Below are 72089 nucleotides of genomic sequence, written 5' to 3'. Positions count from 1 at the left end.
CAAGAAGAAGTATATGTGGATCAACCTCCTGGCTTTGAAAACCCAGAAAAGCCTAATCATGTCTTTAAATTGAAAAAGGCTTTATATGGTTTAAAACAAGCCCCTAGGGCTTGGTATGAACATTTGAGTAAATTTCTTTTAGAAAAAGGTTTTTCAAGAGGAAAGGATGATACCACCCTTTTTATCAAAATAAAATTGAATGATATACTCTTAGTACAAATATATGTTGATGATATCATTTTTGGGTCAACTAATGATTCTCTTTGCAAAGAATTCTCTCAAGATATGCAAAATGAATTTGAAATGTCAATGATGGGTGAGTTAAACTTTTTTCTTGGAATGAAAATAAAGCAAACAAAGAATGGAATATTTATCAATCAATCAAAATATTTCAAAGACCTAATTCACAGGTTTGGGATGGAAAATGCTAAACACATGGCTACTCCTATGAGTACTGCTTGCTATCTGGATAAAGATGAAATCGGTCAGTCAATAAACATAAAGAAATATAGAGGTATGATCGGATCTCTTCTTTATTTATCTGCAAGTAGACCTGATATAATGTTTAGTGTTTGTATGTGTTTAAGATTTCAAGCTAATCCCAAAGAATCCCACCTTAGTGCAGTTAAGAGAATCATGAGATACTTATTAGGCACTATCAATCTAGGATTATGGTATCCTAAGAATTCCTCTTATAATCTGATAGGATACTCTGATTCTAATTTGTCCGGATGCAAAAATGATCGAAAGAGCACTAGTGGAACCTATCATTTTATTGACTCCGCTCTAGTATCATGATAGTAAAAAACAGAATAATGTTGCTTTATCCATTGCTGAGGCCGAATATATTTCTGCTGGAAGTTGTTGTGCACAAATACTTTGGATGAAACAAAAACTTTTTGACTATGGATTAATTCTTGATCATATTCACATTCGATGTGATAACACGAGTGCAATCAATCTATCTAAAAATCCTATTCTGCACTCAAGAACCAAGCATATTGAGATTAGGCATAATTTCTTGAGAGATCATGTTCAAAAAGGGGATTGTATACTAGAATTTGTTGACACAAAGAATCAATTAGTTGATATCTTAACGAAACCTCTCCCTAAAGAAACTTTCTTTGCTATTAGAATAGAATTAGGACTCCTAGATATAAATAACTTAGATAAATAACTATTTTGTTTGTCTATTTTTTATTTTCTCTTATGATTGTTAATTTTTTATTGTCCTTGATGATTGTGTTTGATAGTTATGATGATTATTGGTTGCTTTTGATGATTATTGTTGATTGAGGTTTGATGATTGTTTTTGCTTGAGTTTTGATTCTCTCTTCTCTACTTTTCACTGTACTAGTTAACATGGTTTGCATTTCAATAGATGACATTTTTTTCTTTTTTGTTTTTAATGGAAAATGGAAGCTGATTTTAATAAAAATATGTATACCATCAATACCAAAAGAATCTTTTGGTTTAAGTGGTACACATAGGGAGTTATACGGTTGGTTGAGTAGTAAAAGGAGGAGGGAGGGAGGGAAAAGGTCGCATTTTTGATTCCATTCGCTAACAAAAAACTAACATTGCATAACTAATATTTGTCAATAAAAAAAAGTGCTACACATCTATCACCATTTTGATTTTAGCTTCATCAATTATTATTGATTTTGATTAATTTTGATATCTCTTGCTGGTTTCGACAATTTGCTTTGCTGGGAAGTTAAGTTGGCATGTGCAAGTTTTTGGTTGAAGCAAGTTGATTTTGATTTATTGATTACGTGTGAGTGGATATGTTGTATGAATATTTTGATGATGCCAAAAGCTTGAAGCAATTCAAAGTTTACTACAAGATGCAAGTCAAGATCAAGAGAAACGATTCACAATAGTCCATTATTTGTTAAAAGAATCTCTTAAAAGATTTCAAAGGTTTGGCCTTAAGACTTAAATTTTCAAAATCTCTTATAAAGTTTTTAAGTGGTTTTACATCTTTGGAAAATATATATTTCTCTCTGGTAATCAATTACCAGAAGTTGTAATTGATTACCAGAAGAAAAAATGGTTTTGCAAAGCTTTCAGAAAGTTTGAATTTGAATTTTAAAGGCTGTAATCGATTACCACCTTTGTGTAATCGATTACCAGTAACAGAAGGTTTTGAAATTCAAACTGAAAAGACATGACTCTTTAATAATTAACTGTGTAACTGATTACCATAGATATGTAATCTATTACCAGTGAGGAAATTTCAAAAATAACTCTGAAAAGTCATATCCCTTCATAAGTTTTTGAAAAGCCACCAAAGGCCTATAAATATGGGATTTATGTTCGAAAATCTTCAGAGTTTTTACAGAACTTCATTGTCGTATTCTCTTAGAAGAAAACCTTTGGCCAAACACTTGTAAAACCATTTAGGATTCTTCTAAGTTCTTCAAGTTGTATTATTCTTCTCTTAAAGAGAGAAAAACACCTTTTGTATTTCAAAAGCAAATTGTTGTTGTAATCAAGAGGCAGTGGGTCTCTTGATTTGTAAGTTTTTCTGAACACAAGGGAAAGGTATTCCTGGGTGGTTCAGAAGTTGTAAAAGAATTTACAAGGATAGTGAAAATCTCAAGTGGATTGCTTAAGGATTGGACGTAGGCACAGGAAGTGGCCGAACCAATATAAACTGAGTTTGCAATTCTCTCTTCCCTAAACTCATTTACATTATCACAGTTTAATTTTATTTTGCACATTTAAAGAAGCATCAAATAAATTGTTCATTGCTTCTTTTTCTTCATATTAAGTCTGCATATTTCTTTTAAAGAGAGAATAAAAATTTGTTAGGGGGAATTTGTGAAACTTAATTCACCCCCCTCTTAAGTTATTGAGGTCACTTGTTTAACATTATGGACAAGATTTCTTGGCAAACTTAGTTAATAATATATTGATGTATGTGGTAGGATTCAGATGCTAAATTTACGATCAACTAGAATTACTCGGCTGTTTCAAGTATGTTTGGATTCAGTTTCATTGGACCAGTTGGCCACTTCTAGTATGTGAATCAGTTTGTTTACCAGCTTCCATACTACGTACTTATGAAATCATGTCTTCATATGGCAGAGTTTTTGCTAATCAGTTGCATGTAATTCACTTGTAAAGTAATTCTTCAATAGCAAATCGGGAGATAGATTTTAATTTGCAAAAGTAATGGCACAAGTATGATCTTCATCTTTTATGTGGGGAATGAGGGCTTTGTAAGTGAATGTGTTACAACATGAGATTGGATCCAATTTTTGAGATGTAACATATATCGGACTTTTGACTTCATGATTAATTTGCAATAAGTGCATTTGGTTTAGGAAATCCCTCTGTCTGTAAATGTTTATGGTTTCAGTTGGTGGTAGGTCCTGCTCATAATTTGGTAGGGGCATGTTAAGCTTGGATTTTAGTGGACCTAAAATGTTGCTTTCATGACTACCACCAAGAGTGAAGAACTTCTGAATCATGAAACTTAGAAATTTATTTTCTGGAATATATGAGGATACATCATGAAGTGAATTAGACAGGTTATAAACAAGGGGGTATATATAATGCAAGATACCATCTAAATGGGGACACTAAATTTTTAATTATATGGATATCATTCTCAAGCATTTGCTGACCATATCATGCCATATACTAAGTACCTACTGGATTTGTAATCATATGAATTCTGATTTGTAAATGTGCACTTGAACCCAATGGATTTCACCTAGTATTTGAGAGACAAGATCTTTCCATAGTGAAAGCATTGGTTAGCAATTAGGTCCCTTGTAACTATTTCCACTATTAACTCTGTTGAATCTTTAGTTTACATGATTTTTTGTTGAAAGGTTGTTGTAATTTTCAAAAGTGGGGATTGCATTGACATTGCTCTCAAGTTTCAAGTTGACTTGCTTTGGGATTTTAAGATTGAAATAGAAAAGTGTGGCATTTATTTCACTGTCATGCTTAAAGAACAATTCTACTGAAAATAAGTACATGCCAAGTTATATTTCATGCTACTAAAGGAGTTGTAATCACATGGAACCAACCAACTTTCATGTCTTTGTAGGTACGAAGGCTTGAACAAATTTATAAGGTAAAAACTTCTACTAGCCAAATTCTGTGTGATCCATGACCACTAAAGTTGCAATGGATGGCATGATTTTAGGTCCTCTCCATTTGTTTGTCTTGTTTACTTACATGGTATATCAGATAAAGTATTCAGTCAAGATGAGAGGTGATGTAGCTCCATGTGGAGCTTGTAGGACTTGGATCTTCTTCATCAATGGATTCCTTTGCTTCTTGAGGTCTGATTGCAGCGGAATGGAAAAGGAGAAAGATGAATGGAGACGTCACTTAAAGTAGAAGATGAGTCTAGAATAAGCTCACCACCATAGGAAGTCATGGATAAGAGCTTGAAGGTAGAAGAGGATGAATGAAGGGAGAGAAAGAGAAGAACATGAAATTTAGTGCCTCTAAAGAAGTCTGAATTTTGAAGTTTAATTCTCAAATGATCAAAGTTGAAAAAAAATACACACGTGGCCTCTACTTATAGCCTAAGTGTCACACAAAATTAGAGGGAAATTTGAATTTCTATTCAAATTTCACTTGAATTTGAAATTGAATTTGTGGAGCCAAAATTTCACTAATTATGATTAGTGAATTTTAGCTATGGTTCAGCCCACTAATCCAAGATTCTCTGTTGGACCAGCGGCCTCAATAACTTAAGAGGGATAGGCTTAGAATGCAGAAGAAGCAGTAATTAATTTAATAATGTTCTTTAAACAAGAAAGACAAAATTGGTTGCAACAAAATAAATGAGATAAGGGAAGAGAGAATGCAAACAGTTTTTATACTGGTTCGGCAAAGTCAGTGTCTGCGTCCAGTACTCAAGCAACCTACTTGAGATTTTCCTTTCCCTTTGTAAAAATCCATTTACAAAGTCTGAACCACACAGGGACAACCCATCCCTTTTGTTCAAGAATCATTACAACTTAAGAGACCCTCAGTCCTTTAATCAATCTCTTTGAATGAGAAGAAAGAAAAAAGAATTCTCTCTTGAAGAGAAGGATATTACAATTGAAGTCCATGGAGAAACTCTTGATGGATTTGCAAGTGTTTGCCCAAGAGTTTCTTTTGAGAGAGCATTTGGCAATGAAGTTCTCTTGGAATCTCTATCATTTCCTTTTGAGAGGATAAGACATTTTGAACAAGCAAAACTCTCTCTCGTTGAATTTTGTGTCCCAAGTCACCTATTTATAGGCCTTTGATGACCATTCAAAAATCTCTTGAACAGATATGACTCTCAGGAGTTATTTTTTGAAGAGTTGTAACTCTTGGGAGTTATTTTCTGAATTTCTGAATTCTTGACTTGGATCAAACTTGAGAAGTGCTTATCTTTGGCATCATCAAAATCATGTATACGCACATTCACATTCTCCCCCTTTTTGATGATGACAATCAAGTGATTTCTTTTCGATATCATAAAAAACAATGCATGATCCATATTCTCCCCCTTTTTGATGATGATGCTCATTATCAAGCAAATCCTTTTTGGCATCATCAAAACCTGCATGATTTACATTCTACCCCTTTTGTTGATGACAATCACTTGTAGGTTAGGAGCAACAATAACAAAAAATATCCATTTGTATATAGTTTTACTCCCTCTTTGTTTTGCAATGATTGCTTATATGAGACAGTTGAAGATTTCATATATTTCATATATAAAAAGTTGTCTCATAAAGATTTCATATATCTTTTATCTATCTCTCCCCCTTTGTCAACATAAAAAAACAAATCATGAATAGAGAGGAGAAAAATGTTACCACTTGTTGCAATGTATGAGAATCAAGTGATACCAAAAGGCATTAAAAAAAACTATTTTGCAGCCACAAAAAAACACATATCCAGTATAAAACAAGAAAAACCATTAAAAGTAATCAATAATCAACATAACCTTCAAACACAAACAAATACAATCAATCATCAAACATTTCAAATCAAATTAATTAAACAATCAACCAAGTTCCAACTTCAACTTCCAGTAACTTCCACTTCCAACTTCCAATTTCCATTTTCAACTTTCAACTTCCAATAACTTCCACTTCCAACTTCCAACTTCCAACTTCCAAATTTTAATTTCAAATTTATGTAGAAGCAAAGATATTTTGATGTTTTGATGATGCCAAAGGATCACGTGCTTCTCAAGTTTTATTCAAGACAAGAATCCAAGAAATTCAAGATATATGATCAAGATAGTCTCTAGAGTCTTAGGAAGGAAATTCCTAGTTGAAACAGTAAGAGGTTTGGCCAAAGAATTTAAGTTAAAATGTTTTTACAAGAGATTTACTCTCTGGTAATCGATTACTAGAGGATGTAATCAATTACTAGTGGCCAAAATACTTCCTGAAAAGCTTTTAAAATGTTTTTGAATACTTTAGAAAACATGTAATCGATTACACAAATCTTGTAATCGATTACCAGCAGTTGAAATTATTTATAATAGCTATTAGAAATTTGAATTCAAATTTTACACCCTGTAATCGATTACACTTGGATGGTAATTGATTACCAGCAGTTATTGAATGTTTTAATTCAAATTTTAAAGTCTATAATCGATTACACAAGTCTTGTAATTGATTACCAGAGGAGGTTTTAGAAAAAAAATTTCCAAGAGTCACATTTGTTCAAATGGTTTTTGAATGGCCATCAAAGGTCTATATATATGTGACTTGGAACATGAATTTGCTTAGAGTTTTTCTGAACAAAAAGTCTTATTCTCTCAAAAGCCAAATTGTCTTATCCTCTAAAACATTCCTTGGCCAAAACACTTGCAATTCAATAAGGAATTATTTGAGTTCTTCATTGTACAATCTATCTCTTTCAAGAGAGATTTCTTCTTCTCTTCTTCATACTTTTGAAAAGGGATTAAGAGACCGAGGGTCTCTTGTTGTAAAGAAATTTGAACACAAAGGAAGGGTTGTCCTTGTGTGTGTCAGAAGTTGTAAAGGATTTGCAAGATAGTGGAACTCCCAAGAGGGTTGCTTGGGGACTAGACGTAGGTAACGAACTTTGCCGAACCAGTATAAAAACTGTGTTTGCACTTTCTCTTCCCTTAAACTCTTTTATTTATTGTTGCTTTACATTTACATTCGGATTGTTTATTTTGAATCATAATTTAGAAATTCATCTTTAAGGAAACTTGGAACTTGCATTAAAATCAAAGTAGAATTTTAATTGAGGAAATAGTTTGTAATATCTTAATTCAACCCCCCCCCCCCCCATTCTTAAGATATCTGAGGCCACTTGTCTAACAAGTGGTATCAGAGCTTCATTCTTGTATAAAGTTTAGAAGCTTCAAGGATAATGGTCTCATCAAAATATTTATTTCCTGAATGGAATTCAATAAATAGGCCTCCTATTTTCAATGGAGTGGGTTACCATTACTGGAAAACCCGTATGCAAATTTTTATAGAGGCAATAGATTTAAATATTTGGGATGCAATAGAAGTAGGGCCCTATATTCCCACTATGGTGGCAGGAAGTAAAACCATAGAAAAGCCTAGGGAAGAATGGAGTGAAGAAGAAGAGAGATTAGTGCAATACAACTTAAAAGCCAAAAATATAATTACATCTGCCTTAGGAATGGATGAGTACTTTAGGGTATCAAATTGTAAAAGTGCAAAAGAAATGTGGGATACTCTACAAGTGACACATGAGGGCACAACAGATGTAAAAAGATCTAGGATAAATACATTAACTCATGAGTATGAATTATTTAGAATGAATTCAAATGAAAGTATACAAGACATGCAAAAGAGGTTTACACATATAATAAATCATCTTGCATCTTTAGGGAAAATTTTTCCAAATGAAGATCTCATAAATAAAGTATTGAGATGTTTGAGTAGAGAATGGCAACCTAAGGTAACAGCTATTACTGAGTCACAAGATTTAACTAACATGTCTCTTGCTACATTATTTGGAAAGTTACAGGAACACAAAATGGAACTGTTGAGATTAAATCAACATGAAGAAAATGATAAGAAGAAGAAGGGAATTGCTCTTAAAGCCCCATCTTCAATCCAAGAAGAAAGTGATAATGAAGATTCATTTGACTAGGATGAAGATGAAGATCTTAGTTTTTTTGTCCAAAGATTCAACAAATTCCTTAGGATGAGAGGAACTCAAAGAAGACAAAACTTCAAACCTAAAAGAAGAATTGAAGAACCATCCCAAACTCCAAGATGCTTTGAGTGCAATCAACCCAGACATCTGAGGCCTGATTGTCCAATCTTTAAGAAAAGAATGGAGAAGTCTGAAAAGAAGATTATTGGAGAAAAGAAGGCAAAGATGGCCTACATCACATAGGATGATAACAACTTAGAATCATCTGATAATTCTAAAAAAGAAGTGATTAATCTATGTCTAATGGACACAAACTATGAAAGCGACAAAGAGGTAACATCTTCTAACAAATCTATTTCTTTTATGAGTTACAAGATGCATTTGCTGAATTACATAGAGAAAGAAAATTCAAAATTAAATAAAGAAATAGATCTTCTCAAAACTGAAGTTTCAATCTCTAAATCTAGTGATAAAGTTCATGCTTCTACCATGACTAATGAAAAAGTAAATCCATGTAAATGTTGTAGCAAGTATGTAGAAGAAATAAAAGATTTGAAAAACTCACTTGCTAAATTTTCTATTGGCAAAAATAACCTAGATGTTATAATAGGAAATCAAAGATGTATTTTTGATAAAGCAGGAATTGGATACAAACCATAAAAACAACAAAAGTTTATTTTCTTCCTCACAAAAATATAATTCTCCTTTCATTACATGTTCTTATTGTGGAAGAAAAGGACATGGAACATCTACTTGCTATTTTTAGAAAAATTGTAACAACATTAAGATGATTTGGGTCCCAAAAGGATCTGTTGTTCACACTAACACTCAAGGACCCAATAAAGGTTGGGTACCTAAGTCACAATGTTGATCTTGTAGGAACCATTAAGGAAAAACTGGTACATAGATAACGGGTGCTCAAAACATATGATGGGAGATGCATCAAAGTTCACACATATCTCTCCCAAGAAAAACGGGCATGTAACTTATGGTGACAACAACAAAGGTAGAATTTATGGAAGCAATGACTTCCAAGATTATTTTGATGATGCCAAAGAATCAAGAGTTAAGTAAGTTCCGAAGAATCAGGAGTCAAAAAGCTTCAAGAATCAAGTTTCAAAAAATCAAGATTCAAGAACAATCAAGATCAAGATTTAAGAATCAAGAGAAGACTCAATCAAGATAAGTACTAAAAATGTTTTTCAGAAGATTGAGTCGCACAAGAATTTTTCACAAAATCTTTTACCAAAGAGTTTTACTCTCTGGTAATCGATTACCAGAAGGTGGTAATCGATTAACATTGTTTTCAAACTGATTTACAAAGCTATAATTGATTACCATGAGCATGTAATCGATTACCAATGTTTTAAAACGTTAGATTTCAAATTTCAAAAGTCACAATTAGTGATAAAACATTTTCAAATCATTTTAAACTTATGTAATCGATTACACAATACTTGTAATCGATTACCAGTGTTTCTAAACGTTTTGATTTTCAAATTTAAACATGAAGAGTCACATCTGTTGATGTGTAATCGATTACACCTTGATGGTAATCGATTACCAGTGACTGATTTCGAAAAATAAATTACCAAAAGTCACAATTCTTAAAGTGACTAGTTTTCTGAAGATTTTTTCAAAAGAGTCACAACTTTTAAAGTGACTAGTTTTCAAAAGGGTCACAACTTTTTAAAGTGATTAGTTTTAAAGAAATTGTCAAGAGTTACAAACTTTAACTTGAGTCATCAAATGACTATAAATATGTGACCATGGCATGAATTTAAAACAAGGTTTTTACAGAACTTTCTGATTCATTTCTCAACTTCTTTCTAAGAGTTTTTGTTCAATACTTTCTCTTCCAAGAAAAGTTCATTGTTCAAAAACTTGTGCTACTCTTCTTCTTCATTCATTTCTTTCTCTTACCAAAAGATTCAAAGGACTAACCGCCTGAGAATTCTTTTGTTTCTTCCCTTCTCTCTCTTGACAAAAGATTTCAAAGGACTAACCGTCTGAGATATCTTCTATTTCTTACAAAAGATTTCAAAGGACTAACCACCTGAGATATTTTTTCCCTTTCCCTTTATACAAAAGATTTCAAAGGACTAACCGCCTGAGATATCTTTTGTATCCCCCTCACAAATAATTCAAGGTACTAACCGTCTAAGAACTCTTTGTCCTAACACATTGGAGGATACATCCTTTGTGGCACAAGTAGAGGGTAAATCTACTTGGGTTGTTATACTGAGAACAAGAGAGGGTACATCTCTTGTGGATCAATTCAAGTGGAGGGTACATCCACTTGGTTGTTCAAAGAGAACAAGGGAGGGTACATCCCTTTTGGATCTTTGGCTTGTAAAGGATTTTACAAGGTTGAAAGAAATCTCAAGAACCATTGGTTGCTTGGGGATTGGACGTAGGCACGGGTTGTTGCCGAACCAGTATAAATCTTGTGTTTGTCTTCTTCTTCCCTACACTCTTTAATTTCTGCTGTGTACTTTTGGTTAAGTTATTATTTCTGTTCTTTACTTTCTTAACTTAGTAGTAAAAGCCTAGTTGAATCTAGTAACATTAAGAAGGATAATTTTTTAATTAGTCAATACACATTAATAATTAATTCAACCCCCCTTCTTAATTATTCTGAGGCCACTTGATCCAACAAGTGGTATCAGAGCAGGTTTCTTGAGAAAAGTTTCACAACTTCAAGATTCATGGCCTCCTCAAATTCTCTGTTTCCTGAGGGAAACTCCATAAATAGGCCACCTATCTTTAATGGTGAGGGTTACCACTATTGGAAAACCCAAATGCAAATTTTTATTGAAGCCATAGATTTAAACATTTGGGAAGCAATAGAAATAGGACCTTATGTACCCACCATAGTAGATGCAAGCACTAGCACAACAACAGAAAAACCTAGAGATAAATGGACTGAAGAAGATAGAAGAAGAATCCAATATAATCTTAAAGCCAAAAACATTATTACTTCTGCCCTAGGAATAGATGAATATTTTAGAGTGTCAAACTATTCAAATGCAAAGGAGATGTGGGATACTCTCCAACTTACACATGAAGGCACCACTAATGTGAAAAGATCTAGAGTCAATACTCTTACACATGAATATGAATTATTTAGGATGAACACTAATGAGAACATCCAAAGCATGCAGAAAAGATTCACATACATAGTCAATCACCTTGCCTCATTAGGAAAAACCTTTCCAAATGAAGATTTAATCAATAAAGTTTTGAGATGCTTAAGTAGGGAATGGCAGCCCAAGGTAACTGCCATTTCTGAAAGTAAAGATCTTTCCTCTATGTCTCTTGCCACTCTTTTTGGCAAATTGCAGGAACATGAAATGGAACTTCAACGTCTTAACCAAAATAAAGAGACCAAAAAAAGGAAAAGAAGCATAGCACTCAAAGCCTCCTCCTCAATGCAAGAAGAAGAAGAAGAAGAAGAATCTGATGATGAAGAGGACTTCTCACTCTTTGTAAAGAAGTTTCATAAATTCGTCAAAAATAGAAGAATGGAGAGAAGCCATAACTTCAACAATGGGAAGAGATCCCAAGAAGTTTCTCCTACACTTAAATGCTATAAGTGTAATCAACCCGGTCACATAAAGGCAAACTGCCCCTCAAATGAGTCATGGCCCGAGAAGAATGAGAAGAAAAGCTATAAAGAAAGAAGATCCAAGAAGGCATATATTGCTTGGGATGACAATGACTCATCTGATGGCTCAGAGAAGGAGATCAACCTTCTATCCAAGGACTATGAAAGTGATGAGAACATCTCTCAAGAAGTTTAAGTAAGAAAAACAAAAGTCCGACTTCCATCTTTAAAGATCTAAGCACTTGAATCATGAAAAAGGTAACATCAAAACCATTATCTTTTAAATTAAGTTGGTTGAAATTTTTCTTTCAGTTAACTTGTTTATATGATGACTAAAAAAATTTTATTTGTTTATCTTGGTTAATTGCTATTGTGAGTATGTGCTTATATGCTTGATTGAGTTATTTTTCCTTTCTCAAAGCATGAAGTTTATTCTTAATACAAATATTTGATGATGCCTATAATTCTTGCTTAATTTTTAATATGATATGCTTAAGGTTCATTCATAAATTTTTTCAAAAATCCATTATGTTATATATATTTATATAAGAGTTTTCAAATATGAAGTATTTTTACCCCTTTTCAAATCCTTTCACCCTAAGAATTCATTCATCACTTAGTTCTCCTAAAAAGCTATATGGTAATCGATTACCACAATGTGTAATCGATTACAGCGAGTCAGGCTAAGTGTAATCGATTACCAAAAGATGTAATTGATTACAACGTGTCCCTGCTGCTTATAAATACAAATTTTAGAATTCATGAAACTGCAACTTCGTCTCTCTCGCGAAACCCTCATTCCCAAATTTTCTTTCTGCCATAACTTACTCATTTCTTATCCAAATCATGTCCCACAAAGCCCAAAATTCATCTTTTTTCATCCTCTTTCATTTCAATCGATTGAAATTTCGAATAAGTCTCTCAAATGGTGGAACCATCAAAGAAGCACAAGGGTTCTTCGAGTAGAAACCAACGACACTCTGAGGCTCAGGATATTCCAATAACTTAAGAGGGATAGGCTTAGAATGCAGAAGAAGCAACAATCAATTTAATAATGTTCTTTAAACATGAAAGACAAAATTGATTGCAACAAAATAAATGAGATAAGGGAAGAGAGAATGCAAACACAGTTTTTATACTGGTTCGGCAAAGTCTGTGCCTATGTCCAACTCAAGCAACCCACTTGGGATTTTCCTTTCCCTTTGTAAAAATCCATTTACAAAGTCTGAACCACACAAGGACAACCCATCCCTTGTGTTTAGGAATCATTACAACTTAAGAGACCCTTAGTCCCTTAATCAATCTCTTTGAATGAGAAGAAAGAAAGAAGAATTCTCTCTTGAAGAGAAGGATATTACAATTGAAGTCCATGGAGAGAGCATATTGTTTGCCTAAGAGTTTCTTTTGAGAGAGCATTTGGCAATGAAGTTCTCTTGGAATCTCTATCATTTCCTTTTGAGAGGATAAGACATTTTAAACAAGCAAAACTCTCTCGTTGAATTTTGTGTCCTAAGTCACCTATTTATAGGCCTTTGATGACCATTCAAAAATCTCTTGAACAGATGTGACTCTCAGGAGTTATTTTCTATAGAGTTGTGACTCTTGGGAGTTATTTTCTGAATTTCTGAATTCTTGACTTGGATCAAACTTGAGAAGCGCTTATCTTTTACATCATCAAAATCATGTATACATACATTCACATTCTCCACTAAGTGTGCTTAGGTGTCATGAGGCATGTAAAACATGAAGGACATGCACAAAGTGTGACTATATGATGTGGCAATGAGGTGTAGCAAGCAAATGTTCACCTCCCCCTCTAAAATTTAATTGGATTGGGCTTCTCCCAATTCAATTAAATTTATTTCCAACCACACACATCAAATATTCACTTAATGCATGTGAAATTACAAAACTACCCCTAATACAAAAACTAGTCTAGGTGCCCTAAAATACAAGGGTTGAAAAATCCTACATTTCTAGGGTACCTTACCTATATTATGGAGCCCTAAATACAAGACCAAAAAATAATGAAACCTCAATCTAATATGTACAAAGATAAGCGGGCTCATACTTAGCCCATGGACCCGAAATCTACCCTAGGACCTTCTCTTGCATCTCTGGCCCAATCTTCTTGGAGTCTTCTATCCAATGCCCTTGCAGGGTAGGATTGCATCAAGAGGACACCTGATGCATCCAACCAGGTACCCTCTAGGCCATATATCCACATGTTTTGGACAACACGTCTCGGCCTTCAACATATACAAGTGATGAGTACCACTTGACCATGATTATCGCCAATAAGCCTATTTAAGGGTAATTACTTGATTATAAGAACCTAAGCAGGATTAAGACACATATTATTTAACTAGTAATTAGGACGTGCAGGCCCATAGAACCTAGGCCCAGTAAGGTCAGTATAAAAAGGGGAGAACCCCCTAGGTAAAGGCACTGGTTCATTTTTAAATATTCACTAAATATCATCAACAACTTTGAGTCAAACTCTTATTTGAGCGTTGAAATGTCTTTTGCAGGTATCCCCCCTCGCTCTTTTGAACTCACACACACCAGAGAATTTGGCAAGGAACCATCAGAGAAGACCCTTCGATACAATAGAAGACCTTTTGGCACAATAGAAGACCCTTTGACATAAAGGTAAGTATTTGATCCATTTGTGACAGGAACATTTTGGCGCCCACCATGGGGCGGTGTAAGATATATCTTGATCCTAAAAGATTATGGCAATAACAAGGATTAGAATGAGTGAAATAGCAATGGAGCAATCGACTAAACACCACAACAAAGACATTCGTGTAGAAGACCAGACTGACGTGCCTTCAGTGGTTCGGAGACTATAGGCTTAGGCCTCTAAAATGCAAAGGCACCATGCCGAAGAAGTCATTGCCCTTCAGTGCGAGAATGACCACCTGCGAGAAGCCTACTGGTCGTGGCAACCTGAGGCTAACCCGCCAAAAGGAGGAAAAGTTGAGTTAACCGCAGTTGGCTTACCTAGAGCTACCAATTTAAGCGTGTGTTCAGACACTATTCCCTCGTCCCTCAACACTTTAGGAAAACAATTATTGCAGTTTAAGAACCCTTGTCTCTAGCATCATGGAGGCGACTTTTCCTTCCAATTGGAAGAACTTGACCATCGAGAAGTATGGTGGTACCATAGACCCGAACGAACACCTAGACGTGCTTATCACGCAGGTGAGCTTGTACACCACGGATGATGAAATCCTTTGTCAGGTGTTCGTGATGTCACTAAAGGGATAGACCCTTCATTGGTTCATGTGGCTACCCTCCAACTCAATGGATTTGTTCGACACCCTAGCAACTCATTTTGGCACACAGTTCGCTACTAGTCGGCCTCACCACCTAACCTTTGTGGCCCTCGTCAACATCCAACAGGAAAAGAGGGAACCATTATGGACCTTCATGGAACATTTCAGAAAGGTTGTGATGAATATCTGAAACATTGAACCAGTAGTGGATATGCACCATTTAATAACAACATTATGGCCAAAACCTTTTGTCAATAGCCAATACAAGAAACCAACATTTGACCTCAGCGAACTACAAATGAAAGCGACTAAGTATATGTAGATGGAGGAGTAGGCCGAGTACAAGAACCAGGTGCATGACTCTAACAAAGCTTGCAACGATGGTAGGAGGGATTGACCACCGCGAGAATAGTGTTATGCTTATTACACTCTCCTTACCACCAGTAGATCCCATATCATGGATCAGGCCTTGGCCGTAAACTTTCTAGCCATGCCAAAGAGAGCCAACACCCCACCAAAAGTCGACTACTCAAAATGTGGCCGATATCACCGCAATCATGGTCACTCGACGAAGGAATACACTACCTTAAAAGCCAAAATGGAAGAGCTTATCAAGCTTGGCCACCTAAAGAAGTTAGTCCACAAGCCATAGTCATACAGGCCTAAAGGAAGGATTGGACCGGAGTTTAGCCGAGGAAGGAACTAAGAACATACTAGCTGGTAAAAAAGGCAGAGGAACTGAAGTTTCTTGAGGGAGAGAGAGGAAAGACCCCTAAACCAATTGAGGCAGATCATAAACACCATCGTTGGAGGTTTCATGGGGGAAAGGTTACAACCTTTGCACGAATAAGGCACCTATGACAAGTCCAATTTGTCAATATAGTCTCTCGACACTAAGTACTCAACATGTCGACCATAACCTTCATGACAGATGACTTCAAGGCAATCGACCCAGTGCAGGATGATCCCATGGTTATTAGTGTTGAGATAACTAACTACATAGTTAAGAAGACCCTTGTAGACCAAGGAAGCTCGACTAACATCTTATTTTGGAACACTTTCAAATAGATGTATATATCTGAATCTAAAATCCTCCTACATGATGACCCACAGTTTAGTTTTGTTGGGGAACAAGTAGGGATGAAAAGTTGTATATGGATTTACTCCAAGTTCGAGCATGAAGGCTCATTTCAGAAAAGACTAAAAATACGATATGTGATAATGCATGCTCACATGTCGTACAGTATACTCATCGTCCGCCCCTCACTCAATGCCATGGGCGCAATTGTTTCAACCCTTCACCTTGCGATGAAGTTCTCATCAAACATCGGGACCATCATAACTGTGCACACTGACTAAAGAATGACCACTGAATGCTACATGGCTAGCCTTAGGATTCATCCTTATGCAAGGGAGCAAGCCCCAAAAGTCCTCCATTTCATAGAGGCTAGGAAAAAAACTGAAGGGGTGAAGGAACTAGAACTCAATCTAAGAACTAATGACGACAACCGTGTGAAACCAGTAGAGGAGACGTCCATTTTCTAGCTTAGTCCTATGGAAGGACACGTCACTTAGTTGGGAAACCAACTACTTAATGGTGAAATTTTTTTTTCAAGCTATCCCTAATTATTGCATGAGAATTGTTCTTATATCTACAACTCTTAGTGACGAGATCCAAAGGATGATGGACTCATATTGGTGGGGGTTGAGTAGTAGGGAATCTAGAGGAATGAATTGGCTAGCTTGGGACAAATTATGTGTCTCAAAGGAGCTTGAGGGCTTAGGCTTTCAAAATATCTATGCTTTCAGCTTAACCATGTTAGGAAAACAAGAGTGGAGATTTATATCAAAACCCAATGCTTGTCAACAAGAGCATTCAAATCCAAATATTTCCTTAAAGGAGATTTTATGGGTGTTGACTTAGGTAATAACCCAACATATTCTTGGCAAAGCATATTGTTTTCAAAAAGCGACATTGAAGGAGGGTGTGAGGTGGAAGGTATAAAACAAGGAGAATGATAATGTTTGAGGTGAACCGTGGTTGAGCCACAAGGGTCATTCAATGATTCAAACACCACCTATAAATGAGTTAAAATCAATGTTAGAAAGTACCTTTATAACATTGGTTTTTCTCAAAACCAATGTCATGTAACTACTTTCTACATTGGTTTAAGCCAAAACCGATGTTGTAATATCGATACATGTACACATTTGATGAACTTTCTACATTTGTTTTTACCAAAACCAATGTAAAATCTGTTTTCCACATTGGTTTTAAAATTAATGTTGAAAGTGTTCCATTTTCAACATCACTCGATATAACTTCGATTCAAAATTGATTTTAAGACCCTTTTTTTAATCAATGTTAAAGACCTTTTTTTTGTAGAAGTGTCTTCTTCTTTGTAGTGAAGATTTTGAAGAAGTACTCTTTTGTTATGTTTTTTTATGTTGTAATTCCATGAGGGTAAATGTTCTCTAGCGTTGTACTGATGCGAACAGAAACAATGTCCATTGGTTTCAAGCTCATGAAGTTCGGGTTGGGTTTTAATTACATTTTTGCTAATGAAACTAGTTGGCAGAAAAAAAACAAACTTTTGGAAGTAATTATCGAAATGGTCCCCCACATTTGACACTTAATGTCAAAATGGTCCCAAAAAATATAATTAATGTTGGATCGAGTGGCCTCAGAATAATTAAGAAGGGGGTTGAATTAATTATTCCTAAACCTTTACTAATTAAAAATTACTCTTTTAAGGCCTTTACTAAATTATTAAGAGAATGAGGAGTAGAAGAGAAACTTAACAGAAAGTAAAAGCGGAAATTAAATGCACAGCGGAAAGTAAAAGAGTAGGGAAGAAGGAAACAAACACACAAGAGTTTTTATACTGGTTCGGCAACAACCTGTGCCTACATCCAGTCCCCAAGCGACCTGCGGTCCTTGAGATTTTTTCAACCTTGTAAAAATCCTTTTACAAGCAAAGATCCACAAGGGATGTACCCTCCCTTGTTCTCTTTGAACCTAGTGGATGTACCCTCCATTAGAACTGATCCACAAGAGATGTACCCTCTCTTGTTCTCAGTCAAACCCAAGTAGATGTACCCTCTACTTGTACCACAAAGGATGTACCCTCCAATGTGTTGAGACAAAGATCTCAGGCTGTTAAACCTTTGATACTTTGTGAATGGGGATACAAAAGAATTCTCAGGCGGTTAGTCCTTTGAACACTTTTGTATTAGGGAATGGGAGGAATCAAAAGAATTCTCAGACTGTGTCGTTTTGAATTCTTTGACAAGGGAGAAGGGAGACACAAAAGAATTCAGGCGGTTAGTCCTTTGTTCTTTTGAAAAAGTGAGAAGAGAGACACAAAAAGAATTCAGGCGGTTAGTCCTTGGCGAATTCTTTTTGGCAAAGGGAGAAGAGAATGAAAAGATGAATAGCACAAGTTTTCAAGGTTTAGAAAACCAGAAAACTTCAGAAAGCTTTTGGTACAAAGAAGAAGAAGAAGTTCAAAGAGATTCAAGGCTTACAAAGGATTGTATGAATATGTGTTCAAGATTATTGAAATGAAAAACAAAGCCTTGCTTTTATAGACTTTCCATGTCTAGTCAAGAAGACCATTCAAAAGAGTTATAACTTTTAGAAAAACTTAAAACCCATTTGAAAAAGTCAAAACCTTTTTTGAAGAGTTACATCATTTGATTTTTTCAGAAACAGTCACTGGTAATCGATTACCAAATTAGTGTAATCGATTACACAAAGCTTTTGAGTGAAAGGATGTGACTCTTCACATTTAAATTTGAATTTCAACGTTCAAGGGCACTGGTAATCGATTACCAAAACATTGTAATCGATTATAGCCTTTTGAAAATAATTGGAACGTTGTAAATTCAGTTTGAAAACTTTTTCAAACTCATTTTGCTACTGGTAATCAATTACACCAATATGGTAATCGATTACCAGAGAGTAAAAACTCTTTGGTAAAGGTTTTGTCAAAAACTCATGTGCTATTCATAGTTTTGAAAAAACTTTTTAATACTTATCTTGATTGAGTCTTTTCTTCATTCTTGAATCTTGAGTCTTGAATCTTGATCTTGATTCTAGACTTTCTTCTTGAGTCTTGAATTCTTCTTGATTCTTGAACTCTTGAATTGTTCTTGATTCACTTGAGTTGTTCTTTGATCTTTGAGCTTTTTGTTCATCACTTTTGTCATCATCTTTTGTTGTCATCATTGTTATCATCAAAATACCTTTTGAATCACATTCACCATGAAGCTTTGCTTCTACAATTAACTGGCCAAATAGTCCACAACATGATTAATAAATGTGTGCATTCAAGAGTCTCTTTGTCTTCAATGCCTTTCCTCTTCATACGATGACCAAAAAGGCACTACAACCGTCTGTCAACACATCGTTGTCATTTGCCATTCACAATGCAAAGTGCTAGAAGAAGGAACGACTAGGGCTTCTCGTACTTGCTAGGAATGGTATCAAATGGTTACAAAATTTCAATGAATGTGGAGATTAATAAGAGGTGAAAAGAAAAGATTTCAATGACAAATTGGTCCTGGCCTGACTTAGTGCATGTAACTCAGGTTTGTGACATGGATTTGCCCCACTAGCAACAACGTGCCACATCACTAGCATTACTTAACATCTGGACTAATTTGTCACAACACTTACACATTTGTAGAATAAATTGGTGTTTTCAAAAAATGTAGGAATTAAATTGATAATGAATGGATATTTTAAGGACTAAATCAATCATTTATTCAGTTTTTTCTTCCAAAATGGTATCAATGAATAAAAGTAACAAACATTAACGAGTTATGTTCCTCTCATTGTCATGACATTCTAGAATTAACTTTGATTAAAGATATTTTTATACAAAAATAACTAATATAAAGTACATTTTAAATTGAATCTTATGATAATGTAAGAAACATTTATAATTTGAATAGGAGAGGGTATAAATTATGTAAGAGTAAATTACATTTGCATCCTTTGAGTTTTTTTCAAATTACACCTGACACCTCTCCTTTTTTGAACCCTACAAAAATTTTCTTAATTGTTTAGCTCATATTACACCTAGACCTCATTCCTCCTAAACACTGTTTAATAATTTAACTGAAGGTAGGCACATGTTGGTTACATAATTTTTAATGAAAATTTATATCTATAATACCCTCATCTTTTTCCTTACACTCACACCCCTTGTGTTTTTTTTTTCAAATTACACCCGATGTCTCTCCTTTTTTGCACCCCACAAAAAAATCCCTTAATTGTTTAACTCAAATTACACTCAGACCACTCTCTCCTAAATACTATTTAATAATTTAACAGAAAGTAGACACATGCTGGTCACATGACTTTTAGTGAAAATTTATGTCTAGTTAGACATGAAAATATTGGTGTGTGTTGGTTACCATTTTCAACCTGAAAATATTTTAACACTCTTTCTTCTATTCCTTTTTTCTCTAATCAGATGTGAACTCAATTTTTTGTTGGACGTGAACCCACCTTGTTGGTACGCATGTGATAACACCCTTCTTTATTCTTCTTTTTTTTAGTTCAATTATTTTTGTGTGTTGAGTCATTTGCTTGCTGCATTTTTGTTGGACGTGTTCGCAAAAATGCTTATTGATTGAATATGATCATTTGCTTCAAATTTTAGTGTTTTGCTCTTGCATTTATGCTTTTAACTTTTTTAAAAATATTTATTTTTTATGGTTAGGTGTTTGATTTAATGTCTCTATCAAGAACTGAATCTTCTTCAAGTGTTAGCAACAATGAAGTAAGAGTCAAATATTAAAGGAAAAATTGTTATTACCTTAAGAAAGGTCCATTCACATGGTCAATTGTTAATTTTTTATTTAGTGTTTAACAAAGATGCTAGGATCATTTTGTTTGCTTACATATTTCAATTGACGTTAGTTAACAACGTTAACAGAAGGGGGGGGGGGGTAAAAGTAATATAAAAAAGGGAGGCATATGAGGTACAATTTGAGAAAAACACTGGGGTGTAAGTGTAACAAAGATGTTAGGGCAATTTTGTCTGCTCATATTTCAATTGACGTTAGTTAATGACTGTCATACCCTAATTTCGTCCAAGGATTATTACTTGATGACATGCAACCTTTGATTGGCCGCTTCGAGATACTTGGCACCCTTTGTTGCACAATATGTGAAGTCCCGAGACACACCGAAATTCAAAAGAAAGCATGGTTACGCGATCCGTGAAGTTCCGTAATGTGGCGGAAACCAAAAGGAGGTGTTGTTACGCAATCCGTGAGTTTCTGTAACTTCTTCGAAAGCTAAAAAAGAGTAAATACATGATCCGTAAGGATTCGTAACCTTACGGAAAGAAAATAAGTATCGTTACAAAATTTGTAAAGTTTCGTAATGTTACGGAAAAAGAATCGCCAAAAAAAGTAAAGGAGGGGTGCATTTAGTAAAAAAAAAAGAGGTGTAAATAGTAATCAGGCCCACTTGGGCCTTTCAGTTTCTTCCTCCAGAAGGCGGTTGCTTCTGGAGGAAGCAACCTTGCTCGCCTGGGCGAGCTGGGTGGAAAGCTCCTCCCCTATTTTGCTATAAATAGGGGGAGGAGTGAACGGGAAAGGGGTTCAGCCTTCTTGACACTTCGTATTCTCTTGAAATTACTGAGGAAAATTGTTTCCGTGAAGAAAATCCAAGCCGAGGTGCTTCCGTAACGTTTCCGTGGGTAATTACGCGAAGATTTTCAACCGTTCTTCAACATTCATCGTTCGTTCTTCGTTTTCTTCGGTCTTCAACTAGTAAGTACCCCAAAACCGAGCTTTTCAATTCATTCTATGTACCCGTGGTGGTCCCCATTTGTTTCATGTACTTTTATTCTCGTTTTCATTTACTTTTCGTACCCCCTTTTGACGTGCTTCAGTCATCTATTTAAGTCATTTCTCGCCTAATAAAAAAATAAAATAAATTTCCACCGATCATTTGATTTGTAATATCCGTTAATTTCTGTTAAAATGAATTCTGACCGTTCGGTCGTGCCGTAACCACGTTGGAAATAAAAAAAGAGGTAAAATAATAATATAATAATCAAAAAATACCTTTTAGTAAATGAAGCGAAAAAATTAATCGGACGTTTTCTCTTTGGGATTTCTCATTCTTAATCGAATTGACTAATAATTAAAGTGAAACTAAGGCTAAAATCAACTCGCCTAGTCAAGCTCGTCCACAAAAAGTCACTAAAAAAGGGTTTGAAAGTTTATCATCTCAGTTTTCCTTATCAAGTAAAATGGATCATTTTTAAGGTCCAACACCTTAAAATGATCACCTTTCAAGTAAAAAGAATCACTTGATTCACTCTTAAGAAAGAACTACGTAGGTCTGATTTCCTCTTCGATGGAGGGTACGTAGGAGCAAAAGCCCCGCTTTTGTCGACCTCAAAAAATAAAAAGAAATAAAGTTAAGGTAACACAATTTCCACAATTCTAAAAAATAGGCTGTTGTCTTTTGAGACAAACGTGAGAGGTGCTAATACCTTCCTCAAACGTAAATACAACTCCCGAACTTAGAATTTTCGTTTTGACCGATTTCCTTTGGTTTTTCCGACGTTTTCCACAAATAAACGTTGGTGGCGACTCCGCACATCTTTCCTCCTTTGGAAAGCGCACCCGTGAGCCTCGCCTCGCACGCCCGCCAAAGGGCATGTTGCGATAGTTGGCGACTCCACTGGGGAATTTTTGTGAGTTAGGCCTATTTTAAGGAATTGTGGAATTGTGAAACTTTGTGTGTGCACTTGTTGAACCGTGTAAAATGTAAATAACTGTTGTCTATTTCGCATTCTTTACACTGAATTCTAAGCACCCACGGGTTTGAGTAAAAAAGGGGCCCTATACCCGGGTTCATGGGAATCTAAGGAGTGGAGGTGAATCTATCATCATGCTAGGTCTCCGACTTGCTTGATAATAGTGAAACCCCGTCTAGAGCTTTCTCACTTTATAATATGTTGTCGCTGGTATTCCATACCGCCACAATATTATTATTTTGAGTGATGATACCTCAAGAAAACAGTCGTGCGAGTTATGAATTGTTGGAGGTAGTGATTAGAGACCCCTATATATTGTCCTATAGGTTCCCAATTATGGGCATAGAGCAAACACGCTCTGTGCCATTTGTTCTCATGCATTTCTCTGCAAATAGCATTAAATATAGTTTTGCTAGTAATATTTTGTTTCTTTAGTGTAATGCGTAACCTTTTAATACTTACGTTGAGGCGCCATGATGCCTAAAACGTAGCATTAAAAAGGTGGATCTTTGCGGTCTCGTATATGTAAATTACCCCTTTGTTTTGTTTTCTTTCCGTTTCATGCATACGCATTGCATCATTCATATCGGAGTCTTGATCCACCCCTTTTTTAGGTAAATGATGGGGACAAAACAAAACGGAAAAAGATTTTATCAAGTCAAGGTTAAGGGTCTAGATGTCACCAGCCTCAAGGAATTGGTACGATTGATGGGACCTCTCCAAAGGCAAGCCTTCCGCAAAGTGTACGGAAAGATTCTAGATTTGACCGCAGCGGAGGTATTTACGGAAGTTGTTGTATCCCTCGCCCAATACTATGACCAGCCGTTGAGATGCTTCACGTTTTGGGACTTCCAAATAGTACCGACTATTGAAGAGTTTGAGGAGATATTAGGATGCCCTCTTGGGGGAAGAAAACCGTACCTTTTCTCCGGGTTTCTTCCCTCCTTGAGTAAGATTGCAGTTGTGGTCGGAGATTCGGCAAAAGAGTTGGATCACATGAAGCAAACTCGGAACGGCGTAGTGGGCCTGCCGCGGAAATACTTGGAAGGCAAGGCAAGGGATATGGCAAGCCAAGAGAAGTGGGTCCCGTTTGCGGATATACTAGCTTTGCTGATTTTTGGGGTTGTCCTCTTTCCGAACGTGGACGGCTTGGTGGACTTAGCCGCGATCGATGCTTTCCTTGCCTATCTCCACAGCAAGGAGAGCCCAGTGGTGGCTATCTTGGCGGACTTATTTGATACCTTTCACCGAAGGTGCGAGAAAAACAGTGCACGGATTGTCTGTTGCTTGCCCGCTCTCTGTGTGTGGTTGGTTTCGCACCTATTCCAACAAGACATAAGACACCCGTGTCCGCTTCAAAGTTATAGCTCGTGCGTCGAAAAAAGAAGAGTCGATTGGGACCAACACTTGGCTGGGATAGGAGGCAGCGCGATCAATTGGTTTCCTCGATGGAAGGAAGGAAAGGAGGGAGTTCTTTTCTCGTGTGGGGACTACCCTAATGTTCCGTTGATAGGGACGAGGGGTTGTATCAACTATAATCCCGCACTTGCCATAAGACAGCTAGGATACCCCATGAGGGGAGCGCCAACAGAAAAGAGTCTCTCGCCTTTCCTTGTGAGAGATTTTGGCGCGCAAAGTATCAAGGTCATACAAAGAGTCCACAAGGCATGGAGAAGTCCGTTGAGGAAAGACAAAGAGCTTAGGGGCATCCGTAATGGCGTCATCGGTGGTTATCATGGATGGCTAAGAGTTCATACGCGAGGGTTAGATTGGCTCCCCAAGTTGAAAGTTATCAATGAGGAGAACTTCGAAGCTCCGGAGGAAGATGAAGAAGTCCAAGCTCTAAAATTAGAGCTAGGGAAGGCAAGACTCGCCAAAGAAAAGTTCAAGTCAGCCGCTACCAACATCCGAAAAGAGTGCACCGAGTTACGAGAGGAAAACGCGACCACTGCAAGAGCCCTTGAACAAGAAACCAAAAGGGCCCGCAAGGAGGAACATGGCCGAGATAAATTCCGAGGAGCTTTGTGGGGTAGCAACAATGAGCTCAAGCTCTGGAGAGAGGAAAGAGACCAGTCACGGGTACATGGCATGATCTTAAAAGAAGAGTTAGCTGCTTGCGCAAGATCTAAGAGGAGTTTCACTCAACACTTGGAAGCCATGGAGCAAAGCATGCTAGCTATCATAGGGCAGTACAAGGAAGAGTTAAACCAGTCTGTGACCCATGAACAAAAGCTAGTAGAGGATTTCGCACAAGTGTACGCCGAAAAGGAAGCAAGAGGGAGGGTGATTGATGCATTGCATCAAGAAGCGACTATGTGGATGGATAGGTTCGCCTTGACCTTGAATGGAAGTCAAGACCTCCCGCGACTACTAGCCAAAGCAAAAGCCATCGCCGAAGTGTGTACAGCCCCCGAGGAAATTCATGGGCTAATCAATTACTATCAACACATGATAGATTTGATGGCCCATATAATTAGAAACCGTTAGGTTCTGTTGTAACACTTTTGTATAATCTTGGCTAGATGAAAGCTTTGTTCTTTTTATAAAACGAGAAGTTTTGAACTCATCACATTATCTAAAAAACCTTGAGGTGGATCCAAGTGCTCCTATCATTCATTGGCATATTCATGTTTTGGTGGCGTACTCACCGTTGTTTGTTTCTTTAGGGAATTCACCATAACTAAGAAAGCACAAAGGCACCCCTATAACACTCGATCTAGAAAAATGGACAATGAAGAGGGCGTGCAAGAACAGATGAAGGTCGACCTATCGGCCTTAAAAGATCAAATGGCTTCTATCACAGAGGCCATGCTAAAACTCCAGAAACTATAGAGGATAATGCCACGGCGACCGCCTCCAATGCAGTTAGGGAAGCGGAACCGGTGCTACAACCCGCAATAAACTTGGGCCGAGATAGAAACACAACGGTGTTTGGTCAGAGGTATAGTCCACAAGCTTACCCTTATGGCTTGCCTCCGGACTTCACTCCCCGTGCCGCTCCGGAAGAGTTGAGCCAAGCCCCTACCTTCGAGGGGCAACTTCCCCCTTATGTCGACTACCCCCTGTAAGAAGATGATGAAGGAGATGCCCATCTAGGCCCTCTGCTTCCCCTCAAGGATCCGCCCCCCCATGAATTACCCCAACCAAACATAGTCCACCATGTCCCGTCTTCACCCGCACCCGTAAAAGAATTTGTTCCCTTCGCAAAAGATAAGGGAAAGATTGATTCACTTGAAGAGAGGCTAAGAGCGGTAGAGGGCCTCGGCAATTACCCGTTCTCGGATTTAGCGGACCTATGTCTGGTACCTGACATCGTCATCCCTCCCAAGTTCAAAGCACCGTATTTTGATAAGTATAAAGGGACGATATGTCCAAAAGGGCATCTTCGGATGTATTGCCGAAAGATGGGGGCGTATTTTGCGGACGAAAAGCTGTTGGTGCATTTCTTTCAAGACAGCTTGGCCGGAGTGGCAGTGGCATGGTATACCAATCTGGAAGATTCTCAGATCCGGTCGTGGAAGGACTTGGCAACTGCCTTCATTAGGCAGTACCAATACAATACGGATATGGCTCCTGATCGGAACCAGCTTCAGAGTATGACCAAGCGAGAACATGAGTCCATCAAAGAATATGCCCAAAGGTGGAGAGATCTCGCAGCCCAAGTCGTCCCGCCCATGACGGAGAGGGAGATGATCACAATTATGGTAGATACGTTGCCTACGTTCTACTATGAAAAGCTGATAGGATACATGCCAGCTAACTTCGCGGATCTCGTCTTCGCTGGAGAAAGAATTGAATCCGGACTAAGAAAAGGCAAGTTTGAATATGCCTCCAACGTGGCCCCCAACAACAACAGAAGAGCCCCAGTGGTGGGCGCGAGGAAAAAGGAAGGAGATACCCACACGGTCACCACCGCCCCAACGTGGATGAAAGCACCCCAAAATATCCAAAGCTTATACCAGCCCAACCCCCCGAATTTTTCAATCCGAGCCAGGAGTTCCCTCCCAACTCAAGTGAAAGGACCACCCACAGCAGAAAGAACATCGGCCCAACACACAGCTCCAGCCACTCCCCGGCCAGTCAATAATACAGCTCCTGGCACGAGCTATAATAATGCACGGCGCCCACCCCCGAAAGATGATTTCTCTCCTATTCCCATGGCGTACTCCGAGTTGTGGCCTTCATTATTGGAGAATCATTTAATGGTGGCCATACCCGGGAAGGTCTTCCAGCCACCATACCCCAAGTGGTACAACCCGGATGCCAAGTGTGTGTACCATAGTGGAGCTCCCAGACACAACATTGACTCCTGCATCCCGTTTAAGTATAAGGTGCAACACTTAATTAATGTCGGCTGGCTATCATTCCAAGAGAAGGGCCCCAATGTTAAAACCAACCCACTAGCCAGTCATGGAGAGGCTAGCATAAATTCCATCAAAGAGGATGGGCCATCGCAGGCAAAGAGGTTAGAAGAGGTGGCTACTTCTAGACGCTTCATCTGCCAATCGCTGCAAGCGGCGTGCATGGTCTCCCGTGGCGGAGACGAAAGGGACGAATGTTTGTTTCACCTCGGGGAGTCACACGATATGGAAACCCGTCCCACGGTGGAAGAATTGCTTCAGCGGCTCATGGACTGGGGGCAGCTCGAAGTGTCCAAAGGAGGGAGGGAAGAACCACAGATTTGCATGCAGTCGGAAGAAAAGAAGGTTCCCCCAACCCCCAAAGCCCTAGTAATATGTTTCACTAGGAAAGGGACCGGCTCCATGCCCATATACCCCCGGACAGTGCCCAAGCCGACGCCGTTTGCATATCAAAGCAATAAGGCCGTTCCGTGGAAGTATACCCCTCCCGCATTTGGAGAAAAAGTTGCAACCGAAGTTGACCCCCTGTCATCCAAGGTGACCAACATCACCGGCCTCAGTGGCGTAACCCGCAGTGGTCGGTTGTTTGCTCCCCCTCACTCGGCGGAATTGCCCTCCAAGGGGAAAGCGCCCATGGTCCAAGAGCCCATAGACATAGCCACCCCCTCAAAAGAAGTGGATCCTCCAATGGCAAAAGGGGCTGAAAAGAAAGAAGGTCTTCAAGGAAAGACAGTGACTTTGGAAGAGGCTCATGAGTTCCTTCGCCTCATCCAACAAAGTGAGTTTAAGTTAGTCGAGCAACTGAATAAAACTCCAGCAAGGATCTCTTTGCTTGAACTACTCATAAACTCCGAGCCTCATCGTGCGCTCTTGATAAAGGTCCTCAACGATGCCCATGTAGCACATGATATCTCGGTGGAGGGTTTTGAAGGCATCGTTAATCATATAACCACCAATAATTATATCGCGTTTGCGGAAGAAGAGATTCCCGTTGAGGGGAGGGGACACAACAAGGCTCTACATGTGTCGGTGAGATGTATGGACCATGTCGTTGCGAAGGTACTTATCGACAATGGATCGAGTTTAAATGTGATGCCGAAGACCACCTTGGAAAAGCTTCCTTTTAGTGCGTCACGTTTAAAACCAAGTTCGATGGTGGTACGAGCCTTTGATGGTACTCGGTGGGAAGTGAAAGGGGAAATCGACATTCCCATTCAGATAGGCCCCCACACTTGCAATGTGGTGTTTCAAGTGATGGACATAAATCCCGCCTATAGCTGTCTCTTGGGGAGACCTTGGATTCATGCGCTGGGAGTGGTCCCTTCGACACTTCACCAAAAATTGAAGTTCGCGGTGGGTGGACTTTTAGTGATAGTGTCGGGTGAAGAGGATATGTTGGTGAGCTGCCCCTCCTCCACACCATACGTAGAAGCGGCGGAAGAATCATTGGAAATGGCTTTCCAATCCTTCAAGGTGGTGAGTTGCACCTCTGTGGAACCAAGTTCGTTGCTACCTTCTCTCTCCAACGCGGCCATAATGGTGGCACGGGTAATGCTCAAGCATGGATATGAGCCCGGAATGGGTCTAGGCAAGGACGGTCTCGGGAATGCCGACGTAGTCGATATTAGGGGATATCCGTACAAGTATGGATTGGGGTATGAACCCGGCATGCCAGGAAGGAGGAATGCACCGTCAAGATTCCGGGCGGATAGGACATGGCCCGACCGTGTTAGCCAATGTTTCACCAGTGCCGGAATCATGTTCGACGAGGAGGTGGCAGCAATCGGAGAGGAGTGCCCTCAAGACCCGCCAAGTTTCGTGCGGCCATGCCATCCCGATTCCCAAGTGGGGAACTGGCGCGTGATAAGCCAGTCAGAGGTCTATACCGCTGATTCAATGTAATTAGAGGCTATAGTTTCCTTTCTCTCTTGTTTTTTTGAAACCTACCTTATTAAATAAACAAAGAGATATTGTTTCATCTGCTCTTGCGGTCCCACCTTTTCTCATATCATTTTTGCATGTTTTTGTTTCTTTTTGTCTTGATTGGTATAGATGTGAGGGTCGACTCTTTAAGGATCCTAAAGACGAGGGTTTGACGATCGATTTCGACCGAGATGTAAGCCAAATGATGAACGAAGAAGAGGAAGAGGACGTCCTTTCACCAGAGTTGGAGAGGTTGATCGCTCAGGAAGAATGCGAAATGAAGCCTCACCAAGAAGAAACCGAACTGGTGAAATTAGAGACTGGAGAGGGAAAGAAAGAAGTAAAAGTAGGAACCAATATGACCGCACCTATCCGCCAAGGCTTGATAAACCTTCTTGAAGAGTATCAAGACATCTTTGCGTGGTCATACCAAGACATGCCCGGTCTGGACTCCGACATTGTGCAGCATAAATTGCCATTGAATCCTGGATCTTCCCCAGTTAAGCAAAATTACGAAGGATGAGGCCCGAGATGTCTTTAAAAATCAAAGAAGTAAGAAAACAGTTCGATGCAGGTTTCTTGGCTGTAGCTCGATACCTGGAGTGGGTGGCCAACATTGTCCCGATCCCGAAAAAGGACGGCAAGGTGCGAATGTGTGTAGACTATCGGGACTTAAACCGAGCCAGTCCTAAAGACAATTTCCCTCTGCCACACATTGATATATTGGTAGATAATACAGCGAAGTTTGCCCTTTTCTTGTTTATGGACGGTTTCTCGGGGTATAATCAAATAAAGATGGCACCCGAAGATGTAGAGAAAACCACTTTTGTCACCCTATGGGGAACGTTCTGCTATAAAGTGATGGCCTTCGGGTTGAAAAATGCTTGGGCAACCTATCAGCGTGCCATGGTGGCATTGTTCCACGACATGATGCATAAGGAAATAGAGGTCTATGTAGATGACATGATTGCCAAATCTCGGACTGAGGACGAACACCTCGTCAATCTGCGTAAGCTGTTTGGAAGGTTGCGGAAATACCAACTGAAGCTAAACCCAACCAAGTGTACCTTCGGGGTAAAGTCGGGGAAGTTGCTGGGATTTATCGTAAGTCAGAAAAGGATAGAGATAGATCCCGAGAAAGTGAAAGCCATTATTGAGATGTCGGAACCACGCACGGAGAAGCAGGTTCGAGGTTTCTTGGGCAGGTTGAATTATATCGCGAGATTTATCTCACAACTCACCCCTACATGTGAGCCCATTTTCAAGCTTTTACGTAAGAACCAGGCAGTCCTGTGGAACAGCGACTGCCAAGAGGCCTTCGAGAAGATCAAACAGAGTCTCGCAAACCCCCCGGTGTTCATGCCACCTGTAACAGGAAGACCTCTTTTCCTGTACATGACCGCGTTGGACGAGTCTATGGGGTGCATGTTAGGTCAACACAACGATTCTGGGAAAAAGGAACAAGCCATTTACTATCTAAGCAAGAAGTTTACCGCATGTGAGATGAATTACTCAATGCTAGAAAGGACGTGTTGTGCTCTGGTATGGGCATCACATCGGCTTAGGCAGTACATGCTCAGCCATACCACGTGGCTTATTTCCAAAATGGATCCTGTGAAATACATCTTTGAGAAATCGGCCCTCACGGGACGAATCGCTAAGTGGCAGGTACTACTATCTGAATTCGATATCGAGTACGTCACCCAAAAGGCGGTAAAGGGAAGCGCCTTGGCAGATTATTTGGCCCAGCAACCCCTCCAGGATTATCGGCCGATGCACCCTGAGTTCCCAGATGAAGATATCATGGCCCTGTTCGAAGAGAAGCGGACGCACGAGGACATAGAAAAATGGATTGTTTGCTTTGATGGGGCATCTAATGCTTTGGGTCATGGAGTAGGGGCAGTCCTTGTATCCCCGGATGATCAGTGTATTCCTTTCACGGCCAGGCTAGGTTTCGATTGTACCAACAATATGGCCGAATATGAAGCATGCGCTCTTGGGATTCAAGCGGCCATTGATTTTGATGTAAAGCTGCTCAAAGTGTACGGAGACTCGGCTTTGGTGATACGCCAGTTGAAAGGAGAATGGGAAACTAGGGATCCGAAGTTGATACCCTATCAAATTCACATCTTGAAGTTAGCCGAGTTCTTTGACGACATTTCTTTCCACCACGTACCTCGGGAAGAGAATCAAATGGCCGATGCATTAGCCACCCTGGCATCCATGTTTCAACTTGCCCCACATGGGGATCTGCCGTACATCGAATTTAGATCTCAGGGCAGGCCAACGTATTGTTGTGCGATAGAGGAAGAGCGGGATGGGAAACTGTGGTACTTCGATATCAAGCAATATGTTGAGAACAAAGAATATCCACCAGGGATCTCCGACAATGACAAAAGAACGTTAAGGAGATTGGCTACTGGTTTCTTTGTAAGTGGTACCATCCTGTACAAACGAAACCACGACATGACTCTCCTACAATGCGTAGACGCCAAAGAGGCGAACTTCATGATTGAGGAAATCCACGAGGGTTCATTTGGGACACATGCCAATGGGCATGCTATGGCCAGGAAGATCCTCAGGGCCGGTTATTACTGGCTCACTATGGAGAGTGATTGTTGCGCTCATGTAAGGAAATGTCATAAATGTCAGGCATACGCGGACAATGTCAATGTTCCGCCACATCCTCTGAATGTTATGTCCGCCCCTTTGCCCTTTTCCATGTGGGGAATAGATGTCATTGGGGCCACCGAACCGAAAGCGTCGAATGGTCACCGCTTCATTCTTATGGCGATAGATTACTTCACCAAATGGGTTGAAGCGGCTTCTTATACTAATGTCACGAGAAGTGTGGTGGTCAGATTCATAAAGAGGGAGCTGATTTGTCGATACGAACTCCCTAGGAAGATCATTACTGACAATGGCACCAATCTGAACAACAAAATGATGCAAGAAATGTGCGAGGATTTCAAGATCCAACATCATAATTCCACCCCTTATCGGCCAAAGATGAATGGGGCTGTAGAGGCCGCGAATAAGAATATTAAGAAGATTGTTCAGAAGATGACGGTGTCATACAAAGATTGGCATGAGATGTTGCCTTTTGCCCTACACGGATATAGAACCTCGGTACGAACTTCTACTGGGGCAACGCCGTATTCCTTGGTTTATGGGATGGAAGCGGTACTCCCATTTGAGGTAGAGGTTCCTTCTCAGAGGATAATAGCGGAATCAGGCCTAAAAGAGTCAGAATGGGCTCAAGCACGCTACGACCAACTCAACCTTATTGAAGGTAAGCGGTTGACAGCCATGAGCCATGGGCGCCTATATCAACAAAGGGTAAAGAACGCGTTCGATAAGAAGGTGCGCCCGCGCAAGTTCAACGAGGGGGACCTTGTGCTGAAGAAGATGTCCCACGCTGTTAAGGATAATCGAGGCAAGTGGGCCCCGAATTATGAAGGACCTTTTGTTGTGAGAAGGGCTTTTTCTGGGGGTGCTCTGATACTCACCAACATGGATGGCGAGGAGCTACCCTCGCCCGTGAACTCCGATGTCGTTAAGCAATATTACGCTTGAAGTCTGGGGCAATTGAGAGGACCGTTGCATGTTCTTTTACTTCTGAGTTTTTTGTTCTTCTTGGTTTCCTCCAGGGATTCCCTTTTATTGTATTTGTCTCGTTTCTTTAAAAATAAGAGAAGATGGGTGAGGCTTCAGTCCTCCCATTGATTTTAAACCTTGTGTTAATAACTTGAGCCCTCTTCGCTCGGTTCATGGGGTGCCCCAAGCGCTTAGATTAAAATTGAACCTAACCAGCCTTCACTAAGAAAATCATTGCATTAAAAAACATTCATGCATGCACGTACACATGCATATCTTGTGGTAACAGGGACAGAATCGTCTTAGGCCACGGTCAGAAGTCGAGACAAGTTGACGGCAGAAATCAACCAAGGTAAGACGATGACCCGGTCACGATTGGCCGCATATTGTTTGTTTCCTACTTGTAGGTACTTAGGAACAGATGCAAATGGAGGATAGGGTCACGACCGACCGATCGTCGTCCCTTCCCGGCGCTGGGCAAGCATAGAACGTCGCTGCAAGGCAGCCCAGTATCCTTTGAATTCACAGTATTTATTACTATTGTTTGTTTTAAATAAGTAATCGATGCCTGATTCTAACTTAAGTAGGTTCGAGTAGGTAGACGCTAACCCGTAAGGGGGGAGGCATGTTTAATGTTTCCCCTAAAAAATAAAGTACAGGTTAGCTTGCCTGGGCAAGTTGAGCTCGCCTGGGCGAGCAACCCCTGTACGAAAATATAAAGGAGTGGAGGGGGAACGTTTTCTTCACCTAAAACTCTTCCCCCTCACTTCAAAAACTCCCAAGCTCACGGGAACTACAAGAACAACAGCCCCCAAGCTTCCATTGTTGAGTTTTTGCTTCCCTTTTCACGCTTTAATTCTCTCCCCACAAGTAAGTGCAATTTCCCTTGGTTATTTGGCTCTCCATTGATGTGTTTTGGTGCTTTAGTTGCTCATTTTTCGCAATATTCGTGAAGCAATTCACATCTGAATCCATGCTTGTTTTGTTGAGTTGAGGGTTTGTGTGAGAAGGCCTTAGGCCTATGTTGTATTCTGAAGCAACGGGGCATGCCACATTGCCCCCCGTTCTCTTGCAATTTATGTCTAAACATGCGCCCACCGAGTGCTTGGTGAAATGCCCCAATGACATATGAATGTGATTTTGTAAAATTGGGATTGTGGGACTGTTTTATATATATGGGGACAGCATAGGGGATTCGAAATGGGTGCCCAAATGCAATTCCAAGCTTAGAAACCCAAGCTCTTAGCTTCAATGCAAGGCAACATACTTATGACTAAGAACCTAAATTTTGGTTTTGGAAGTAGGAAGGCATGAAAATTAGGACATGATTGTGAGAGTTTTTTTTACTCGAATTTGGTTGCCCCATGAGGAGTACTTTGCACCTAGGTAGCATGGAAAATATCTTTCAATGGTATGTAAATTGTGTGTAAATATAGGTAGCATGGAAAACACCTTTCAATGGTGTGTATATGTGTGAATATATGGCATAAAATTCCTTGCAAAGCGTGAATGAGTAGCAGAAAAATGTCTTTCAACATATGCGTATTTGAGGATAGGTAGCATTAGGAGCCTTTTAGAAAATATACCCATATCAAAAAGGGCCTAGGACGCTTCCTAAATGAATACATGATGGCCTGGAATTTCCTTTTCAAATACAAGTATGTGCGTGACGTAATTAGCTTTACAATGTGCATATAAATAAATATGAGTGAAACAACGAAATTGGTATGATAAATATTTCAAATATGTGTAGGTAGTTTGTGATAGCAAATGTTTAGGATGTGATTAGGTGTAAATTTTGACGCAATACCTTGAGCATAAGAATGTGTGTTCTTTTCAAAATGCATATATATATGTATGGCAATTAGAATGTGTTGGATGTCCTTGTACGTTGACATAAATAGTAGGATATTCTACACATACGCATGTGCATAAATATTTTACATTAAAAGTGTGCATGAGTTCATTCTAAATCGGAGGGATTAGCATGTCATTTTTGTGTTAAGATAAGCATTATCTTGTAAAACTAACTTCCCAAAATGTTTGTCTTTTTAGGAAATGGTCCCAACGAAGCTTGCCTCAAAGAGATCCAGGAAAGACAAAGCGGCTGAAGGAACCAGTTCCGCTCCCGAATATGACAGCCATCGTTTTAGGAGCGCTGAGCACCAGCAGTGCTTCGAGGCCATCAAAGGATGGTCATTCCTCCGGGACGATGAGTATACCGACTTCCAGGAAGAGATAGTTCGCCGGCGGTGGGCATCGCTGGTTACCCCCATGGCCAAGTTCGACCCAGACATAGTCCTCAAGTTTTATGCCAATGCTTGGCCTACAGAGGAGGGTGTGCGAGATATGCGATCTTGGGTGAGGGGTCAGTGGATCCCTTTCGATGCGGATGCCCTCAGCCAGTTCCTGGGATACCCTTTAGTGTTGGAGGAGGGCCAGGAGTGCGAGTATGGCCAGAGGAGGAACCAGGCCGATGGGTTTGATGAGGAGGCCATCGCCCAGTTGTTGTGTATACCGGGGCAGGATTTTGCCCGGACTGCTGCTGGGAGACGGGTGCGGATCATGTGCACCAACATGACCACCCTGACCCAGATATGGATGACGTTGCTGCTCAGCAACATCCAGCCCAACGATCATAATTTCGACCTCCCCCTGCCAAAGTGTCAGCTGGTGTACGTCGTCCTGACACGGATGAGCATTCACGTGGCTCAGTTGATCGCTGATACCATTTATCTATTTGCAGGTATGGCGCCGACCAGGCACCCTTTGGACCCGGATAATTCCAATAAGGCCCTGGGATTTCCCGCATTGATCACAGGACTTTGTCAGTCGTTCGGAGTCCCCGTCGCACCTAGCAAGGTGATTCGGCCACCCATCACCCGGGCTTTTATTGAGAAGTATTGCATGCAAAGACCAGCCCAGGGTGATGCACCACAAGCCGCAGGTGCGCCGCCACTTCATCAGGCTGGCCCAGCTGGGTCATTTGATTCGGAGGAGTATTTACGGCATGTGGTTCGCCAGCAGGCGGCCAACCACCGGGCGCACGTGCAGACCCATGACTGTCTTTACCAGCTGAGCCTCAGCCTGCAGAGCCAGGGTTTTACTTTTTTTCCATGCCCTACTCCGGATCAGTTTAGGGCAGAGGTCGCATGGCCCGGAGATTGGCCTGAGGCCCAGGCAAGGGAGGCACCCGCAGAGGCTCCCGGCGAGGCAGATGAGGCCCACGAGGACGAGGAGATGACCGATTTGCTTGATTTCTTGGGAGGGAGCGGAGCCACATGATTGGGAGATCCCTAGATCCGTATTCCTTTTTATGTTATGTTTATGTTTCCTCTTTTTCCTATTACCTATCATTTTATTTTTGTTTAACTAAGGGACTAACGTTTGTTTCATTTTGATTGACTTTTGTTTTGTGCATACATGTCGTTTGAACTGTTACGTTAGTATTTATTTCGTTGTTGTCAATAGTGTTTGTTGAAGTTCCGAAATCGCGTAGAATTTTTCATTTAGGAACGTCGTCCAAAATCAAAAAATGAACCAAAATCATGATAAAAAGAAAGAAGCGTTGTGAATAAATGTCTACGTATATAAAGAAAAAGAAAAATGTTTCTCATATATGAATGTAGAAGGAAAATGTGTATAGAAGGATTTTTTGCATGTGTAAATAATGTGTGAAAAGAAATCCTTGTGTGTGTGAGCGACGAGTGTATATAAAGAAATTTTTGTATGAACCACAGGTGTGTGTTGAAAAAAAAAGGAAGGAAGAGAAAAATCTTTGAACATGAATAGGGTTCGTATATAGACCGTGTGACGTAAAGAGAAAGAGTTCTAATGCGTGTACAGAAAAAGTTCGTCATGTATAAGAATGTAGATATACAAAGAAAAGTTTTCCTCATAAAGGGCCATAGGTGTATAGTTTTGTGAATATAAAAATGAAACAAAAAGGAAAAAGAAAGGAAGACCTCGAAGGTCGACATGTTATAGTTAGGAAGCATAAATCATTCGTAGAGAGCAAACATATCTTCTGGAAACAAGGGACTGACGCTAAGAGTTTATTTTCCTGAATAACCGAGATAAGAATGGATGAATTCATTGAACTGATAAAAGAACATAATTTGGAAACGTTGGGTCTGTTTGTGTAAATTCCCAACCGTAGTATCACAATGCCATAAACGGGATGCTTGGGTGCCCACCTGGCTGTGGCCATGACTAATTTTGCACGTTGTTTCCAAATCATCATTGTCGCGCGTGCCTTGTGGAATAATATGGAAGTTCGGCCCGAGACCGACACCTTGACACCCGAATTTGTTTTGCCCCAGATATCAAGATTGGGCTTCCACGATAAAAGCCCCCGTTGAGACCCAACCTTAGACTATTTTGGACCTTGGCCTATCAAAAGAATCCTCATCCTTTCCCCCGAAGCAAAGGACAACGGAATCTCCTCAAGGGAAAGCAAATAGAATGCTAAAACCCGATATCCCAAAGAAAGGAAAGGAGGAAGTGAAAAGAAAAGGAAGAAATGAAAAGAAAGAAAAAGGAGGAAATGAAAAGAAAAGGAAAAAAATGAAAAGAAAGGAAAAAAAGGATTCCCGATCGAAGATCGAAAGGAAGTAAAAAGGAAAAATCGGAGGAAAACAGAGTAATTCCCGATTAATGCAAGAAAGAGAATAGAGAACCTTCAGACCAGATAAATTTTCAGCAAGGTAAGTGACTGCCAGCAAAGGAAAACCCATTTTTGGTGGTTCTTCCTTTCGGATTGCCATTCAAAGTCATTCTCGACTGGCGATATCCCACCCCACATAAACAAAGAGGAAAAGACCGAAACACCCAGCTTCCTCTCCAAAAACACTACCCTCGAGAAAATCCTATTGATCCGTGATCGTACGTGTGATCTTTGATTCGATAGGAAATCGTGTGCAAAATAAAGTCGTGGTGCAGTTATGGTTTGGGATTAGGGTAAAACACTTGCCTGTGTGAGTTTTTTATACACTATGAGTGATTTATTCCCAGTTTCAGCTTAACCCGATGTTTCCCCTGAATGTTCATTCAAAAGCTAAAAGTTGACATCCTGCCTTTTGTTTTCGGGTACAAGGAAGATTACCCTTGGCATAAGTATATTGTTTCTCTAAGATATGGTGCTCTCGCGAATGATTTATTTTTCTTTGCAAAAAGCATGCTTGCCTTTTTAGGTGGAAAAAACCCGGTGTACCATTCGGTCCTGCCAACTACTTTTCTTCGGAGCCCCATGAATTGATTGTCGTTCATGCATCCTCCACCCACGAGTTTGGAGCCATGCGTAGTGATTGCTTAGTGCAATTCTCTATTCTCTACTTTTTTTTCGGAGCCCCATGAATTGATTGTCGTTCATGCATCCTCCACCCATGAGTTTGGAGTCATGCGTAGTGATTGCTTAGTGCAATTCTCCATTCTCTACCTTTTTTCGGAGCCCCATGAATTGATTGTCGTTCATGCATCCTCCACCCACGAGTTTGGAGCCATGCGTAGTGATTGCTTAGTGCAATTCTCCATTCTCTACTTTTTTTTGGAGCCCCATGAATTGATTGTTGTTCATGCATCCTTCACCCACGAGTTTGGAGCCATGTGTAGTGATTGCTTAGTGTAATTCTCCATTCTCTACCCTTTTTCGGAGCCCCATGAATTGATTGTCGTTCATGCATCCTCCACCCACGAGTTTGGAGCCATGCGTAGTGATTGCTTAGTGCAATTCTCCATTCTTTACTTTTTTTTCGGAGCCCCATGAATTGATTGTCGTTCATGCATCCTCCACCCACAAGTTTGGAGCCATGCGTAGTGATTGCTTAGTGCAATTCTCCATTCTCTACCTTTTTTCGGAGCCCCATGAATTGATTGTCGTTCATGCATCCTCCACCCACGAGTTTGGAGCCATGCGTAGTGATTGCTTAGTGCAATTCTCTATTCTCCACATTTTTCGAAGCCCCATGAATTGATTTGTCGTTCATGCATCCTCCACCAACGAGTTTGGAGCCACGCGTAGTGATTGCCTAGTGCAATTCTCCATTTCTCCAATGTGTTCTTCACCGTCAAGCGCGGAGCCTCCGGTGACTGGGAAATGTGATTTGTGTTGTTTTCCGGATCGGTTCTTTCGCCAAACATGTGCATATATGTATATTATGTTATTAGTGTTTGTTGTGGTTTGTGTTTGTTTTATGTTATGCAGAGAAAGAAGAAGGAGAGACGGAGATCGTCATGGACTAATTGCGGAAAGGGCGAAGGCGGACGAAATCAGCGTCTTATCTTTGCTTTCCTCTTATCTCCGATAAAAGGTAAGTAAAGAGGGGCAACTGTCATACCCTAATTTCGTCCGGGGATTATTACTTGATGACATGCAACCTTTGATTGGCCGCTTCGAGATACTTGGCACCCTTTGTTGCACAATATGTGAAGTCCCGAGACACACCGGAAATAAAAAAAAAGCATGGTTACGCGATCCGTGAAGTTTCGTAATGTGGCGGAAACCAAAAGGAGGTGTTGTTACGCAATCCGTGAGTTTTCGTAACTTCTTCGAAAGCTAAAAAAGAGTAAATACATGATCCGTAAGGATTCGTAACCTTACGGAAAGAAAATAAGTATCGTTACGAAATTCGTAAAGTTTCATAACATTACGAAAAAAGAATCGCCAAAAAAGTAAAGAGGGTGCATTTAGTAAAAAAGGGGGTGTAAATAGCAATCAGGCCCACTTGAGCCTTCCAGTTTCTTCCTCCAGAAGGCGGTTGCTTCTGGAGGAAGCAACCTTGCTCGCCTGGGCGAGCTTGGTGGCAAGCTCCTCCCCTATTTTGCTATAAATAGGGGGAGGAGTGAAGGGGAAAGGGGTTCAGCCTTCTTGGCACTTCGTATTCTCTGGAAATTGCTGAGGAAAATTGTTTTCGTGAAGAAAATCCAAGCCGAGGCGCTTCCATAATGTTTCCGTGGATAATTATGCGAAGATTTTCAACCGTTCTTCAACATTCATCGTTCGTTCTTCGTTTTCTTCGGTCTTCAACTAGTAAGTACCCCAAAACCGAGCTTTTCAATTCATTCTATGTACCCGTGGTGGTCCCCATTTGTTTCATGTATTTTTATTCTCGTTTTCATTTACTTTCCGTACCCCCTTTTAACGTGCTTCAGTCATCTATTTAAGTCATTTTTCGCCTAATCAAAAAATAAAATAAATTTTCACCGATCATTTGATTTGTAATATCCGTTAATTTCTCTTAAAATGAATTCCGATCGTTCGGTCGTGCCGTAACCATGTTGGAAATAAAAAAAAAGAAGTAGAATAATAATATAATAATAAAAAATAACCTTTTAGTAAATGAAGCGAAAAAATCAATCGGGCGTTTTCTCTTTGGGATTTCTCATTCTTAATCGAATTGACTAATAACTAAAGTGAAACTAAGGTTAAAATCAACTCGCCTAGTCAAGCTCGTCCACAAAAAGTCACTAAAAAAGGGTTTGAAAGTTTATCATCTCAGTTTTCCTTATCAAGTAAAATGGATCATTTTTAAGGTCCAACGCCTTAAAATGATCACCTTTTAAGTAAAAAGAATCGCTTGATTCACTCTTAAGAAATAACTACGTAGATCTAATTTCCTCTTCGATAGAGGGTACGTAGGAGCAAAAGCCCCGCTTTTGTCGACCTCAAAAAATAAAAAGAAATAAAGTTAAGGTAACACAATTTCCACAATTCTAAAAAATAGGTTGTTGTCTTTTGAGACAAATGTGAGATGTGCTAATACCTTCCTCAAACGTAAATACAACTTCCGAACTTAGAATTTTCGTTTTGACCGGTTTCCTTCGGTTTTTTCGACGTTTTCCACAAATAAACGTTGGTGGCGACTCCGTGCATCTTTCCTCCTTTGGAAAGCGCACCCGTGAGCCTCGCCTCGCACGCCCGCCAAAGGGCATGTTGCGACAATGACGTTCATAGAAAGGAGGTAAAAGTAATGTAAAAAAAGGGAAGCGTATCGGGTATAATTTGAGATAAAACACAGGGGGTTGCGAATGTAACAAAGATGTTAGGATAATTTCGTCTGCTCACATATTTCAATTGATATTAATTAACGACATTAAGAGAAGGATGATAAAAATGATATAAAAAAAATAAAGATACCAGAAACACAACGAGGATAATTTAGTCATTATATAAACGTCCATACTATTCCTCTAATTAAATTCTCAAGTCCACCTTTTGCTTTAGAAAAAAAATGAATACACTAATTATTGTCTTTTATTTCTACTCGATCGGCAACTAGTATTAACAAGAACTTAGACTTGAGAGCATATTCAATGCAAGACTGGGGCACAGTTAGGACGATTGCATATCTATTCACTATTAAAGAGCAATTAATTATGGCACTCACTATGGTTGGGGGTTGCTTAGATTGCAGCCGGTGGTGGACACGGTTGCACATGGGCATTAAATTTTAAATAGAAAAGTATTAATCTGGTGTAGGAGTAAAATTTGACCATGCATTTTTTTATTACAAATTTACAATTAACAAATATCACACTAATAGTTTAGTTGTGTGCAAATGGTTACCTGAATTCATTGTTTTATATTAATTGAAATCATTATTTAAAGATTGACATAAAAAATTATTATATTAAAATTAAGAAGAATAATAAAATATAAAACAACAATATAATAAATTTGTTGGTCAAAATATAATTATCTATATTTATGATTATCATTTCTCACAATAAAAGTACAGTATTCTCTTTTGATATGCTTCTTTCTTCAATAATTATATTAAATTTGACGATTTAACATACTCCTTTAATTATATATCATATGTTATTTAAAAAAAAGAAACATAATTTATAAATAAAAAAATTAGATGAGAATTATAATTAAAACACATTGTCAATTTTAATATAATAATTATATATAATAAAATATTCTTGATCTTACAATATTTTCGAATTTTATTTTGATAAGTGAAATGAAATAATTTAGTTTTTGTTAATGTAGTGTTGGAAGAAAATATTTCTGCTAAATAACTTTTTTTTTTTCTGGTAAGAAATCTAGAAGACAAAATTGAGGATTTAGGAAAGGATAACCTTTGTGATGTGGACACATGGCTGACTATCGTAAACACATTACAGCAGTGCGAAACCGAGTTTCCGGTCAATGGAAAAGACATCGTTGAAATCTGCAACCGAAGAAAGAGAGTAGAAAATCACACTCTATGCTCAACATTAAATATTGTAGAATGACTTGATTATTTATTAAGGTTATATTAAGTAAAATAAGTTAAAAAATAATTGAAAGTTAAAAAATTAATTAAAAACTGAAAAATTAATTTAATAGGTGAAAGTTAGAAGTTGATCATCGGAAAATAAAAATTAGTTTACTAAATTGAAATAACTTGAAAAATATAAAATAATAGTTAAATAATAAAATTATAAATCATGATTTATTTAAAAGAAAATGAATGAATATATTAAAGATAAATTAAAAAAAAATATAAAAATCATGATTTATTTTAGAAAAATAGAAAAAAGGAAATGATTAAATATATTGAAAAAAAAAAAATATATAAAATTTAGAAGTTAGAAACTAGTATTATAAAAAATATTAAAAACTACTAAAAAAACTTATTTATCAAATATTTAATTAAACTTTTCAACTATTAAAAAAAACTATAAACTATATGTTCGAGATATCTTACCGAATATAACCTAGCCTCTCACTTTATTTATTTAGTTTAATTCCATCTTACTATTAAAAAATATTTAATTTAATCTTTTCATTTTTTAAAAAATAATATAATTTAATCTCTTAATTTTTAAAAAATATATAATTTGATATTTTTTTTCCATCATAAATTCTAATGATGCTAGGTTCATTAGTAGGAAAATAATTAAATTATGTCATTTTAAAAAATTAAAAAGAATATTTTAAAAATTATGTGATCAAATAGAAATGCCTATTAGTAATAAGTCGAGAATTGAATAAAATAAGTAATAATGAGACCAGATAAATAATTAATTCTATTAGAATACAAGAGTATTACTATAAAGTATAATTAATCGTAAGATATAATGTTGAATATATTGATTTTCAATTGATAAAGAATACAAGAGTATATAGTATAAATTAATCCTAAGATATAATGTTGAATATATTAATTTTTAATTGATAAAATTTATATTCATAGTTTCTAATATATATATTTAGCCAATCCTAGTCGACGTAATTATTACGTTTGAAAGATTACTTTTATAGTCGGATTATTTTTAACTACTCATTTTAAATATAGATTTTTATTGTATGACGTGGATATAAATATATATATATATATATATATATATATATATATATATATATATATATTTAAATTGTAATTATTTACATTAAATATAAGCACGCCGCCGCCGCCGCCTGCGACTAGCCGCCATAGTTTATTTTTTATTTGTGCTATTCGTGTTAATGTTATTATGGATTTGTTGCTTTACACTATTCATGGCCAAATACAGTGTCTGTTTATTTTAAAATCTTATATGATTTTTAAATTTAAAGAAAAATGATTATACATTTAATATAATAATTTTTTTATAGAATCATTTAATTATAATTTATATATAATAAATTTATTAATTTTTAAAATAATTATTTTAAATAATTTAAACAATGTTATGTAATTAAATGATAATATCAAATTTAATATACTATCAATACATAAATGATAAAAATTTATGATAATTTTTTCCGGTAACATTTTAAATTGTCTACTTGCATTAATTTATACTACAAATCTTATATTAAAAAAAATGTAATATAATATGTGAAGTTAATTTTGTTTGTAAACCATAGTTAATCATAATTAATAAAGCAGTCTTTATCCAAGAGAGTGTATTTCCATCTTTCAATTTTTTCTCTTCACAAACTTTGATATGCATTGCCATGTCCATACGTAGTCAAAATCTGACCCCGGAAATGTTGAATGAGTGCTACGCTTGCATTTGTTTTATTTTTTTGATGGTATAAAGTAGTTTTGATGAAAGTGATGATTAATTTTTGGGGACTTTGAGTGTATTAAATATATTTTTGTGCTAACATCATTTATTCAATAATAAAAAACCAATCAAGATTTAAATTTTAAATTACTTAATTAAAAGACTTAAATTATTATCATCTGTATCAAATGTTGTGGGTGCAACTTGGTCAGCTCATCAAAGGCACTATTCTATTTTTAATTATTTTTTGGTTGAACATAAAATTGAGTAATTGACGACTCTGTCTCTTCTGCTAACTGTGGCATTGCCGTGGACATTTTCTTCTTAGCTAAATAAGATAAACACTTCCAATTTTGAGACTTTTCCTTCGCACCCTTTTGCATCTTTTAGTGTTTTTTCTTTATGAGTTTTGCTGGTTTTGGTCCAACAACATAGTGTTTTCATCATGGGAAACGCTTGTGCAAAAGGAAAACCAGTTGCTCATGTCTCTTCCTCCAATTTTTCTGGTTAGTTTCTCTTCATTTTAATCATCTTTATGGGGGGTCCTTTCTTTTATTTTTCTTTTTATTTTTTATTTTTCATGCCACTATGTGTGTTTCCCTTCAATTGTGCACTAATCATGCAACCTGGTTTAAGTTAGACTTTTTGCTGGCTATGTTATATGATGAGTGTTTTCACTTTTTCTCTTTAGTTTCTGAAGGTTATAACTGTTGCCCATGTATGTGTTGTTTAATCCTTTGTCTGAAAGATGAAGATTCTGAGGCTAATTTGCATTCAGGTTGCAAAGAACGTTGAACAATTTTGCATTTTTGGAGATACTTTTTACCTGGAAATAATTAAACTCACTTCCATTTGCTTTCTTGTCAAGAGTAAGGCATCATCAATGGATATCTGTTTATTAAATGTTTAGATGAAGTCAAGGGAAGTCAAACTTAAGACAAATTAGTGGAGCCATTTGTGTCAAACATTTCTGTGATATTGTTAAAGCTTGCAAATTATAAGCACTAGCATTGCCCCAGAACTTCTAATCATATTTGCCCAAGATTTCTTTGCTGATTTTAAAATTACAAGTTTCCTAGCACAGTTATGTTACAGGATTTTAGAAAGTTAATCTCAATAGTGGCATTGAACTTGCTTTTCTTCTAATTTCAGGAGGTAAGAAGCATGCAAGTAGGCCAAAGCAGTATTCAAATTCTTCTGAACAACTATCTGCTCCAATAACTTCAGAATTAAATGTTCCCAAATCCTTCTCCAGTAACCTAAAATCCTTCAGCTTGAATGATCTTAAAGAGGCCACTAAGAACTTCCGGCAAGAAAATTTAATTGGAGAGGGAGGATTCGGGCGCGTCTTCAAAGGATGGATCGATGAGAACACATATGGTCCCACCAAACCAGGCACTGGAATTGTAGTGGCCATTAAAAACCTAAAGCCAGAAAGCTTCCAAGGCCACAAGGAATGGCTTGTATGTGTAACAAGAATCATGAGCCAAAGCTTTCAATTTTTGGTCTTGCTTTCTTGCTACTGATGACTGATTTTACTATCTTTTTGCTGGCAGCAAGAAGTGAATTATCTTGGACAGCTTCAGCATGAAAATTTGGTGAAACTTATTGGCTATTGCTTGGAAGGTAAAAACAGGCTTCTGGTTTATGAGTTCATGCAAAAAGGAAGTTTGGAGAATCATTTATTCAGGAGTAAGTACATTTCACTCTAAGCATATTTGTTCTCTCAGATTTGCTTCTTCCCTTCTCTATCAGTTTCTGATATTTGAGTAGTTTTTGTACGGAGGGAAAGAGTATAATAAAGACTTTTTTAATTAATTACATGATTGTGTGTACACATTTCAGGGATAACTGCAAATGTTCTTTATGCTTTTCAAAGGATGAATATTGTGATTATTTATTTGGTTATGTGATTTTTATTCCCAACATTGATTTTGTTTTAAATATTTTAGAAGGCTTAATGTCACTTTCGATCCATTATGTTTCGCAGTTGTTTCTCACTGGTACATTAAGTTTAAAAAGTGTCATTCTGGTCCTTCAAATTTTTACAATGCTGCATTTTAAAAATTTAAAGTACCAAAATGAGGCATTTTAAAAACTTAAAGGACCAGAGTGAACCATTTTAAACTTAATGTACCAGAGTGAAACAACTATGAAACATAATTAACCAAAAGTGACATTAAGCTATTTTAGAATACTAATTTGAACAGAACCATGATTGCTATTTATTCATCATATTCATACCTAAAGTTTTTTTTTTTTTTCTGTTTCTGCAGAAGGTGTTCAACCTATGGCTTGGGTTACAAGGGTCAACATTGCAATTGGTGTAGCAAGAGGATTAACACTCTTACATTCCCTGGATCAAAATGTTATCTTTCGTGATTTAAAGGCTTCCAACATCCTACTTGATTCGGTATGTGACATTAAAAGTTTGGTTTGTCATTTTGTAACAACTAGTTCATGTGTGAATTTCCATTCTGAAAGAGTAGCCTAATGTATATGCAGGACTTCAATGCAAAGCTTTCAGATTTCGGCTTGGCAAGAGACGGTCCCACTGGAGATAATACTCACGTTTCAACTAGAGTTTTAGGAACTCAAGGGTATGCTGCACCAGAGTATGTTGCTACAGGTATAGTTCCTTTGTCTTGATCAAAGTGTTGAGATCTAAATTTAGCCCCAACTAGTTGTTTTTTAGTTAAAATTGTTTCCAATATATCTTTCTATTGTTTTGACTTATGTTTTTCTTCTAGATACTAATTCATAAAAAAAATTCCATAATTCACTTGGATGTCATTTATTTATTCTCCTTTTACTTCTAGTTGTTCTGTTCCAGGAAGAAAAAATAATACTAGTAATAAACTAGGTTGTTCCATGCTTCTTGTTAACATTATCACCTAGGTATGCTGGTAGCTTAAAACTGCCACAGAAATCATTTTCAGAATTGCTGGTTATGCAGTTTAACTGAAATATATAGGAACTGGAAGAGCATATTTGCTATACAATTCCAAAATATTCATGAACCAACTATGCTGAAAGCTTAAACTGTTCGGTTTCACACATGAATATTGTTACATATCTAACATGGCCCTTCATGTCCTTGGGCTTAAAGTGTGTGTAGGATGTGTTAGAAATGCAAGGGGGGTAAAACATCCGAGAGATCTCCATTAATAGGCATGAGTCAACCACATAAATGAATTTGACATTATATCTAACCCAATGCCTTAAAACATTAGGTATGAGTCCTTTGTATTTATATGTTGCTCAAAATGTGTTCATCTCTGTCTAATGTGAGACTTATTCCTCACACTTACATTCCAACAAATGCACAGCCCCACCCACCTTGTGCAGAAATTAAATCTTCTATTAAAAGAATGGCGACAGCAAGTATTGAATTGTTGACCACTTAGTCATAGAGACTTTGATATTATGCCATGAAACAACTACATCAAAAGCTTAACCTGTTAGGTGAAAGACACATGAAAGGTTTTATAGAATAACTCTAGCAAAATTGTTCTGGTATCCTTTTAGTAACTCTAATTGAACCTCTTATCAGTTCAATCACAAGTTTAGTTTCGACTTTTGTAATCCACCAGAGCAGGCAATAGTTTTTTTTATCCATAGGAATTGAACACAGTACCAAGAGGTTTACAACACTCACACACTGCTCAACTAGAATAGGCAATAGTTTTTTTTATCTGTAGGAATTGAACACAGTACCAGGAGGTTTACAACAATCACACAAACTGCTCAATCAGAACAGGCAATAGTAGTTCTATTACTTATAGATTTCCATTTGCAATTATGTCATGTGCATATATATATATATAATATATTAATAAAAAAAAATTATCATCTATTTGCTTATCTCTAAGTTGGATTTCAAATGAACAACAGGTCATTTGACCCCAAGGAGTGATGTATACAGCTATGGTGTAGTCTTGTTAGAGTTACTAACTGGAAGGCGCGCGGTGGAAGACGATAGACCTGGATTTTCAGAGGAAACCCTGGTGGATTGGGCAAAGCCATTCTTGAGTGATAACAGAAGAGTTTTGAGAATAATGGATACAAAGTTGGGGGGTCAATACTCCAAGAAAGGAGCACAAGCTGCAGCTGCACTTGCATTGCAGTGCCTCAACATAGACCCAAAATTTAGACCACCTATGGTGGAAGTTCTAGCAGCATTGGAAGCACTTAATTCCTCAAATTCATTTACAAGGACACCAAAACATGAGAGTCATGCAACCAAACAATCTGGTGGCCCTTCACAAAAGTAAAATGGAAATGCAAAGTATATATGAGCTACTTACTTGGCTTGTTCTCATTCACTTTTTGGGTGAATACTTCTATATCCATCCATAAAGATAAGAACAAAAGAATACTATATATGTTATACCAACAAATGATTTGTTCTTTCATTTCTTTGCCTATGAAGAATTGCCATCTTTGCAGGTTACTGAATGTACAGTATTATTACATTGTGATAGCAGCTATAGACCCTTATTACATTGTATGATTTTTTTTAGCTTTTAGGATGGCTATTGTTACATATACAAATTTTGAAAAAAAATAATATTAAAAGTTAATAATGGATATGTTTAAGTGGGTATTTATCTTCTTAAGATATATCTGCTTTAGCTAGCTTTACGCTTCAAAGTTTGGACTAATTGTATATCAATCTTTAGGAATACTAATTATTGTGTATGGAAGAGTGACAACTAGCAACTCAAAATCACAACATAACGAGGTTTTTGTATCCATTGTAGTTATTTTAAAACTCTTAATTCAAATTATTTCATCATTTAATTTATTATTGAATATTTTTTTTCTTAAACGGTCTATATCTTGTATACTTTTCTTTTTTTTAGAGAATCTTGCATACTTTTCTTAAATGGTGTATATCTTACACTATTGAAGTATTGTTTACATTAAGCAGGAAATTGGACCTAAACTTAACGGGATTTAAAAAAAAAATCCACGATGGAAGGAGTATAACCCACCCACTATATTAATGAGTTTGGGTCCGAGTATTGACACGAGTGCAGAAGGAATACTTTAAATATCAAACCAGACTCAAACTTGCACATATTTAATATATTACTTTTAAAATAAAAAATTACCCACACACAGATCAAAGAAATTTTCCAAGGAATTAAACTCTTAACAAGTTTAAGTAACTAAACTATCTATCAACTATGTTAAATTGTATTAATAAAAGAAAATAATCTTATACTTATATTCCTACATCTTTACTGTCATAACTAACAAATTTCATTTTAATAACTTAATCTTTTTTTGTTCAAGCATTGACAAATTTCATTTTAATAACTTAATCTTTTGTTGTTCAAGCATTGACACATTTTCTACTTGTGTGTGCTTTTGGAGTGCGAGACACGTATGTCATCACGTTTCACTTGCTATATAATTTCTAATGATCCTTAAGCCATGTGTGGTTAGTGGTAACTACCCTTTCAAGTTATCCTCAACGTCATGCTTTTGTTGATATACAACTTCTGATGTTTGTACATTGACGCAAAAAATATGATTGTCTTTTTGGCTTCTGAATAACTCTCCTTTTAGTAGTCTTGCTTATGATAGTAGAAACTATGTCATAGAAAGCTTCCATTGTAGGCCTAATCTTTCACACATGTGCTATGAATTTGAATATGTCATGTAAGAACACTCCAAGCATCCATTAGTAACTAAGTTTAGTCACTTTGGTTTTGATTCATGGTGGTTTGTCATCATTAAAAGATTTAACTTCTAGAGGACTTTGTCTCAGCATAAATGATTGTAAGGTCATTTGTGTGTTGGTTTAGAGGAGGAGGAGGGATCACTCCATACACCTTTTGTTTTCTAGAGATAGATGGAAAAGAGGGATTCGTCATGGATGTGCATATGGATTGACACTGCCAATGGTGCTTGGTCCCACAACATTTATATGGAGCATGGCATTTTTGTGGGATGGGTTAGAGTTGGTTTCATGATGGTAGTGTATAGATTGTTTCCTCGCCCGATTTATCTTCAATTTTCCATGAATTTATATTAGGATGAGGCACCTAGTTACCATTGTGATATAGACACACCTCCTTCATCACCTAGGAGTTCTTTTGGGGATTATGAGATGATTGAAGCTGAATATGCAAACATATCATGTCCTTCGTATCTTCATCATCATCTGTTTGTTATGTTTGTGTGACACATTAGAGGATGAGGATACTAAAGAGGACCTAATACTGGAAGACTCTAAAGAAGATCCCGAGGAAGATCTAGAAGAAGATCTTAAGCACGACCCCGAGGAGGATCCTTCTAAGGGTTCCCCTTAGGATAACCTTAGGGTTTAGATGTACAATATTAGTCTATGACGTAAACTGTACTTGGATAGCTACTTTAACACTACTGAAAAAATGACATTTAAGATCTTTTAACGACAATAGACATGGGAACAAAACCCGTAGTTGTGGGTATCAACCCGAACCCAACTCGACTTTGATGGGGAATACCCGAGTTGACTGGATACGGGTTCAGGTTCGGGTTTTACTCGATAAACAAAAGCAGGAACGGGTACGGGTTTGGGATTACTGATATTTGCCTCTACCTCGACCCCAAACCCGATCAGCCACTTAAGAAATAACATAAAAAAAAAGTAAAAACCCTACATATATATATTAGAAACATAATTCTTAAAACCTAAACCTTCCTCACTCTAAAATTTGCGGCATTGTGCTTCCTGAGGCTAAGCCTTCCTCACTCGTCTCTCTACCTCTCTCACTCTAAAATCGTTGTCCCTTCCATCACTGGTGCGTCAAAGGTCGAAGCCTCCCTTCTGTTCTCAGTCACCATCACGACGAAGTCCTCCTTTCTGTCACCGGTGCGACTGATATGTGCCAAATTTGAGTTGTTTTTGGGATTAAATTGTTAGCACTTATCCTTTGATTGTAATAGTTTTGTTCCAAACTACCATTGAATCTAGATGTTTATATATATTGTATAGTTACTAATATTGTTGCTTGAATATGAAAGATTCATCGATGATTCTATAGGTTTTTCATGGTTTTTTGATGAATCCAGAAACAAAGCTTTAAGGAAGGTCAAAACGGTCATTTCATGGAGATTTTTGGCCTTAAATTCGCCTAGGCTAGCATCTAGCTCGCTTGGGCTAAAGAGGAAACTTCACCTATAAGCGAGCCACTAGCCTGGGCGAACTGATTACTTCAGGCTTAAGTCACAAACTCGCCTGGGCGAGTTTCCCCTGCACTAGATGGATTTTCTTATAAATAGCCATGTAGGGGAAGAGAAATAATTCATTCAGCAACAACAAAATCAATAGAAAAATGTAGAAGAAGAGGAAAAGTGGAGCTGAGGCTGGAGAGTTGTGATCGTGGATCACTTCTTTCATCATTTCTCTTGTTAGGCTTGTGCTCTGGACAATGATCGGTTAGTTTTTCTTAACGATTAGATATAATCTTTATACCCTTATCTATCCCTTTTGATATTGTATATGTATTAATCTTTTCTACTCATTATTGGTAATTTCATTATACTTGTAATGCTTGATTCTATTTGATCACTAGTGTCATGAAATTGGATTCTAAGTGAGACTAGAAAGTAATCTTAGATTTTGAACTGAATGATTTTACTCTTTATGTTACGTTGCTAAGAATAGAGCATAACATTTTGATTCCAAAAACATGAGAATATAATTGTAATGTTGGGATATTTACTGCATATGCGAGGGATCAATATTTAGTAAATATTCTTAGGTTCTAAGTGCGATGAATCGATTTGGGATAACTATGTGTGCATTAGTAATGTTAGAAAATGATTTATACATGTTAATCTTATTAGGCTACTAAGGGTATGAATGATGAAATCCAATCCTATGTTTTCTTGAATTAATTTAAATTGTTTTCGCAATTTCCATATTTTCGACGCACTAAATTTCGTATTCCGTATTTCCGTTATTTCCATAAATTCATTATTTTCACTATTCTTTTACTTTCAGTTATCTTTAGTTAGTTAAAACAAAACCAATTGACTTTCGATTGAATTTGGACATAACTATTAAACTGATAATCTTTATTTGAATGAATTAAGTAACTCAAGTCCCTGTGGAGATGAACTCTTTTATAAATGTGAAACCTACAACGACAATTGGTACGCTTGCCAAAAGTCTTAACAAGTTTCTGGCACCGTTGCTGGGGACCTGAGTCATCCATTTAGTTCTTTCGGATTTAAACGTTCAGTTTGATATGCTAATTTCCTTTGTAAATTTCTTTTGATTTTTGCATAAATTTCCTATCTTATTTTTTCTTTCCTTTGTACTTATTGCTTTCATTTTAAAAAACTTGAATAAATTTTCTCTTACTTTTATTTTTCACTAACCTTGGTGCTTACGGGTTATTGTAGTATGTTCTTTTTTCCTTTAGCGAGGTAAAGCGCCAGTGGATTCAACGATGTTTGATCTAGAAATTATCAAGACTGAAAGGAAGAATAGGAAGAAAAAGAAACAAGCAACTCCTAAAACACTGGGTTTGTCTTTTTCTTCTGATTATCTTTCAACTGATAAGCCACTTGTAGAAAATAACATGGCTAAAAGAGGAGAAGGAAATATACCACCAAGGAGGACGTTGGGTGACTATGCTTATCAACAAGGACCAAAACATTACAATAGCATAGTCATTCCTTCTTTCAACAATAAGGTCATGGAATTAAAGCCAGCACTGCTTAGTCTAATTGGCTTACATCCCTTTGGTGGGATGGATCATAAGGATCCATACACACATTTGTCTACCTTCATGGAACTATGCAGTACTATGGGAGCTTCTGATAAAGATGCTAAAGCTGCCTACCTCAGAGCGTTTCCATTTTCATTAGCAGGTAAGGTAAAAACATGGCTCCAATCACATCCAAATAAAAGCGTCAACACTTGGGAAGAGGTGGAGGAGAAATTCATAGCAATGTTCTTTCCTCCTTCAAGATTTATCAGTGCAAAATCCGCCATCGTGACTTTCTCCCAAGGATCTAATGAACCTTTCTATGAGACATGGGAAAGATTCAAAGCTTTGTTGCAAACGTGCCCAAACCATAACTTTAATGATGCTGCATAGCTGCATATCTTCTATAGTGATTTGAAACCTCAAACCAAGATGATCCTTGATGCCTCAGCTGGAGGCACTATGCTGTCCAAGAGTCCAGAGGAAGGCATAGTAATCATTGACTCCATAGCAGCCAATGATTATCAAAGTCATTCACGATGGAGCTCCGACTCAAAGAAAAGGTATAATGGAACTGGACACTCAAAATGCAATTCTAGCACAAAATAAACTCTTGACTCAACAATTAAGGCCTTAACAAAGCATATTGGCCAACTTCCTCAGCAATATTACCAAGGTGGACCACCGAAAACACAACAAACTCACCAAGTTCAACAAATTTTGAGATGTGATTTTTTGGAGGTAACCATCAAAATGGCCGTTGTTTAGCATCCGGTGATGGACAACAAGAAGAGGAGATCCATTATTTGTAGAACCAACCATACCTCAACAAAACTTTGAAGGAAGCTACCAAGGCTATAGGGATGGCTCTGGTTCAAATCAGCCTTATGGATGGAGACCACATAATAATGCATACTCTGGTCTAAATAACACTTCTTCTTCAGGTCCTTCTAACAACTCTTATGGAGGTTCTTCAAATAAGGTTCCACAACAACAACAAGCTCAACTAGACAGATTGTCCAAGATGGAAGATACCTTAAACCAATTTATGCAGGTATCCATCTTAAACCAAAAGAACACTGATGCTTCTATTAAAAATCTAGAGGTTCAGGTGGGACAACTGGAGAAACAAATGTATGAGCACGAAAGTGGATCCTTCTCAGCAACCATAGAGGTCAACCCAAGAGAACAGTGTAAGGCAGTTACAACTAGGAGGGGGACAGTGGTTGGTTTGAAGGAAAAAAATGAGTTTAGTGAGAACAAGACAAATGAAGGAGTTGAGAAAACAAGTGATGAAAAAGAAGTAGTTGAAAAAAAGCAAAAAAATGAATTATTAGCTAAAGAGAAGGAAGTAGAGAAGCAAAAATTGCCAGCATCTAACAAAGGAAAATTTGTACTTGATCATCTGCCAATTGAACATCTTCCTTATCCAAACACACCATCAAAAAAGGATAAGGAAAAGCAGTACTCACATTTTTTAGATATCTTTAAAAAAACTATAGATTAACATTCCCTTTTCAGAAGCATTAAAGCAAATGCCAACATATGCCAAATTCATGAAAGAATTGATTACAAAGAAAAGGAGAATCACAGATGATGAAACAATAGAGCTGGAAGCAGGATGCAGTGCAATCATCCAAAAATCTATTTCGGAAAAATCACGAGATCCCGATAGTTTCACAATTCTTGTGACTATTGGGAAATTATCGGTGGGCAGGGTACTTATTGATTTAGGTGCAAGAATCAACCTCATGCTCTTATCCATGATCAAATGCATCAGAGAAGTTGAAATTAGACCCACAAGGATGGCATTGCAACTAGTTGACAGAACTATCAAGCATCCTTATGGTATTATTGAAGATGTGTTAGTAAAAGTCAACAAATTTCTCTTTCCAGCCGACTTCGTGGTGATGGACATGGATGAAGACAATGAATTTCCATTAATTCTTGGCAGACCTTTTATGAAGACTGTCAAAATAATGATTGATGTAGATGATGAAAAACTCACTGTTAGAGTCCAAAGTGAGGAAGTCCAATTTAATGTCTTCAAGGCCATGAAGCACCCAAAAGATAAAGGGGAGTGTTTTCGAATGGATGTCTTGGATGAGATAATTTTTTACTCTAAAAAGTATACTCAAAGAAAAGATGGGTTAGAAAAAACATTGACTGAAGCGTTTAAGGAGATAAGTGAAGTTGAAGCAAAGAAAAATTTAGAATGTCTCCAACATCTAGATGCCTTCAGAGAAAGTCCTTACAACCAATCTCTCTTTGAAGAAATAAAAGGAGAGAAGCCAAAGAAAGAATCAAAAGAATTGAAAGCCTTACCTCCACACTTGAAATATGTTTTTCTTGCAGATAATTCATAGAAACCAGTCATCCTCAATTCAAATCTCTCTGAAAAAGAAGGAGAAAGATTGGTGGAAATTTTGCAAGACAACATAGGAGCAATTGGCTGGACCTTATCATACCTCACATGTATTAGTCCTTCTTATTGTATGCATAGAATTTCTATGGAAGAGGATTATAAACCTGTAGCTTAGCCACAAAGACGCCTCAACCCAACAATGAAAGAAGTGGTAAGAAAAGAGGTAGTCAAACTATTAGAAGCAGGAATGATATATCCTATATTTGATAGCCAGTGGGTAAGTCCAGTACAAGTAGTTCCTAAAAAGAGGGGAATGACTGTTATAAAAATGAAAAAAAAAATGAGCTGATACCAAACTCATACTATTACGAGTTGGAGAATGTGTACTGATTACAGGAAGCTCAACAAAGCCACCAGAAAAGATCATTTTCCATTACCATTTATGGATTAGATGCTGGAGAAGCTAGCAGGGCAACAATATTATTGCTTTCTTGACAAATGTTCAGGATATAATCAAATCATTGTTGATCTTGAACATCAAGAAAAGACAACCTTTACCTGCCCCTTCGATGTTTTTGCTTACAGAAAGATGTCCTTCGGTCTGTGTAACGCTTTTGCAACATTCCAACGGTGCGTGCTTTCTATTTTTTCTGATCTCATAGAAAAAAGTATTAAAGTATTTATGGACGACTTTTCTATTTTTGGCTCTTCTTTTGATAAATGTCTGTCTAATCTTAACATTGTACTAAAGTGCTGTGTTGAAATAAACCTGGTAGTCAACTGGGAGAAATGTCACTTCATGGTGACTGAAGGCATTGTGCTAGGTCATAAAATCTCAGTGCATGGCATTAAGGTCAACAAAGCTAAAGTGGAAGTCATTGAAAAATTATCACCACCAACAAATGCCAAAGGCATCAGAAGTTTTCTGGGACAAGCCAGATTCTATAGGCGTTTTATCAAAGATTTTAAAAAATTGCCAAACCTTTGAGCAATCTTCTAAATAAAGAAGTTTTATTTCATTTTGATAAATCATGTCATGAAGTTTTTCATACTTTGAAACAGAAACTAACCTTTGCTCCCATAATCATTGCTCCAAATTGGGCACTAGATTTTGAAATAATGTGTGATGCAAGTGATTATGCAGTTGAAGTAGTTCTGGGTCAAAGAAAAAATAAATTTTTTCATGTCATACACTATGCAAGCAAGGTTTTAAATGAAGCTCAAATAAATTATGCCATAACTGAGAAAGAATTGCTTGCAATAGTATATGCTTTGGAAAAATTTAGATTTTATTTGATAGGATCTAAAATTATGGTTTTTACTGATCATGTTGCTATAAGATATCTATTAGTTAAAGCTGATTCTAAACCCTGACTTATCCGATGGATTCTATTGTTGTAGGAGTTTGACTTAGAGATCAAGGATAAAAAAGGAAGTCAAAATTATGTAGCTGATCATTTGTCTAGACTGACCATTGATGAGGTGACCACACAAGAATCGAAGATTCAAGAAGAGTTTCCTGACGAAAAGATATTCAACATTTCAATGAGGCCACGGTTTGCTGAGATGGCTAATTTTAAAGCAGTTGGTGCACTCCTTGATGATCTAACCTGGCACTAAAAGAAGAAGTTTTTTAGGGATGCTAAACATTTTGTGTGGGATGATCCTTATCTGTTTAAAGTTGAAGCGGGAAATCTCTTGCGAAGGTGTGTAACTTAGAAGGAGGTAAGAAACATACTGTGGCATTGCCATAGTTCACTTTATGGAGGCTATTATAATGGAGAGAGGAGTGTTGTCAAGGTTCTCCAATCAGGTTTTTATTGGCCTACCTTGTGCAAAGATGCTCATAATTATGTCCAAAGGTGTGACAAATGTCAAATAATAGGTGGACTCTCTAGAAGGAATGAAATGCCACTACAAAGTATTCTAGAAGTCAAAGCTTTTGACTGTTGGGGGATAGATTTCATAGGTCCATTTCCTTCATCTTACTCATATGAATATATTTTATTGGTTGTGGACTATGTAATAAAATGGGTGGAAGCACTAGCGGTACAACATGCAGATGCAAAAACTATTATTCACTTCCTAAAAAATAATATCTTCTCAAGGTTTGGCACAACCAGGGTACTAATAAGTGACGGAGGATCTCATTTTTGTAATACACAACTAACAAAAGTCCTCCAACACTACAGTGTCAAACACAAGGTAGCCTCACCTTACCACCCTCAGACCAATGGGAAAGCTGAAGTTTCTAATAGGGAAGTTAAGAAAATTCTAGAAAAAATAGTTGCTCAATCAAGGAAGGATTGGTCCCTGAAACTAGATTAAGATTTGTGGCCATACAGAATAGCCTATAAAGCCCCCACAGGACTTATGTCTTTCCAGTTGGTCTATGGAAAATCTTGTCACCTACCTGTCGAGTTGGAACATAAAGCTTTTTGGGCATTAAAATTTCATAACTTCAACTCAGATACAACTGGTGAACATAGGAAGCTCCAACTCCATGAATTGGAGGAACTGAGGGTTCAAGCTTATGAGAATTCCAAGCTTTATAAGCAAAAAGTAAAAATTTATCATGACAAAAAGCTATCAAAAAGGAATTTTCCACCTGGTCAATAGGTATTGTTATTTAATTCTCGATTAAGATTGTTTCCAGGTAAGATGAAATCCAAGTGGTTTGGACCATTCATCATCAAAGAATTTATGCCACATGAAGCAGTGATACTAGAGGATCCAACCACCAAAAGGACATGGACTATGAATGGTAGTAGGATCAAACACTACCTAGGTGGAGATTTTGAGAGGATAATCATTGTTGTCCATCTACAAGAGACTTGAACCACAACAAAGATGTTCAGCTAGAAAGACGTTAAAGAAGCGCTCCTAGGAGGCAACCTAGTATTTCTAAACCTTACTTTTTAATTTTCTTTTTGTTAAATTTCATATTTGTGTTATTTAAATATTTTTTGTTTAAAATTATGTCTAAATTTATTTTAGGATTACTTTTTCATAAAAAAAACACTTATTAAAAAAAAATCAGACCCTTTAACTCGCCTGGGCGAGGGAACCACTCGCCTAGGCGAGTAAACATCTGTGAGAAACAATAAGAAGGGGGTGAAATCAGATTTCACCCCCCAATTCACAAGCTCACAACTTCTTCATTTTAAAAACATGAAACCTAACTCTTCAACAGCCAACAATTCATCTAAAGTGCCATCATTTCTTCAAATGTTTTTGCATTTCACTCTGTTTCACCCAAGTAAGAATCATCTCCTGTTTAAAATTTCGTAAATTCTTTTTGTGTGTTGATGATTTGTGCTTTCCTTTTTCAACAAAAATGAAATTTCAATGTTGGATGATTGGCTGATTAAATTGTTTAAAATTGTGTTGTTTTGAATCATAATAGACACACCCTTGTTGTTCTACTTGTTGCGTTTTTTTATTATGCTCAAACCTTCATTTAGACATGCCTCAACATGTGTATACCAAGTGTTTGATAAAATGCCACAATGGCTGGACTATGTTTTCTTTTAAAAATTTTGAATGTTAAACATGTTTAGTCATTAATTTAGGTGTGATATAAACTCAAATTGATAACTTAGATAGGGCTATGAATTGAATTGAGAAAAAAATTATCCTATGTCATTACATGAGTTGTTAGTGGGCAAATAAACTTGTTGGGTATAAATGACCACCATTTTCTTGATTAAAGTGGAGCATTTGGGTGAATTGAATTTGTGTTTAATGTTGTTTTGGATTGAACTAGTACACAAATTAACTTCTTGGTTGCTAACAGAAATTGACCAATGGCTAGCTATTCTTTGAAAAATAAAATTTTGCTAAAATTCTAGTTCAATTTGTGTCTTTGTCACAAATGGCCCCAAAGAAACTCCCTTCTAAGAGAGCTAGGAAGACCGCTACAGGAGAAGGATCTAGTACAGCTCCACCTGTAGAAATCGAATTTAATGGATGCCGCTTTCGAAGTGAGGAACACTAGTGCCACTTTGAAGTGATTAAAGATTGGTCTTTTCTCAAAGAAAGACGGGTCCAATTAGCTAAGGGTAAGTATATGTAATTTCAAACAAAAATTGCTAGGAGGCACTGGACATAACTGGCACGACCCATGACTAAATATGATCCTGAAATTGTCATGGAGTTTTATGAAAATGCCAGGCCTACTGAGGAAGGAATTATGGATAAGCGCTCCAAAGTGCGGGGCCAATGGATTCCTTATGAGGAAGGACAACAATGCGAATACACTGAGAGAAGAAGTCAATTTACAGGTTTGGATGAAGAGGCTATAGGTCAGCTACTTTGCTTCCTAGGACATGATTTTGTATGAAGCATAGCAAGGAAGCGGTTTCAAATCTTGCGCACGAACATGACAACTCTGACTCAAATCTAGATGACTCTTCTTCTCAGTAACATCCTTCCAAGTGACCACAACTCTGATCTTTCACTACCTAAATGTCAGCTGGTCTACAACATTATGACGCATATTAGTGTTTATGTGGCACAACTCATTTCAGTTTCTATCCATCAATTTGTTGGTATTGACCTCCTAGGCACCCAGTGGACCCAGAAAAGTCCAACTGGGCACTGGGATTTACAGCCTTAATCATAGGCCTCTACCAGTTCTACGGAGTAACAAGACATTTATTGAAAAATATTGCATGCCAAGACAGGTACAACAACCAGGACACGATCAGCAACATCAGCAAGCAGCAGATGCACCACCACCACCTCCGCACTAGCCACCATCCTTGGAGTCCATCTCAGCCCACTTGCAGAAGATGGAGCTCCAAATGCACACATACATGCGTCATTTGGCTAATCAGTAGGCAACAAATCATTGAGGCCAGATGCAGTTGAATGACAGTTTCTACCATTATACACTGCATTAGCATCGCCAGGATCCTAACCCTTACCCTTGGCCTACTTCTAAGTAGTTTAGAGCCACTATTGCATGGCCTGGAGACAGACCTAATTTTCAAGAGGAGGCAGGACCTGCAAATGCTCAAGGAGCTGCCCAAGGAGATGGAGGAAGAGCTGAGGATGATGAAGACATGGCAGACTTAGTTGATTATTTAATTGGAGGAGGAGACTGAGCGCCTCAGCCATGATTTTCAAAAACTCGTGAACTTGTCTTTATTTATTTATCGTTTCGTATTAAAATTCTGCACTTTATTACCTTATTTTATTTACGCGAGTTATTTTGATTTATTTACGCGTACTTTGATATTCTTTTAGTATAGTTATAGATTATAAATTTTTGGGACTTAAATAGATAGTTTTTCTTGAATATAACATGCTTTGGAAAGAATCAACAACCGGTATTTTTGAAACTTATTTTTGGATCAAAACACAACAAATGAATTTCTTTTGAAAGCATTTGAGAATGAAAAACAATGAAGGTCTTTCCCAAAAACCAAATGAACTCAGATATTTTTGCATAGACTTGATAAAAGAACAAATTTCGAAACACTGATTTGATTTGAATGTGGAAACATGCCTTAAGCTTTAGTGATTGTGTGCAACCACAGATTTTATATTGAGTGTCCTCATTGATATGTTCTATAATCAACTTTGCATGAATTTCTAATTGTCATAACATATGATTTATGAATATGATCTAGGCCTTCTTTCTTTCTTTACATCTTAAGCCGCTGGCCAAGCAACTATCCCAATGTAATTATTTATCATTTGCAAGCCCTTTGAGCCAAACACTTGATATTTTGTTGGAACACTAACCTAAGATAAAAATTTCTTGCCTTACCTTAGGTTAGGAGAGCAGCGGTGTTTTGTTGGGGATTCTATCATTTGGTGGCTAATGTAATGTAAATACTCTGTTCTTAATACGGGTATTAAGGGAAAACAGAAAAGAAAAGAAAAATAGAAAAGAAAAGAAAAGAAGAATAAAAAGGAAAAGGAAAAGGAAAAACAAGTTTTGTATGAATAAATAAAAAGTCTGAACCATATACATTTTATCAGAGTGGTTGTAAATATTTGAATAAAAAGAAGTGATAACTTGGTTTAAATGAAAAAGAATAGGAACTGATCATTCATTTAAGTTACCAACTAGATTTCTATATCTGCCCTCCAATTCTCAAAGTGTGTTGAATATCTAGGAAAACCAAGATTCCTTTAAGGCCAGACTCAACCTTAAAAAGACCTATTGATCCATGATGATTATGCACATTATCTTTGATTTGATGGGAAATGACTTGCAAAAATTGATTTATGACATATCAGTGATTGGAATTGAGATGAAACGCTTGTCTATGTGAGAATTATACAACTTTGACGAGGTTTTCCTCTGTTTGAATGAATCTAGTGTTTCCTCTGATGCTCTGTAGAAAAAAAATGCAAAATTATATCTTAATCTCATTTTTGGTTTTGTGATTCCATCTTTGTGCTTTCCTTTCTCATTGTTGCATTTTGAAAAATATTGTTCTGATCAGTTTCTAGATTGATTCTTTACAATAATTTAATAAGCATACTTATACTATTTTTATTTACCATTGCTTGAGGACAAGCAAGATTCTAGGTTGGAGGGAGTTGATAAGTGCCAAATTTGAGATGTTTTTGGGATTAAATTGTTAGCACTTATCCTTTGATTGTAATAGTTTTCTTCCAAACTACCATTGAATCTAGATGTTTATATATATATATATATATATATATATATATATATATATATATATATATATATATATATATATATATATATATATATATATATATATATATATATATTATAGTTACTAATATTGTTGCTTAAATATGAAATATTCATCCATGATTTTGTAAGTTTTTTATGGTTGTTTGTTGAATCCAGAAACAAATCTTTAAGGAAGGGCAAAACAGTCATTTCAAGGAGATTTATTGCCTTAAGGGTATGAACAATGAAATTCAATCCTATGTTTTCTTGAATTAATTTAAATTGTTTTCTTAATTTCCGTATTTTCGACACACTAAATTTCGTATTTCATATTTTCGTTATTTCTGTAAATTCGTTATTTTTACTATTCTTTTACTTTCAATTATCTTTAGTTGGTTAAAACAAAACCAAATGACATTCGACTAAATTTGTACATAACTATTAAATTGATAACCTTTATCCAAATGAATTAAGTAACTCAAGTTCCTATAGAGACAAACTCTTTTATAAATGTGAAACCTACAACAACAATTTGAACGTTTGCCAAAAGTCTTAACAGGGACAAAGTTCTCTCAGTCGAAGGTCATTCTCAAAGCTATTATGTTCCTTTCAAGTTTTCTTACTTTATTTTATTTTCTTCTCATATCTCAACCAATTACATTCATATAATATATCAGATTCTTCATTTTACTAAAAAAGGAAAATAAGAAGTATATAAATATGAATTTTTTTCCAAACAGGGATAACAGGGACAAGCAATAGTCACAAGTAAAAGAGCACTGCAAGTTGTAGATCAAGTTGCACAATGATTTAATGGGGGTAATAGATTCTTATGAAGAGTCACTAGTAAGGCATTTTTATTTGGGGGGTGGGGGGACAAAATCTTCACACCCTCTTTGCTTAACTTTGTTGCTTTCATTATTAATTGACAACAATAATAATAAGGATGACACTATTTTTATTGGAAATCAATGTAGAGTCTGGGAAATGGGGAATCAAATTTTCTCCTTTTTTATAAAGAAAAATACTCTTTATTAATTTTAGAAAGCAAGATAACATAAACAAGGTTGTGAAGTAAACATTTTACAATATAAAACTATACAAAAAGAAAAAGATCAAACTTTAAAACTTGAAACCAAGGGATTATTTGGATGATGTTCTAAAAGTCAGCGAGCATTCAAGGAAGATTAAGAAACATTTTAAAGAATATTAGTTGATTAGTTAAGTTTATTTGAGTATTGAAGCTACTAATTAAAATGTGCTGTGAGATGAAAAGTTGGTGAAATTTGAAGTATTAAGACTGTTAACTATTGACAAAGAATAGATAATATTGATGTTATCCCAAGATGCATCCGAGATACAATTTTTTTTTTGAACAAAACAAACTAAACCAATAAATATGTGTTTGTTCTATTTTATTATACTTCCCTAGCAACATTTGAACATAAATATACAACCAATTGGAGAGAAAGAAATGTCCATGATCTGTTCAAATGCACAGATAAATATACAACCAACTTATTGATTATGTATCACACTATTATCATACATATATATTTTATTTCTTTATTCTAATATCATAACATGAATTAACATACTTTGTTTTTTAGAAACACATGGCATAAAATATGTAAACTAGAAAACCTAGTTCACACCAACCAACTCACACAGTCTTCATACCATCCTATTGCATAGTCTTCACATCAGTCAACTCCAGTAGAAAGTTCTACCGGTATAGCTGAAGGTCCTAATAATGAACCTATGAAACAACCACCTAACATGGAGGCGGATGATCATGTTGCATCATCAACAAAAATTGGAGGAGGAAGGCTCAAAAGTATTGTGTGAAACCATTTTGAAAAGATTAAAACTATTGATGGGCAAGACAATGCCCAATGTAAATACTACAAAAAGCTTCTTGGGGGGAGCATCAAAGAATGGAACAAAGCATTTGCATGCCCACATGGAGAAAAGCATTCAGAAAAGGTTACATGACAAAGGGAAGGGGGCAAACATTTCTTATTCCTAAGGTTACACAAGGTAGACAAGAATTGACTGCTAGAAGTTATAATGAAGAAAATGTGAGGAAGGATCTTGCATGTGCTATATCATGCATGAATATCCACTTTGAATAGTGAATCATGTTAGGTTTAGAAGTTTTTAGTTACACTCCAACAACAATTTCAATGTCCTTCACAAAACACTATATAGAGATATTAAATGTTTATGACATTGAAAAATCAATTGTTATGAAGCTGTTGGATACAAATGACGGAAGGGTAACAATTACATTAGATATGTAGACTGCAAGCAACCAAAAGAAAGGGTATATGGGTGTAGGTTCTAGAGCAATTGAAGAATCAACTTTTACTCATGAGATTGAATATGATGATGAAGGTATATTCACTTTTAGTTGTTCTAAAAAACTTTAATATCATTTTTCATATCTAATTTTTCAAAATTTTTAAAATTTAGACGGATCTTTGGTCAGTAGCATTACTCAACATTTGCAAGATTAGTAGATACTATTGTTGATTGGTAAAGTAATAACTATACTTATTTGCTAATGTGATGTTTGATTTTAAGATATGAAACAAGATCTAAAATATGATGTTTGATTTTATAAATACCAAGTTGAGGAAGAAATGTTGATGACATCTTTGGTGAAGTTGGTGATTATTTTAATGATGAACATTGTTTTCATTTTCTATTTATTTCTAATTTGGTTTAATTTGAATTGATTAACATTGGGTTAGTGTCTATGACTTTGAGTTATGTTGTTTAATATTAGGTGTATATTTTTTTACCTTAAAAAACAATGGAATCACAGGAGACAAATGTGTTAGTCTCAATTTTATTTTAGAATTTTTACATAATTTAATATTTTTTGCTTGACGATTTTTGTACACAAATGCGATGCAATGAATTTATTGATATTTTTTTTACTAATTTGAATCAGGTATTGGACGGGGATGGGGATACCCGATACCAAACGGGTACTATAGGGATATGTTGGGGAGTTGGAGTCGGGGTTGGGGACTGGAGAGGCAATACCCGTCCACACCCTGCCCTATTGCCATGTCAAAAAACGACGATTTACGACCGTCGTTGTAGTAGCTGGCGTTGTAGATTGACTTTCCACACAATTTCCAAACCGTCTTAGAAGGGTACAATTTCTAAGACGATTTTGTCTCAGAATCGTCTTAGAAATTGTTATTTTTTTTAAAAAAATGGATGTTCCTAAGATGGTTCCTGGGCAAAACTGTCATAGAAGCATAACTTTCTAAAACAATTTTTACATAAAAATCGTCTTAAAATGTATTTTTTTAAAATAAAATTAAAAAAAATTGAGGATTCTAAGACAATTTTTATGCGAAAATCTTCTTTGAATGTATTTAAAAAAAATTAAAAATTGAGGATTCTAGGACGGTTTTTCTAAAAACTGTCTTAGAAATTTCACTTTCTAAGATGATTTTTGTAAAAATCATTTTAGAATGTCTATTTTTTAAAAAAAATTTAAAAAAACATTAAGGATTTTAAGACAATTTTATGAATCCGTCTTAGAAGATAGACTTTCTAAGATAGTTTTTCAGATAAATGTATTATAATATTTTTTTTTAAAAATAAAAAATAAAAAATGCCAAAACCTCAATTACATTATACACGAGTACACAACCCAAATTCTAATAGTCTTATTCCAAAAAGGATTAATCCTAGGAGTTTATACATTTTTAATTATATTTGAATTATGATTTGATAGCAATTGCATCATGTAATGCAATCTTTAATTTATCTCCTAAGTCAACTCCACGGTCCATATAAATAAACAAATAATATTAAACAAATAACAGGCACCATGCACTTTACATGATGCTGGCCATCCTTAATGGTCAAGGAGATAATAAGCTCCATTCACTTAAATTATATATAGAGATAATGAGCTCCATTAAAAAAAAGATGCACAAGGAGAATGAAGATACAAACAAAATCTAACCACCCAAATGTTCTTGCCAAATCAAAACTATTTCCCAAGGGGATGAACTATGTCATCATCATATTCTTTAGCTGGCTCTTCCTTCTTTTCCTCTTCCTTGGTTGCAGCAAGAGCACCAGACTCAGCATCGGAATGAATTTCAACCAAAAGCTGTTACAAGTGTTTGGAACTAGAAGGAATTTCAGAAACCTCCTGAAACATGGAACCAAAACATGGGGGTGAGGAAAGAATCATGTGGGCATTTCTATTTAAAATTAATCCCATCCCTTAATTTTTATCTAAGGGTGATTAGAAAATGTTCTCATTTCTCACAATCATCAAGAATTCTCACTTGATATGCCCCATATATGTAAATAATTAGGGGAAATTTATTATTTACTTGAATCAAATAGAACAAAAAATCCTAAAGTTACATCTATCTCTGAATGTTCCTCCCTGAAGTATTTCAGAAAGCATATTGAGCAATTGAGCCAAATGAATCCCAACAATATAACCCACCCCCTTAAATGCCAGAAAATTGGATCAACAGCTTCAATAGCAATAAATTAGTTCAAACTTCAAAATTTATATTGATTAACTATATAATAGGAATACATATAGCTACAACTGAAATAACACGAATGGCAAACCATATATATCGAACGAGTATATGCTTTGGCCAATGTCGAGAATCCCAGAACTGTTTACTAATCTTAGGATGAACTTCAACACCTATAAAGCAAAAACTGAATCTGCAAGCACAATCAAAGGCTCAAGGCCCTCAGAAATCGGTTACAAAGGCATCACTTATGTAATCATATTGCCCATTGTTTCTCTTATACCAAACAAATGGCATACAGGAATTCATCAACGTGCAAGGTATCGATGTATTTATAATTCAATATGAAAATAAATGTCTACAAAATATTCAGCTTCCATATAATCGGTTTACTGTAAAGTATATTCATCAACACTAAGTCACTAAATGCTTATTTCCCAACATTAATCAATTACAAAGAATGGAATGCCTTCAGACATCTGTAAGAAAAAGAAAAAAGCCTTCACTAATAAAATTTAAATACAGTCAAGTGGAATAAGAGAATTTACCGACAAAGACGGGTACATTTGTACACGAGTATGCCAAATGACAACTGAAATTGTACATGTTAGGTAAAATTTCTAAGTAGAATGATCACCTCATAAAAAGAGAAAAAGAAAAGTTTGATAAACATAAAATTAGAAGGAAATGAAGATTTAAAGAGCCAAATGCATACAAATTTCAAATAAACTTTAGGAACATTGAATTAAAAAGATTTTGGATCCATAAACATTTTACAAGAACACTCCCTGACATGTCTAACACATTTTAGAAGAGTCTTGACAAAAGGTCACATGCATAAGCTAAGAATAATGTGAATGTATGTATACATGATTTTGATGATGTCAAAGAAGAATCTAACAAGGCTACTTCAAATGATAAGCATTTGCTTCAAGAATAATTCAAGATTGCTTCAACAAACAAAGCCTTGTTTCAAGATTCACTAAAGACCAAGTCTTGCCTTAAAACAAAGTGCTTTCAAGACATGCAAGGCTCTGGTAATCAATTACCAGGAAGTGTAATCGATTACCAGAAGACAGGGTTGAGAAATAGCTGTTGAAAAAGGTTTTGAATTTGAATTTTCAACATGTAATCGATTACCATATGTTTGTAATCGATTACCAGCAACGGAACTTTGGAAATTCAAATTCAAAAGTCATAACCCTTCAAATTATAACTGTGTAATCGATTACCAGTGAAAAGTTTTTAGAAAATCTGCCAACAGTCACATCTTTTCATTAGATTTGTGAATGGTCATCAAAGGCCTATAAATAGGTGACTTGGGCATGAATTTTATGTAGAGAGTTTTGCTTGGCAAAAATGTCTTATCCTCTCAAAAGACAATGAGAGAGATTCCAAAAGAACTTCATTGTCAAATGCTCTCTCAAGAAATCCTTGATCAAACACTTGCAAAATCTATAAGGATTCTTACATGATCTTCATTGTAATATTCTTCTCTTGAAGAGAGAATTCTTCTTCCATTCTTCTTATTCAATGAGATTGGTTAAGAGACAGTGAGTCTCTTGTTGTAAAGGATTCCTGAACACAAGGGATGGGTTGTCCCTGTGTGGTTCAGACTTTGTAATGGATTTTACAAAGATAGTGGAAATCTCAAGTGGGTTGCTTGAGTACTGGACGTAGGCACGGGTTGTGGCCGAACCAGTATAAAACTGTGTTTGCATTCTTTCTTCTCTTATCTCATTTATGTTATTGCAATCAATTTTGCCTTGCATGTTTATAGAACATTATTAAATTGATTGTTGTTGCTTCTTTTGCATTCTAAGCCTGTCCCTCTTAAGATTATTGAGGCCACAAGGTCCAACAAATAATACTTTCATTTTGAAAAGGTCACAACCCAGTTACCAACTTCTATGTATAGAACTTAATGTTTTTAAAAATATGACTAGAGAAGAACAACATATAGTGATGAGGCATATCCACAACTTTAGTTGTGACACCATGCAAATCATTTCCTGAATACCTTTGCATGACATTAAAATTCCAATCAATTCATGAATTAGCAACAAATTTTGAACTCGTATAATCCAATACAAAAATCAAATTAATTGAACAACATCATGTACATGACCTAAGTACTTATTTTTATTCACCATAAGAAGCCACAGGATTAAAAAATTTTCCCCTTCCAACTTGAAACAATCTGCAGATAAATTAAAAATAAAGAAAACTATAACCATATTTTCTCTCATAGTTTAAGAGTCAGGGTCAACCAGATAGAATCAGATAACAACAATGCAATCATCCCATATGGTATATCCGATACAATAGCACAAAGTTTAATCTCATCATGTTCAGAAAAGGATACATTATTCCTTTAATCTCTTGTATCAAGCATTTCAACTTCACTTCCCTCACCAATGCAATATATAAGAAGATCGTCATCTTTTGGCAGCACATTGTTCATTTTAATTATTTGGTACAAACTGCACAAACATAGATTTATTGTGTCTTCAAATTTTCATTGCATCCATTTTTTTAGATTTTCATTTTATCTATTTTTCCCAGAATAGTGAAACCAATCAGGCACAAGCACCATTCACAAATTCACTACACAAAGAACAACTATAACTACAATTATAAAATCAAGGTTTTAGAAAATGGTCTGAATTGCAATTTCAGTTGATTCTACTACCTTGCATATCTAGCATGCCCTTACAGGTAAGGACGTAGTGACATAATTGGCTAATAGCACAAAGACATGCATCAACATTGTTAGACCCTAATTTCATCCGGGTATGATGTTTTATTATTCACCTATGATGTTTTGATCATTTCTAGTCAAATTACGGTGTTTGGCACCGGTTACAGCGCGAAGCCAGGGATCACTCCGGGTTTTGATCAAGGAAACAAAAGGATACAAGGAAAAGGGTGCAAAAGGGTCATTTTCGGGATTTTTCTGGACCCAAGCTCGCCCAGGCTAGCATCTGACTCGCCTGGGCCATGAAATGCCTTCAAGCCTAAGCAACCAGCTCGCCTGGGCAAGCTAATTCCTTCTGCCATAAGTAACTACTGGCTTGCCTAGGCAAGCTCCAGCTCGCCTGGGTGAGTTGCCCCTGCCCCAAATGGCCTTTTCCTATAAATAGCCATGCTGGGGGAAGGGCTCAGGGGTTCAGAAAATTGGTGGAGGAAGGAAAAACGAAGGAAGAAGAAAAAAGTAAAAAGCGAAGTTGAGGCGCTACCGAATCGCAATCGTGGATCATTCCCTACACTGTTTCTCTTGCTAGCCTTGTATCCTGTGCAACAGTCGATTAGTTTTTTCTTCTCTTCTTTTCTTTTCTTTTCTTTTCTTAAGAGTTGAATATAATCCATGTGCCCTTATGGGTCCTCTCTGGCATTATGTATGTATTCATCTTCTCTTCTTCGTTGGTTTCATTTTGTTTGTAAGGCTTAATTCTAGCCGATCATTGCCGTGAAATTGTTTTCTTTTCTTTTGTGAGACTAGAAACTAATAAACACAAATAAATGAAAAGGAAATCAATTCACAAACCAAATTTCGTTTTTTTATCAAGTATCACTTGAGATCGTTTCAAGATCCAATATCTTAACGATTCTCTCTGCTTTTCAAAATTTAAAACGTCGTTTCAAAGTCAAATGCCTTAACGATTCTTTGCTCACAATTAAAATAAATCTTTCAAAAATATAAAATCAATTTAGCACACAAACATTCAGACTTAAAGAACTACATAGGTCTGATTTCCTCATCGTACCTAGTGATACATAGGAGCAAGGGCAACACCTTTGTCGACTCAAAAAAATAATATATATATATATATATATATATATATATATATATATATATATATATATATAATAAAATAACGTCATAAAATTAATTCACTGCTTTTTTGGGAAAATAAATAATTTTGAAGTCATATTGTGCACACTCGATTAAAGACTGTCATCCTTTGTGACGGGCGCATAAGATGTTAATATATTCCCTATGCGTAAACAACTCTTGAACCCTTATTATCAAAATTCGTAAACCTCTTTTTGATTTTTCTAACGTTTTCTTTAAATAAACGTTGGTAGCGACTCCCACTTGTTTTCTTTTTTAGCAGACACCCTCTTTTATTTTCCTTCGCCGTCCCATCACGGGGTAAGTTGTGACAAACATTATAATAAGAAGCATGACTTAAGGACTTACCAATATAGCCACACCAATTATGAGAAGAGCAGTTGGAATTAAGGACTATGCATACTCAAAAGATTTTGGAACAGAAAATTTTGGTAGGCCTTGAGGTATATCTCCACCTAATTAAAACCCGTATTATTTGTTAATTCTATCAGCTTCATGTTAGTAAATTACTGACCTTAGTCATACATAGTTCTCATTTACAAAAGAACATTCATATATTACAATAACAAGAGAAGTAAACCAAAAATAGTAACATGAGTGTAAGGCATTCAAATGAGAGAAGACCTTCTCCAATAATATAAACAAAAAAAATTAACATGATTATTATATATCATGATTCCATTCATAACCAAGAGTGTTTAATTAAGCCAACATGATCAACTACTTTTTTTTGGTTCATGTTTCTCGTAGAATACAAACGTCGGAAATTCAGAATATCCTTTTTTACCAGTTTTCTCAAAATTTTATACACGACAATTTTAGGGGTATAAGAACAAAATGTTTTAATAATAGTACATAATAGTTAAATCTAGTTAATGATGGTATCCAAATGGGACTTCATTCCTTGTTTATTACTTTTGTAGCTTTACCCAGATTCATATTAGAATTACCATGCTATATATATATATTTGATACTCGCCAAAGAAATTGATGATGGATGAAATATTTTTGTAAAAGTTGTTCCCAAAACTACTGTTGTAAGAGGACCTGCAGCTTTCAAGAATCGCAAGTACTTCCTCGATTTTCGCTGGTTGTATAACATCAATACAATGAGTAGGATGCTGATACCTAAGATAAGTATTTTGTCAAACATCAGAGATAGATTCATACCAGGTGTTTCATGACAAGAAGTATTGCAAGCATAATGGATCCCATCACAAAAGGAGGCCATGAAAATTATAAGAAGGAAAACTCTTGTAAAGATGAGATTTGACAAGTGAAAACACCAGAAGGACTTTGAAAAAAAAAATAGAAAATTGAACAAATATGATAATTCTGAAGTATTAATAAATGACAGGTTCATTGGAGCTAAAGTTCAAAATGAAACGTTGATCCCAAATAACATATTATGGACATAAAAGGGTAGTCTAATTTGATGAATCGAAATTAAACATATAATAATGACACATTACTTTAAACAATGGGTTCTTCATAACTAGGTCCTTATATTAAGGACACCCATTAGAAAATTATTTTAAACAATGAGGTCCCAATAAAAAAAATAAACTATAGGAACCTATTTGAAAACTCTAGAAAATTAAAGGGACATACAAATTAATTTAATATAGTTTATATTGTTTAGATATTAGTGGAAATTGTCTTAGCATTCATTTTTTTTTGTGTGTGTTTTATGATTAATGGTAGCAAAGTCTCAATCCTAATCCTCAGGGATGAGTTGCATACATGATACATGAGATCTTTTTGAATGTTCATAATGCATTCATTCAGTTTCAATGTTCAATTCTGGATTTTTCATAAAATTGCTATCTTCTCGGTTGTATGCTACAACCAAATTCTTGGTGTGACCTTGATGCTAAAGGAATCTCAAATGTTAAGTTGAAGTTATTTTTCGTCTTCTCAAACTTATTTTCAATTATTTAATTTTTTACCATCCCGGACCTAATTTACTTGGAAAGAATTGAACATCTAGTCCTTAAAAACCACCATCCTTCCTTGTGCAGGCAGGCTGTAGAATCATATAACTGCTAGAGGAGTCCAATGATCCAATCTCTCCCCTTGCTATAAAGCAGTCATTTTACAACATAAGCCATTACAATTATCATGGCATTACTACAACCATGTCTATTGGTATATCAAAATAATCATGTAATATCGACGCATGAATACATAAGAGAAAGTAGAATTATATATTTAGTAGAATTATACATAATAGAAAGAACAAAGAAAGAAAACTTCATGCATGGATTCCTTATTGATAAAAATGAGGAATGA

At 36.6% G+C, this 72089-nt stretch overlaps 2 protein-coding genes and 1 long non-coding RNA gene across 3 annotated transcripts in view; 2 read left to right on the top strand and 1 right to left on the bottom strand.

The window, feature by feature from the left end:
• Positions 1-43879: 43879 nt before the first annotated feature.
• On the top strand, positions 43880-48084 carry LOC100785631 (probable serine/threonine-protein kinase PBL2). Its single transcript, XM_003555409.5, has 6 exons — positions 43880-44175; positions 44822-45132; positions 45226-45361; positions 45946-46082; positions 46175-46298; positions 47564-48084. Exons 1-6 carry the CDS (start codon positions 44115-44117, stop codon positions 47941-47943), a joined length of 1149 nt encoding a protein of 382 aa, XP_003555457.1. The 5' UTR covers positions 43880-44114; the 3' UTR covers positions 47944-48084.
• Positions 48085-52122: 4038 nt separating this feature from the next.
• On the top strand, positions 52123-54749 carry LOC100815950 (uncharacterized). Its single transcript, XM_006606673.1, has 3 exons — positions 52123-52546; positions 53328-53776; positions 53886-54749. Exons 1-3 carry the CDS (start codon positions 52123-52125, stop codon positions 54747-54749), a joined length of 1737 nt encoding a protein of 578 aa, XP_006606736.1.
• A 15965-nt stretch (positions 54750-70714) lies between these two features.
• Positions 70715-72089, bottom strand: part of LOC121174370 (uncharacterized) — a 2876-nt gene continuing 1501 nt past the window's right edge. The window contains exon 3 of the long non-coding RNA XR_005890393.1: positions 70715-70925. This is a non-coding gene — a long non-coding RNA (uncharacterized lncRNA). The remainder of the gene's footprint in view (positions 70926-72089) is intronic.

This window comes from Glycine max, chromosome 20 (genome assembly GCF_000004515.6).
Source record: "Glycine max cultivar Williams 82 chromosome 20, Glycine_max_v4.0, whole genome shotgun sequence".
Lineage (NCBI taxonomy): Eukaryota > Viridiplantae > Streptophyta > Magnoliopsida > Fabales > Fabaceae > Glycine > Glycine max.
Note: the sequence above shows the minus strand (reverse complement) of the source record. Positions and strands in the feature narration are given on the sequence as shown.

Excerpts from the sequence above, each read along its gene's own strand:
- LOC100785631 (XM_003555409.5), top strand. The coding sequence starts at position 44,115 with ATGGGAAACGCTTGTGCAAAAGGAAAACCAGTTGCTCATGTCTCTTCC. Across the intron at positions 44,176-44,821 it reads CTCTTCCTCCAATTTTTCTG|GAGGTAAGAAGCATGCAAGT; the intron begins GTTAGTTTCTCT and ends TTCTAATTTCAG. Across the intron at positions 45,362-45,945 it reads GGAGAATCATTTATTCAGGA|AAGGTGTTCAACCTATGGCT; the intron begins GTAAGTACATTT and ends CTGTTTCTGCAG.
- LOC100815950 (XM_006606673.1), top strand. The coding sequence starts at position 52,123 with ATGTTTGATCTAGAAATTATCAAGACTGAAAGGAAGAATAGGAAGAAA. Across the intron at positions 52,547-53,327 it reads GTTTCCATTTTCATTAGCAG|GTCCTTCTAACAACTCTTAT; the intron begins GTAAGGTAAAAA and ends CTTCTTCTTCAG. Across the intron at positions 53,777-53,885 it reads CATCTAACAAAGGAAAATTT|ATTAACATTCCCTTTTCAGA; the intron begins GTACTTGATCAT and ends AAAAAACTATAG.